Genomic DNA, 71,854 nt, shown 5'->3' with positions numbered 1-71,854 from the left:
TCCATAATTGCGGAAAGAAGTGAGTAATTTGGTAAGAGATCATTGTTTGCCAGTGGCAAGTTAGTCATTGGCGATTTATCATTTTTCTGAAGCCATTCCTCCATTGCTTCGCGATCGTAAGTGTAACCATCAGCCGCAACACAAGGCTCCCTCATTACATCCTATACATATAACAAAAAAGACACCATTGGTAAATCATTATAAGTACAAATTGGTACGGAAGTAATAAGAATTATATATAATGGCAAATAATAGTACAGGCATACTTTTAGTATTGGGCATATGAAATGGGTAGGAGCTGCAGGTTTAATACTTGAATCTGAATCTCGAGCTCTGTCAGCAACATCCTTCAATCTCTTCAGTGCAGGAAGTATTTGATCTTTTAAGTCAGGTCTGTCTCTACGTCGAAGCTCTGCACAGCTCAGTCCCAACACTGCCAACTCTTTTGCCTCTTTAGTTGGCCAATTCCCGGCTTGTGAATCTAAAATTTCCACCAAAGTATCCTCCTCAATTGCTGTTTCCACCATATGAGCTAGAGCTATTGCCGTCTTTGCTGTCAGTAATTGTAAAATTACCATCCCAAAAGCATAAACATCAGATTTTGGAGAAATTAGCCCTGTTCTTTGATATTCGGGATCCATATAGCTGAGCGTCCCTACAGGCCCTGTAGCCATGTATGCAGAGGATACCAAGAGAGAGTCTGAATTCACCATTGTTGAGAGGCCGACATCACCAATCTTGCTCACCAAGTTATGATTGAGCAAGATGTTTGCCGGCTTCAGGTCACGATGGATAATGGGTTTTGGCTTCGAGTTGTGAAGAAAAACAAGAGCTGAGGCTACTTCCCAAGCAATTCGGAACCTATCAAACCATGGGATGGGTGGTGTATTGTTCTTTTGATATAACCTATCCTCCAAGCTACCATTCTCCATGTATTCATAAATGAGGCAACCATGAGCAGTACATGCACCAAGAAGGAGAAGCAAATGCGGATGGCGAATTCTGCTAAGGATTTGAATCTGAAAATTAAAAAAAGACGAGATAAGTTTCCACCAAAGTGGAGAATTCACAGTATTCCAACATGCAGTTTGTTCTATCACATGAAAGGAGAAAAACCATGGTGCAATTGAAGCTCAAAAAGCATTGCTTACTTTAACAGCAAATTGATGGAGATCCTTACAACATGTCAGTGTCTTCTTTTCTTTTACTGTAAATAATTTATTGTAGATTTTTCTTACAAAGAGTAATTTCATACCTCCTGCTGGAATTGCTTATTTTCGTGATTCCCTTTGGATCGAAGAACTTTTACTGCAGCAATTGTATGATGCAGATTGCACTTATAGACAGTTCCATATGCTCCCATTCCAATTTTAAGGTTTTCTGAAAATGATGAGGTGGCAGAAGCAATCTCTTCCCATGTAAACTCCTGGTATTGCTGAACAGAACCAACAAGAGCAATCTCAAACTTTTCTTTTTCTTTAGATTCATGCAGAGCTTGCAACTCTGCTTCTCGTCTTTGTAAAACTTCTCTTTCAGCACATTCCCTCACATACTCGGCATCCCTTTTTGCAGCTTCATATAGTTCCTTCTCTAGTCTTGCTGATTCTAAGGCTTTCTCCTCCATAAGGTGTATCTCTTTGAGCTTTGCTGCTTCCTCTAATTGACGTTTGTTCAGATTGGTCATCTGAGAAAAAGCAGTAGATGGAACAGATTAATATAAATATAATCAAAACCAAGATGAACAAATTGTCTTGTATGCAAATCCTCCTATTGTATAAATTAAATCATAGAAAGTTCTGTTTGTAGTTGTAGAACTTGAGGAAGCGTGTTAGAATGTAATTACTCTTCTTGAGTTCCTACCTAAAAGCTTAATGCAAACCTGGGGTAAAGAACTAAGAGTGCAACTAAAACAGGCGCCCTAATACAAAGAATATGTAAGGCTTTCTTGCTTAGTCAATATAGAAAAATTCCCCACTGTTTATAATTTACTATCTGTTAGTGTTCACATCATAATTATAATCAAATTTAAAGTATGCGAGGACTAGGTGGTTCATACTAAAATGGTATGAGAAAATATGATAGAGATTAGAAGGCATTGCATTAAAAGTTTGGTTCAAAGAATGGATGATAAAAAAAGGAGTTACAATTTTGTTTTGTCAAGAGGATGCCCAAGACAAACCTGTCGAGAAGCATCAATTGCCTCACTTTGAGCTATTGCATACATTCCTCGAACGTGTCTAAGTTCAACTCTCAGCTTTTGTAGCTCAAAGCTAACGTTTTCCTGCATTGATTAGAAAAAGTAAAAAAAAAAAAACATCAAAGAATATAGATACCTTACGGACCTCTGTTTATTGAACTTAAAAATATAGAATCTTTAAGTAAATTTGTCTTTCCAGAAGAAGTTGCTTTTTTTTTTTTTTTCTGTTTCCCGAAGATAATATATGTGACTTTCTACAAAACTGTATTTTGGTCAAGACTGATTTTGTAAAAATGAATTAGTTGCTTTAAGAAAACTAAATATTAGGAATAATAGATTGAACTACCATAGAATTTCATTACAGCAAAAACAATTTCAGATATCCAAGAACAAGAGAGAACTTAAACTGCACAGGTTCACTACCAGTAGTTGATTATTTTGGAAAGCAGCTTATAAGAAATGTCAATCATTAAAGAAATTGAATTTCCATTGATGTCCAATAGAATACTAAGTCCAAAGAAAATGGAAAAGCTACCTGGCTTACGGAGGAAGAACAGTCAGTTAGTCCATCTGAGATGGAAACATGTTCAGATGAACTCTGGTTATCTGTCACGAGACTCAGGTAACTTGAACTTCGACTGACTGGCTGTCCAACTCCTGAACTACTGAGATAGGAACTCATGGAATTCATGGAATCCTGCCCTCTCTCAGTATCCAAAGACTGGCATCGTGAATGATTGGGCTCGGACCGCTCGGTTGAGTTTGTTGTTGAACGAAGAAGAGTATTATTTACGGTTGAAAGAGCCTGAAATCGCTGAATTGGTAGGGAAGGAGAATGGAAATGAGAATAGGAAGAAACGGAGTGAAGATCTGCAAATTCCACAACATTAAAATATAAAAAAGTTGTGTTAGAATCCCATATTAGCTTACAGTGCCTGGAGAAATTTTACCAGCATGGAAACTAAGCTAAAAATTTTCTATTCATCAAATTTTTATCACATTATTCTTGTTAAATACGGGTGAACTTGGTGAATCAAATAAAGTTACATAAGCAATTCACCAGGGCATGATAAATCATTGTTCCTCACAGAATACAATCACATCTTTGGATAAGCAGATGTAGCTCAAACCTGAAGTGTGATTGCCTGTTTGGGAACTGGAACTGTAACTTGATGAACTGTTGTTAGAGAAACTGTCACTGCAGTCATCTTTAATACTTTTATTTGTAGCTAAGTGAGGCGGGCGGATGGATGACAATTTTCCTTTTGAAACAGCATAGATTGTACAAAAGCTTGGAGTACAAAGTGAGATTCTCGAGGACAGATCATCCTTCTTAATTTTCCTGCAAAAATCATCTTGTTACCTACAAAATTTATGTGTGAAGCTTGCAAAATTTGAGAATATACAGCATTTACACAAGTTACAGCTGTGATATATTAATATACTTGCTAAAACTAAAATTACTTGATGATGACTGATGCTCATCTTGTTCTATATCTATTTCATTTGCCTCCTATACATCACCAAAACAGCTTAAAGAGGTACCAGATTACTTTTCTTCCTTTGTTTTTTTATTAATTTTCTTTTTTTTTTTTTTTTACAGGAAACGGAAGAGAATAAATTACTTTTTGCATCTCTCTTTTTACTACAATACATTGATTACTTTCAATCATCAAATGTATGCATATTATCTGCACTATGGCAAAAGCATAAAACTATGAATTATTCAGAATGAGTATTTTGGGTTACAAATGCATGGTGTTCATATACAACCAAGGCTCCCAGCTTGTCCAACGACATCTCATGTCTTTTGTAGTGTCATATCCCAACAACTTAATTTTTTTATTTTTTTATTTTGAGGGATTAAAAGCTTGTTTAAGAAACCACCAATCCATTCTAACATAATTTCATCTCAACTTGTTCAAAAAAGAAAAAAGAAAAAAGAAGGGACTATCTTGAAAATCAGTGCTGCAATTTGACATAATCTGACAACGGCAAACATATACTACCAGCAGGAACTGGATAACTCCCTTGTGTTTCAAATAGTTGTAATATGATAGTAAAATGTAAACTTTGAGACAGCATATTTTACTAAAATTTGAGAAACTGATATCAATTTTCAGTTGTGATGTCTTTCCATTCAAAGTGGAGTTTTACAGCATGAATTTATACCATTGCACACCAGCTTAAATGCAAATCAATTTGACTATGATTTCAAGAACCACGATACATTTATGCTGGATAAATACCTTGAAAACATGGTGTAAGATGCAGCACCTATAACAAGTTTGTTAATGGAGCAGTTTGCGACCTCCTCTGCAATTGCTTTTGCCACATCATCTGATTCAATTATTGTTATATCTACTTGCACCTACATGCAGAATTATGCAAATTAATTTCTACTTATCGAAGATTCATACATGAAAAATATTTGAAAAGGAAAATTTACCTTTTTCTGAACACACATTTTTTTATAAGGCTGCAACATTTTACTCCTCCGCCATTCCACTTCCTGCTTATAAGCAGCTGCTACGTCATCGCGTATTTGTGAAATAGGAATGAAATTTCCCACTAGAAGAAAAACTAAGTCAGATAGCCAGAAATGCTGATAATTTCATTTCTTTCAATCAATAAGGAATCCTCCAATTATTTCTAGAAATGTTCACATGGACAAATATCAGTTTCATGGCATGATTTCTTCTATAAAATTCATTACCGAGACGCTACTGACTGCCACAACTGTTAGTCAAAATCTTTGTAAAACTGTGAGCATTAATTCGGCGGGCAAATAGAAACTAATATGAAAAGCTTTTACAGTGATTCTCTAGCTTATAATTAAGCATCAAGTTGAAGAGAAAAAGGGGAAGGAAAAGTTGTTTAAGATAAAAGTTAACTTTTTCTCTGTAGAATAATTATCTGAAAGAAGCATAGCTTACTTGGTGTAGGGACTGCAGTAATCCTTGGGCAGACATGTAACAACTTGAACAAAGTGATTCCCTCGGGAACGAACTTTTCCAATGTCCATGAAATAACATTCTTGCTTTTTCTATTTCCCTTGACAGCAATTGCAACAATAAAAGCAGGAGGTGGTGGCAATGTGAGCTCGCCTTTTGGTTCGACAATTTCTTTTACATCCATTTTTCTTCCACTTCAACTAGTGCTGAATCCTCTCTATCATCAAAGGAAAAATACCATAACAAACTAGTCCAAGAAATTGTATTAGAATCAAGGCAAATAGCTACGAGTTTTAACACACTCAACAACTACAGAATCTCAAAGAGTGAATAGTTTTTCATATTTCTTACTTCTTAAGCCAACCCCATATTGAAATTTGTGAAACCAAAAATTCAAAACCTTTTCCACAACATGACTCTTTACATGAAATCATGATGAAATCAAGGCAAAACATAAACAAATATACAAAACTGACCATGACAAGCAAGAATAAGAGCGAGAAGTATATGAATAGGCTATAAGGAAAGAAGTGATGGGAATAAGGAAAAAAAAAGCATCACTCCTCTTCAGAATCAGATGTCATATAAACAAAATCCTTTCCCAGATAACAGTCTATCTCATCAACAAATCAACATCTTCTGTATTAGAAAATGATGCAAAAATAAAATTTCATAAGGAAACCATGAAAAATTCTGCTTCCTGCATTTATTTGTTTTGGAAAGGTAACAGAAACTGATAGCAAAGGGCAGGAATGTCTGTGATTCCTGAATCTCAACAGACATGTAAAAACGTTTCATTTTTATCATAAAAATCCAACCTTATTTATTCGCTAATAAAGCTTCAAACGGAAACAAAATTAATTTCCCAACCATGATACTAAAAAACTTGAAAAAAAAAACAAAATTAAGTATCAAAGAACAACACAGAATAAGGAGAACCCAAAAACAGAAAGCAAAACCATAGCGGGTTTTTACACCATCAAATTAAGAGTTCCCTCAAAACTCAAAATGAAGAAGAAGAAGCCAAAAACATACCAGGCTTTTACTCCATGAAACTCTGAGTTGCTTCAAACTGGAAACAAGAAGAAGAAAATGAAATGGTTTTGCCTCAACAAGTAGAAAGTAGAAGAAGAAGCTTGGTTAGGTGACAGAGTTGCCCCACAAGCAAAATTGATATTGTTTCTGCTATATTTAGAGACAACCTTGGCGTGAAACATTAACCATCCACGAAACTTACGTTTATAAACTAATTTTTTAAACAACTATCCATATAAAAACAAAAAAAAAAGATGAGCTTGGTGCGATTATGTTGTTCTACTACTTTTCAAAGAGATTGTTTTGTTTTCCTCTTTGTAAACGGAAGAAGCCACTTGTTTTATTTACGTTTGAGTTCGTTAAAGTCCAGTTCGGAGGAGAGGACCCACTTAGCCGTTTGTTAATTTCTAGTTAAGTTTGATAATGCTAATTAGAGTGAGGTTTATCTTCATTAATTAATTGTTTTATACTTTCATGGAAGGTTTCAGTTTATTGCCTGTAATTAGACGGAATTTTATTAAAGTTTTATTTTGTCAAACTTTTTATTTATTTATTAGGAATATGCACAGAAATCCTCTTAAGATATGTTTGATTGAGAATTCTAATTAATCTTACATAAATAATTATAGAATAAAAGTCTATGTTCAATGCGAAATTTTTATATCAAATTCAATTTGTAATTGAAAAAAAAAAAAATGTTGAATAAGTCAAAGTGTTGATCCATTTCAAACTAATTGATTTCGTAATTAGATTCACTAATCAAATTTAAATCAGTTTATAAATATGGTAAATCCATATGATTTGCATATAAAATTATCATAAATATTAAATTCGAAAAAATATATTTTAAATTAAAAAATGGAGTGGGTAGGCATGAAAAAGAACGTGCCAATTGCTAATATTCAATGTATATAAATTAATTACTCTCTGATTAATTGAGTACAAATTCATTTTATTATTAAGTTGAAAGATTAAAATGTAGGGTCCAAAATTGAACGCGGAATCATAAATGAAGTCAAAGTAGTGAAGCATGCTCATGTGATCTTGTGGAAAGTTGACTTTCTCGTTTAATGTGTTTAATGAATTTTGGTATTATTTGGTGTCGTGGGCCACATGAAGTTAATCGTAATAATAGAACTACAATTATTTATTACACCAAAATTGATTGAGGGTGAGGGCAAGAACAAAGAAAGGAAAATTTCATAGCAACAACCAGTGATCAATTAAGACTATTAATTATATTATTTAAAGATTTTAAGTTTGATCTACCTTGATTTTTAATAAAGATGATATGAAGGCTTATCCATTTATTAATTTTAGGATTTTAAAGGATTAAGTGAGGCCATACAAATTATTTTGGGCATTTTGATCATTAAAAAACAAAAAAAAAAATCATAGTAACCTTTTACAAGAGATTCTGATTTTGCCCAATTATTATTATTAAGAAAGTAGATATTTGAAAGAGAGTTTTGGTCAAAGTCTTCCCTAGCCGTCCCATATAAAAATAATGGAGTAATTTATCATCAAGGATTATTATTATCCCGAGAAAGAAACATTAAATTGAAAATAAAAATTAAGCATCTACATATATAATTAAAATGAATAAGCTTCAACATATATAATTAAAATGAATAATCTAGAAGAAGGTAGAGTAATTAATATGAGTAATATTATATTGACAAATATTTTTTATTAATTTTCTCTCAGAAATGATATATCCTTTCACAAATGTGATAAAATTAGGATAGAATTACGTGTACAAGATTTTATTTGGTGGGGGTGAATGACTTACTGTAAGTTGACCACGTGAGGCACAGGTCAACTTAGTCCTCGTGTTAGGTGACCTGACACAGTAAACTGGACAGAACCAATAATGTTGTCATTATAGTTACCAATCAAAATATTGTAAAGATTTAGGATAGTACAAACCAGTCTATGTCAAATTTGGTTAACTAATAATTAACTAGGATGCTAATTATATCATAATCTGTCTTGTTAAACCTTGTCGTGCCAATCACAGAAACGGCATACCTTAACAGCAACGGACACGGTTTCCCTATATCCTCAAACATAGGCTGAATAATTAATTTCAATCTATTAAATTACTATTATTTTAGAATTTATTCTCTCATTCGTTAATTAAAATCTTTGTTGATGATTGATTTTAACACCATCAATCTTGCACAGCATGTGTAAAGTGTTAAACAAGTCTTAAAAATCACACGTGTTTAATTTGTGAGTTAGGACAAGGTTACAAACACAAGTGAATGCAAAGACTTAATAATAAATAAGACAGAAATTTTTTATAGTGTTCAGATGGTTAAAATGATTCTTACATCCACTGTTTCTTTTATATAAATGTGTTACAAGAGGTAGTATATAATGAACAACGAACATAGGTACAATGATTGTGTACTCAAAGAGAATATTAAGTCAGTCTCTTTCTCGTAGGTTGTCTTTGCTATTGATTGTTATGAAAATCAAAGATTGATCGATCCCGAATTTGTGAGGGAGAGCCATCTATTTATAACTGCTGAATTCAAGGTAATGATTACAAGTTTGCAAGTGGGTAGGTTGTAATACCTTATTTTCTACTAGTACACTTAGAAAATATACTATGAAAAAATATACGTACTTAATAAATGAAAAGTAGCTGGCCCAAAAGGAGGGTTTCTAAGGCTATACCCTTATTAGCTCATATAAATAAACACTCTTCTCCATTTTGCCCTTATACTTTCTTGGAAATACCATCCTTGTCCTTTAATCCTTTACAAATACACCCCCACTCCAATGCATTCTCCTTGAAATTTGCTTGCATTTTACTCCCCACTTTTCCTGCTAATTAGGGGTAGAATGGTCACTTCACCCCTATGAAAATTTCTCTAGAAACTTCACAAGAAAAATCAGTCGACTCTTCGCCCCGGCGAAAAAATACAGAGTGTACGTCGCCGTGGTGAATGTAACACCTGCTCTCTATGACTATTTTTATAATACATACTATGTAAATTATAGATATACATAGCGTACGAAAGATAGTGGGCTCAAATTTTTTGTTTTACTCATAAAAATACAAAATACAATGTATTAAAAACTTTCTACTTAATACAACACATCATAGCTGGTGGACAGTGGTGCCAATACTCTCTGCTCCTCGACGTCCATCCGACCGCTGCTTCTATTTCCTGCAAAACAGAGAAGAACAACGGGGTGAGCACAACAAGGCTCAGTAAGTAAATCTTCTACTACTTGTTCCCGCAACTCACTTTTTGGTTCTTCCTTACTCTATCGTTCTTCTATTTCTAATTCTCACTGTTTTTCTCTCTGTTCTTATTCTCTTTTCTCCTTCTCTTATTCTTACTCCCCTTGAAGGAAAATCATGGTTCTCTCTTAGTCTCATCATACTCACCATGAAGGAAAATCATGGTTCTCTCTCTTATTCTCGTTATACTCTCACTAACCATGGAAGAACTCATGGTGCATGCATATATGAGATGTACATGCAATTAATGCAAAAGAACTGCATGTTTCTTTCTTCTACTCTTTATTCTTACTAACTCAAAACACTCTCATTCTTTCTCATACTCTCTCTCTTTCTATCTCATTCTTTCTCATACTCTCTCTCTTTCTATCTCATTCTTTCTCAAGCTTTCTCATTCTCTCCATTATCTCATTCTCATTTCTCATAATTCATTTCTACTAACTCGCTCTTTGAATGTCACGGCCCCATCTTACCGGAGGCACTGCCGAGACTTCTCCCGCTCTACGTGACTTCTACTGATTCTCTTTTTGTCTCTCTTTCTCATAACTCTTTTCTGTTAACTTTCTGTTGTAGGTCACGACCTTATCTTACCGGAGGAACGACTGGGTACTCATCCCACTCTTCGTAACCCTACTCATTGTCTCTCTTTATTCTTTCTCATGTTTACTCATTCTTCCTCACTTGCATGTCACGGCCTCATCTTACCGGAGGCACGGCCGGGAACTCAACCCGCTCTTCTTGACTTTACTCTTTTTCTCTTTCTGTTCTTTCTATTCCTTTGGAATGTCACGACCTCATCTGACCGGAGGCACGGCTGGGCGCTACCACTCTACGTGACTTCTACTCATTTCTCTACCGATCGGATTTGGTCATGCATGGATTCGGAACCCTTGGCCACATGAGTGTATTCTCTCTCTCTCTCTCTGAATGTCACGACCTCATCTTACCGGAGGCACGGTTGGAACCTCATGTTCCACTCTTCGTGACGGTCACGGCCCCATCTTACCGGAGGCATGGCTGGGGATCACAAAGCACCCACTCTCATGACTTTACTCATCACTCACGGGTTCCCCACCGTACAACCTACTCTATTATCTTCTGTAGCACTTTTCTCTCTTTTATTCGTTAGTGCTTAATCTCTCTTTCTCTTTACTATTAGAGTGTTCTCATTCTCTTTACTCTTAGAGTTGCTATTCTCAACATTCTCTACTCTTTCTCACTCAAACTATTACTCATAGTATAACTTATACTCAAAATACTCTTGCTCAAGCTAATACTCATCTCTTCCTCAAGCTAGTACTCATAGTATAGCTTAACTCTTAGAGTAGTCTATTCACAAAGATCTCTACTCTTTCTCAAGCTATTTCTCAATGCATAACCAATGCATATGAATGACTCATGCTCATTAATGCACTCAAGAAATGCCAACATGCAATGTTGCAAGAATTAAGGTTCATAACTCATTCTCATGCTTCTCTTAGGCATTTCATCAAACAACTCATGTGCATACAAAAACTCTACTTTATTGGAGAACTCTATTTCTTTCTTAGGCCATCCCAAAATGGGAGGAAATTCTCTTGCATGATCTCATTCCCTGTCAAGGAAATACACTTCCAAACATCTACTCCAACCTCTTCGAACCTCAATCAAACTCAACTCATCATCATGCAAGGAGAACACTTCTCATAACTCAAATATATTCACAATCAACATAAATAACTACTCATATCATCTCAATCTCTACACAAGCATAATATAAACATGCATAAAGAAATCTCTACTCATTAGATTCCTTAAATCTCAACTTGAGTTGGATTTACTTTCCTCATACTTGAGTAGTCTCCACTAAAGCTCTCTACTCTTGTTGGACCATAGCTTTCCCTTATTTCCTAAGCATAAACTTGGTAAGAACTTAACCCTTACATAAATAAAATTCATATCTAGAGTAGGGATTCTTACCTCTTCTTGCGTAGGATCACTTCTTTGTCAAATTCCAACTCAACACTCTCAAAAATCCCTTGGAAAATTAGAGTGAGAAATTGAGAGAAAATAAGGGATGAAGAGGCAGTGGAAATGGGTGAAATGAATGGGTCTAGAGAACTCAACCCTTATTAGCTCATATAATAAACACTCTTTCCCATTTTGCCCTTACTCTTTGTTGAAATTTCCACCTTTATCATTTAATTCTTTACAAACTCACCCCCATTTTATACAATTCTCCATAAAATTTCCTTACATTTTACTCCTCACTTTTCCTGCTAATTAGGGGTAGAAAGGTCATTTTACCCCTATGGAGAATTCTCTAGAAACCTCAAGAAACTTTTCTGTCGTCTTGTCGCCGTGGCAAAGAACTTTTCGTCGCCCCGGCGAAACATTCTAGAATCAACATTGCAAATTCAGAGCCGATGTCGCCGCGGCGAAGCTTCTCCTTCGCCCCGGCGAAGACTGAAATTCCAAAATTTGCTAAGTCTTGATCAATTCCAGGGTACACACTCAACCAAACCCAAAACATAAGCTCGACCAAGGGCCAACCAAACAACATGAACAATATACAAACTCATTTAGGAGCAATTCAGTAACCCTTTAGGCCATACCATAAACAATGGCTACGCATGTCAAGTGGCGTGTTACAGCGAAGCTTCTTCTTCGCCCTGGCGAAGTCTGCACTTCCATGATTTCGCCAATCCTTCACCAAAATCAGGCATCCAAGCAACTTCAACAACTTACAAACTTAACCAAGGGCCACCAATCAACAATAACAATGTATCAATTTAACTGAGAGCCAACAAACAACACCAAGACAAAAAAAAAAGCATACAAAACTATGTACCTCAAAGTGGGCATTACATAGGTACTGTGCAAGTCCTTTCTTACCTCCCATTGGCTGATAACTTAGAAAATATCCTTTAATTATCTGGGGCTTGGACAAGTGTGCGGTCCCCATTCACTCATAAACAAAACCTGAATCTGCTAGGTTGACAATTGTATCCTCTCTGTCTTAGGGCGACGTGGCAACTCCTAGACGGCGCAAAACATTTTTGAAATCTGATTGGTGCTCGCTGATGTAAGCTTACGTCAGCCCTGATTTTTTAGGCATAATAGAAGCTCCCCAGTTCTTAAGATTCAAGGAATTGGATCTTGAGAACTTCATGATTACGTCGTGACCTGACTTGTCTTCATAAATGTTTGCTCGAGCTGAAAGCTGAGACTAGTCACATCGTTTAAGGTGACCTGAAGCTGATTGCTTGATATGACCAGCGAACTGAGTGTAGGTCATAATCTAGACTGAGAGTAACACCAACGACCTGATGTGATCGTTTACAGAGGTCAGTCGACCTAATTTTGATCTTGTCTTGTGCTATCAAGATGTGTTTTGAACCCCATTTGTCATTCACGACCTGAAAACACTTAGAACATTTCACTGTTGAAAACTAAGAATCATTTTATTTGGTGTTCAAGTCTGACATGTTGAACAAATGTCTTTTTCGAACGACCTCTTCAGATGTTATTTGTTGCACTTGACAGCTGGCTCAGTCAATAAGACAAACCTTATCTGACAGACATGTCTCTGCACACAATAAGTGCTAGCCATGAGCATTAAATGCAAGTCATGCTGAAAGACATTCCCTTTTGAAGCATTAAATGCGAATGAGGACACATTTAATGTGAAGGAGATAATCACACGGACACTTGGCAATTTCGATAAAGAACTGCGCCGATTGATTTTCACGAAGCGTGGGGGTTACTCTTCGCATGGATTGACGACACGTGGTCGCAATCAATGGCTAAGAGTGCGTTCTCGCCCAAACGTCGCTTGTAAAAGAAATCAAGCATCGTCTTCCATCTTATAAAACCTTAAGCTTACCCTAAGTTTTCAGAAAACTCAGATTCTTTAGAGAGAAAAACAACGTTTTCAAGCTCCTAAAATCTATTCTTCTCCTTCCAGTTAATCCGAACTCAACACTACGACAGAGCACCCGTTCCTACCAACCAAGAGGTAAGGAAATTTCTCCCTTTTTTTTTTCCCCCATTTCTGCAAAAGCTTACTTTTTATAGTCATAGGGGCTATAGGCGTTTGGTAGGCTTAGATGATGGACATTTTTGGGTAGTGTTCGAAAGAAACACTTTTAGAAATTCAAAACTTAGGGCAAAAAGCTTTAGAAGATTATTCTTAAAAGTTTCTATAGGGGCTTTGACTGCTATGGAAGAGAAACCAGGGTTCTTTTACTCTTCTGAGTCATCGTACGAGGAATATTATTTAGGGTTTGAGTCACCCCCACATGTCACACCTTTACAGACTCAAAGGGCAATAGAGGTCCTTAAGACAAGAACAGCTGGAAAAGGGAGCTTGCAACCACCAGGCACCTTGACAGGTCCCGGAAAGGTGATACGATCTACCACCTTAGCAGAAGAGATCCAAAGTGTAATAGATCAATATGTGATCAACATGGACGTGTATCAACACATGTCACACACTGCTCAGGATCCTCTCGAGGGAATGGCTGCAATCTCGGAAGCCATTTTCAAATGTGGAGTGAGGATACCCCTCCACCCTTACATCAGATCGATCCTTAACTACTTCTAGGTTGCGTCATTCTAGCTGACACCAAATGCGTATATGATAGCTGTCACTATGTATATAGCTTTTGGCAAGCACGACCTCGGTGAGCCGACAACGCAAGAGCTCACTTGCGCCTACATCCTAAAGAAAAGTAAGGACAAGGACTTGTACTACCTCTCCAAGTGATCAACGATCGAGAGAGGGATATTTGGTTACCCTAGCAATGTGGGGGCATACGAAACCAAATATTTTTTCTTGAAGTACGAAATTGTCTATAAATTTACGGAATCAAGTAGGTTTTCCTTTCAATTTTTAAGTCGTTCACCCTTTAACCTTAATTATTTTTTAGACAATAAGCTAACGAACTCTTTTTTTTCTTTGCAGAAAACAAAACGACCAGATTGATGGTGCTAGCTAATTGCAGCTGCTTCAAAACATTTGGTCAACTGCTTAACTAAAGTCACGATGCAATACTGCTTGTGACAACCAACAATCTCTGGAAGTACGAATTTTTTCCTCACGACTCATACTTAGACGGTTCAACTCATAAGTATTTCTCAAACAGAAAAACCCAAGTCTTTCAATAAAATTAGACTATTTTTCCTGACTTGTTCATGTGCTATGCAGCATCCATGCAACCAAAGAAGTCTAAGAAGTTTACGGGATTCACCTTCCCTAGACTAAACCCGACTGGAACAGCTGGAGTGACCTCTAGCGATGTCCCTGTAATGAGGACACGAGCTAGTGCCAAAAGGCAACCACCCATGGAGCGACATGAAGAAGCTCCCCAGACTACTGTTGCTCGTCTGAAGAGAAAGAAAACCATAGCCTCGAAGACGAAGAAGAGGAAAACAATACCAACCGAAGAATCCAAATCCGAATTAGAAGGCTTCAAAATATTTTCGGGCGGGCTACAACCCTACCTAATTCCTACTTTGAGGGCCACCTCAAAGGACACTCCAAAGACTTCTCACACCCCAAGGACTTCGCAAGGAAATGAGGGTTTGGCCACTCAGGAGGGAATTGGAGGAGAACAAGCCCAAGAGGTCCTTTCCACATGGAAGCACGATCAGTCCGTATTGGACCTCTTAGGGCAAATGTCAGACCATCTAAGGCCAGTGGTCTTAACCCTTCTGGAATGCCAATTGGCATCAACCTTTGAGAGATACGTTGCCTAGCAACCTTCCGACCTGGTGGCCACTGCTCTTCAAATGCAAAGTCAAGTAAAACAACTCTTTCTCTAAACAAACTCTTTTATACAAGTCAATTCTTTAGTTTAAAACCTAACTCTTTATCCTTTTCCTTGTAGTCTTTGCTCGCTTTGAACGTTGCTCAAAACAAATTGAAGGATTAACTTCTCTGGAAAGCTTCATGAAATGAAGGAGGAGGTCGCCAAGTTGAAGCAAGCTCTTGCAACTTCAAACGAAGTTGCAAATAACGCTCAAGTTCAAGCAAACATACACCTGACAGAAAGGAACTCTACTTTGCGAACAATAGAGTTTTAGAAGAACGAGCTTTAGAAAAAGGACAACAATACCAAAAAGCTTCAAATAACAATAGCGAAACTCACTAAAGAGTTAGGCCAAAGAGAAAAAGAGATGCAAGAGAGCATAGAGCGCGAGAAGGCAATGGAAAAGACCCAAGTTGAGTTATGGGACAACTCAGAAAGAGATAGAAGGGCGAGAAAAACAAATCTCGAGATAGCTTATGGGCGGATCACTTCGCTGACAAAGCAGATGAAACAATTGAATCTCGAGGTGGAAAAGAAGGTTGCTCATTAGGCACTGCAAGCCATTCACAGCTTACGGCTGAAAAATCCCAACTTAGACATTTCCAACTTGCCCAAGGAGTATCAAGTAACTCTTGCTTCAATGATGTCTGCCAAAGAGCAAGAGAATCAAGAATCTGCCCAAAAGAAAGATCAACAAGAAACAAAAGTTCCTAAAGATCAAGCAAACGACCCTGAGGTCGTAGTAACCAAAGTTAGGGACTCTGAAGTCTAGAACAAATGATCGACCTCTTTTTTGTCTATTCGTCTGTCTGCTCATAAAAAGTCTTTTTTATCTTCGCTTTTCATTGTAGCTCTTGGTTGTCCATTGTACATATTTTTGCAATATATAAATACACTTTTGACCATTTGTGATAGCACTTTTATAATTTAAGCGCTTCACAAAACAAACACAACTTTTCTTATTGCAAAACTTGTAAAATATTGTAAATAATAAGATTACTAAAACTTGAGATTACGACACAAGTAATTCTTGAAGAAGAAATGAGATAATTTTATTCATGATATTTACAATAAGAAAATTTTACAAGTAGAACTGATCGTTTAAGCTATACAAGAGTTTGAAGTTACTGATAATAAGGGTGTAGATGCTCAACATTCTAAGCTCGCGGTACTTAAGAACTATTAAGCCTTTTGAGATGACACGTTCTAGGTCATATCACCGTAGTGACATGATATGGGCCTTCCCAATTAGGTCTCAATACCTTCGCACTTGGTTCTCTTGTATCAAGAAAGACTTCTTTTAAAACCAGGTCGTCAACCCAGAAGTCTCTTCTCCTGACTTTAGAATTGAAGAATCTTTTTGCCCGTTGCTGGTAGGAAGCTATCCTTAACCGAGCTTTGTTGTGGTGTTCTTCAATTAAATCTAGACTTACACGCAAAAGTGCTTCATTGTTTAATTCATTGTAGAATTCTCTCCAAAGTGAACCGGTTTCTACTTCCACTAGGATCATTGTCTCGCTGTCATATGCTAGCAAGAAATGTGTTTTTGATGTAGAGGTCCTTGGAGTTGTTCTATATGCCCATAGAACTTCTGGGAGGTCATTGGCCCAATTGCACTTGGTTGCGCCAAGCTTGGCCTTCAATGTATGCTTGATAGTCTTGTTGACAGCTTCAACTTGCCCATTAGCTTGCGGTCTTGCTACTGAGGCGAATTTCTTATGAATCCCCAACTCTCCACAAAACTGCTTGAAATCCTCATTGTCGAACTATTTTCCACTATCAGAGATGAGTGTATGAGGAATTTCATAGTGACACACTATGTTCTTGAAGACGAAGTCTTTGAGCTTCTTGGTAGTGATCGCGGCCAAATGTTGATGCTTGATTTTGACACCAACGACCTCACACATGCAAAGCGCCAAGCAAGTCTCAGAAATTACACGTGTTTAATTTGTGAGTTAGGATAAGGTTATAAACACAATTGAATGCAAAGACTTAATAATAAATAAGACAAAAGGATTTTTACAGTGGTTCAGATGCTTAAAGTGATTGTTACATCTACTGTTTCTTTTATATAAATGTGTTACAAGAGGTTGCATATATCGAACAATGAACAAAGGTACAATGACTGTGTACTCAAAGAGAATATTAAGCTAGTATCTTTCTCGTAAGTTGTCTTTGCTATTGATTATTATGAAAATCAAAGATTGATCGATCTCGAATTTGTGAGGAGAAGTCCTCTATTTATAATTGCTGAATTCAAGGTAATGATTACAAGTCTACAAGTGGGTAGGTGTCGTACAAGTCATTCCTTGCCTCCCATTGATTGATAACTTAGGAAATATCCTCAAATTATCTGAGGCTTGGACAGGTGTGTGGTCCCCATTCACTCATAGACAAAACCTAAATCTGCTGGGTTGGTGACAGCTGTATCCTCTCTGTCTTGGGGCGACGTGGCAACTCCTAGACCACGTAAAACCTTCCTAAACTCTTATTGGTACTCGCTGATGTAAGCTTACGTCAACCTTGATTTTTTAAGCATAACAACCTTCAACATTTGTTTCTTTGGTCAAGAATACATAAAGTTAACCCTAAGGGTTAGTTTGGCGGTCAAGAATGTTTATTCTTTCCATTGGGTTCAAACCATCTTGGAGCCACCTATCACATTTGTGATTTACTGGAGCATTGAGCTTGTAAGATGTTCAATGGACCTTAGAGATTAGTTGAGCTGCATACAAATTGACCCAAACACTTTGGTCATAAAATAAAAAATAAAAAAAGATAAAAAAAAAAAAAACATGTTGATTTGGCCGCTTCTTTGGAATGCAACTCCAGCCTGTGTTGCATTTCCAAATATCAAATCCAGTGCTACCATTGCCCATGGAAGATTGACATTGGTAAGAGATAGTGTACACAGCTCCGTTTATGTTGATTCCTGCATTTGGAAACTCACGAATACCAAAGAAGCTCCCATGAAAGGAGTCCATAGAATTGGAACAGCGGCCATCACCTTAAAAATCAATCTTTACTGTGTATTCCGCATATGGAGCCTGGAAGTGATTCAGAAATTTAATATACAAACCAGAAGTGAGATTGCTCCAAAGATTGGAAGTCTGCAGTCCTCTTATCGAAAGGCCCTTTCTCTAGTGAACACCATATTTGCTCTGTAAGTATTTTAGCTTGAATCAGTGTCAGATACCAATCAAACTAAATATTATTCCATTTTTATTGAAACAAAGTTTAAAGTCCTCAAATCAAAACATGTTACCGTGGCCAAAAAATATAATTTAAAGTCTTATAAATATTGATATATATTTTTTTTATGGTTATAAAATTCCTTATTTAATTTTTATAAATTAACTTACAATTTGCATTAATATATGGTTTGTTATATATATATATGATTAAAATCGATATACCTGAAAACGTTTAATAACATCTTCAAATAATTAATACAGCAATGGTCCGAAGATTATAAAGTCCAAAATAGAGGGCAGCTCTGGTCATTAATATTAAACAACCATTCCATAGGTCTTGCTTACGGGCGGTAGATAGCGATAATATCGGATATAAAACAAACCAAACACATAGAATCAGAAAAGCAAAGCTCAAACATTAAACTTTATACAATATAATTATATGAATTTAAAGAGCACTCTGCTGGCGTGGCCAGTAATTGTAACAACTGTCTGTCTGGAAGAGAAGCAGCTGAGGGGGTTTGTGAGATCATACTCGCATGAAAAGAAACAGAGTGAAAATATCTTGAGTGTATTTTGATTTCAGCAGCTTCATTGTCATCAACTCCTCAATTCACCAGTTTACATGTTTCTCCAACCATTATTCTATAAAAAACGAAATTATATTTTATGATAAAACTTTTTATATAATGATTAGGATATCTGAAACTTAGAGTTGAATCCTTTCAAGATTTCTATTGTTACAAATAGATAGAGTTGATTTGGTCATGCAAAGATGTATTTGATTTTCATCTAATGGAAAGAAATGTAGCTAATTAACGGCCGTCAAGGCGATAACTTCTTCCTCGGAAGGCAACTCCATCAGCTGCTGCATTGGCATTGGGTTGCTGTGGCTGCTGCTCTGGGGCAGGGCTGCTACTTGAACTTGATCTGTTTCCATTCAGACGGTAGCTTCTTCCTCGGAATGTAACTCCGGCATGTGGATTGCGCTGCGCCGGGGAGTTTATTTGGACGCCCTCCCCCCAATATGCAACTAGTTTGTGACTTAATAACCATTAAAGATCACTTTTATTAAGTTTGTGACTGGAGGATTATGACTAAAAGTTAAAAGCAAATAAAACTGGAAAAGGATACACCCAGAGAGGAGTCTTGAATACGTATTTTCCACCGGCAAGAGGATGAAGAACTGTTAGGAAGTAATAAATATGTCCTGCAACCATACCAAGAATATCCGGCAGTAATGGATTCCCAAATATCAAATCTAGTGCCACCATTGCCCAAGGAAGATAGAACCCCTGTCCATTATTACAAGTTATATACATGCACCGTTTCAATTTACATTCTTAAATCAGCCAAGAAAAACCATTAGCTAATTGGCTAGAACAAGTTTTAACTGGCAAGAGATAGTGTAACCTTCAATGACACAACTCCATATATGTTGATTCGAGCATTTGGGAACTCAGGCCCCAAATATAGACAATCATAAATACCAAGGAAGCTCCCATGAAAGGAGTCCATAGAACTGGAACAACAGCCATCACCTAAAAATAGAAAACACTGCTTTGTTAATACTTTTATTGTATGCTCGTATTACCATATAAAATTATACAATAATACTAACATCTCTCACTAACCCTATGTGGCAGTTTGCAATTGGCTTGGTCAAGCAGGACCCATTGCGAGCCGACATATACCGTTTGTGAGGAGTTAGTGAGAAGTGTTTGTAAGTGTAGTATTACTCAAAATTATAAGGTTGTCAAAAGATATTTGCAAAAAAAAAAACGACATTGGATATGTTCTAGTGCCACTTGTATGAACTTTTTTCTCTTTGGTAAAGTATGTATGTGATCTAATAACAAGAAACAGTGTACCAGAAGTGAGATTGCCCCAAAGATTAGCATCCATAGGAAGTCTGCAGTCCTCTTGTCGAAAGGCCCTCTCTCTAACGAAACACCATATTTTGCTCTACGCAATTTATCTCAAGTATTAGGTGTCAATTAAAATAAAATAACACTTAGTTTGTAGTGAAACACAGCTTACAAGCCTTGAATCTGCAGTTAATGTATAAAAACAGTTTCAAAAATCTATACATATGAATCAAGAAACATATTATATCTGGGGATTGTAGGAAGTACTTTTCCAGCAAAAATATGATATTTGTTAAAGCAAGTGATATCTTGCTGGAAACATGAGAAAGCGATCTGAAGGCTTGCTCGATCTAAAGTTTGAGATCAAATGTACAAGATAAAATGGATGCAAGTTGTAGGATGATGTGATTAGTAACGATCTGAAAAGTATGTGACCTAAAAGGCATGCAATTTGGAAGAAGCGATCAGGAGGTAATGTGACCTAGAAGCAATGCAAGATGGAATCCATGTGACCAAATGTGCATGTGATCAAAAGCATTATGTGACCTAAAGGAGGTCGATGATACAGAGCCAATGTAGTACGTGTCAGAGTTGGCCAACTACCTAGAGTGGATTAGCTGACGTTTAGGGATGTTAAATCTGATAGATTTTGTAGCAGTTAAAGAATGTATGGCTCTATGATAATATTTGGTAAATATCTCTACAGATTAGGTTAGCACTTAATGCTTATGATGATAAAATCAGCTTGTATATAAGCTTTGTTTATGATTAATGAAAGATAAGACAAGCAATACAAAGTCAAGAAAGACGGAAAAAACACTTTAGCAACCATTCTCTGGAAACTTGTCTCTGAGAATATCTGTGCGTTCTTTCGTCTGTATTCTCCAGCTTGTAAACCAATAATATTTTATCAGTAAATTGTGTCGTATTTTCATTCTTCACATTATGATGATTAGAGGATCCAAAGAGTTATCATATATAGAAGCGAGTACAATCACTCAGTGTGGCAGCGTAAATGTAAGCCATAAGATGATTAGAGGATCCAAAGAGTTAGTTTTCTTACATTATGATGAGACGAAATGCGAAAGGAAATGAAAATGGTCCAAGGAAGAAGAAATTGGTAATAAGCCTCCAAACCTGCACTACCAGCAAATATTTGTGATATATCAAGTATACTTGAGCTCTAAGCAATCCTTATATTGTCTATACAAATTGACAATCAATCGATTTAATTACCTGAAAACGTTTACACACATCTTCATATTGGAGAGCTATGTTCCAAATATTAAAAAGATTTAAACTTTGAGCAGCTGTAGTAATTAAACAGATCACTCCAAAAGTCTTGCTCACTGGTGGCAAAGAGCGATAAAATCTGCAAATAGTTTGGACACAGGTTTAGATGCTCATAATAAGTAAAGTATATAAATATATTTCAACAACAACTTTTATGCAACATGGAAACATAACTAATTGCCATCGAGTATATGAATATAAGAGAAACAACAGATATGATATATTACTCTGCTGGTGTAGACATTGCAACAAGTCTGAGTTATTGTTTGGCAGGTTGAAGGTGAAGGTGGTTGTTATGGGGTTGGTGCATTGAGTATTCCAAAGACGAAATTGTGGGTTCTTGCAATTTCTGAGAAGTCAAGTGAAGACTTTTGGCTACGCCAGTCTTTCCATAATGTGACCAGTGTGAACGGTTTAAATTCATGGAAATCATCTCCACCCTCGGAATTTCTTCTTGTCAATTAATGATGAAGTCAGAGGTCAATTTCTAGCACTATCTGGACCCATTTGGGACGGAGCGAAGTCCAGGAATGACTGAAAATTCAATCCAAAATTGATCATTTTGGCCAATCGAATTTTATCTCATTTTTTAAATTCCAATTTAATTTGTTTCAAATTCATTGGTAAACAAGAAATGTCATTTCTCATATGAATTATTATAAATTTCTCATACTTGTAAGTAATTGTATGAGCTTCACTCATTCATGTAGCTGAATCAATGCAATTGAATTTGAATCAATCCTTTTCGGCTTAAATTAACATTTAAAATTGAACCCAATTGCGTTTAAGCTTAGTTTAGATTGCATTGAACACTTTTAGTAGGCAAATACTATACAACCCTCCAGAGCAAAAAGTTGGAGGGAACTTCAGAACTTGAAGGTTTATTAACTGCGATTTCCGAAACATAAAATTAAACTTCAAATCGATGCCATTAGAGACAACACAAAACTCTATAGATTTTAGAACTCCTTCTGGATATGTTACAAAAAACATATCAATTGAAATTAGCTGAGTGTTGCACATAGGTATATTGGAGATTCTTTGTAGAAACTCTTGCATGTGGTCGTCTACTAAACTTCGGGACCGGATGCAAATAAGCTAATAAGGCCTTGGAATACTTGAGCAGAGAGTTGGTGTGCTCGAAAGACCTCACCATCTAAATTCCAGACACTTTCATTTCCAGAAGAAGTAAATGTGAAAGCCGGAGTCTGTAGAAAAAATAGGAAGTAAATGATGGATATTCTGGAAGAACAAGAACCATGAAAGATTTTAAGAAAAGTACCTTGTGATGTTCCACGAACTCGAAGTTGAGGGGGTTTCCACCTTTCCTTGCAAGCTCGGTCAAGTGCCTGTAGGTATCATTGATGATGTAATTCAGATAATCTACAACAAATTAAGAGTCGATACCAGATTATAACAACACAAGAAGAAAAAACACTTGAAAATGAAATAAAGTATACACAATATAGTCCCACCAAGATATACATGTCAATTGATTTTAAAGAGGCATATGATTGTGTATCATCTCGATTTTACCTATCACTTTGAACAACAGAATTATTTATATCAATAGATGGATGAAGTTTTCAAATCTTAAAACAGAGTTTGTAACATCATTAAAATATCCAGGAAACATATCACACCACTTTAACAATTATTTCTTATCCACATTTAAATGCAAAAGACCTACTAAGATATAATCAGGTCACTGATTTTTAATGTCTTATTGTAGTTAATTAACTGCTTTATTACTTAAGAAGCAACTCTAATGTATTTAATAAAAATGAAAACACGCCTAATATTTTTGAAAAAAAGCATTCCAAGAGAAGACAAGAATTTTTATAATAAAGTTCAATCTAAAGAGAGAAAAAGAGAGGCTTTATGTTACCATAAATATAAAGCATGAGGACAGTCTTTAATCAATATGAGATGCAATAGGCCATCTGAAAGGTGTGCATCAACCACCAAACCATCAGGTGCTCTTTCATTACGGTTAGAGATTACGGCAGCGCCAATACTAAGAAAACGTCCTTTGGATCGCGACCATCTTGTTTCTTCAGGACGGGAGTATGGTGTTGGACGACTTGACTTTTTGTTGCAGATGTTGCAATTTGTTCGACAAATCACTCTCTCAGATTTATTTGGACTTCCTGATGTCTGTAATCTACCAAATCGACGACCTCTATCAGGAATTGTATTTGTCTTTCCTGATTCAACTTCAAGGTAAGCTATTTCTGCTTCATATGACCTAAAAGGAAAAAGACAAAAATTATTATAGCTTAGCAAAACTGTTAACCATTCAAACGAAAACCTAATAACACATGCAATAAAGAACTGGTTCTTTAGTTGTGGTGACTCGTTAAGAAATATAAACCTACTAGGAGCTTACCTGTGTCTCAAAAACACTTTTGTTCCTGCATAATCATATCGCTTTGGGCCCATCCACCGATATTTTTCACTCTCAGTAATCACATCTCCATAAAATCCATACCTGATAAACATGAAGCACATGAATTCAGAAGAGGAAAAGCATTTAACTTTGCTTGAATATAATTTTACCAGATGAGGTTAAAAAGATCATCACATGAAAGGAGAAAAAGGATGGCATAAGTAATTACAAAGGTGAAGGAGAAACCAGACCTTACAGTACAAGTACAGATATCAAACTTCAGGGTGGGATCATACTAAGTACTGGGAAGAGTACTTCAGCAACAAATACAACTCTAAAGAAAGGTGCTTTTGATAAATTAAATAAATAATATACTACAAGTAAAGAAATCAAACTTCAGGGGGCAGACTCAAGTACTGGAGGATATAGTAATCCAGTAATAAGAAAAAACAAAGGTGCTTTGTATAATTGAATAAAATAATATACTAAAGCTTGACCACAGAGACAATATTTCCATTAGAAACATGGAGAAGTGCAATGCTGAAAAAATAAAGTTATGTGTGACAGCTTCTTGCAGTAAGACATCAACAAAATTCACTTCACAGAATTTCAACAAATATTTTGGTGCACACATAAATTAGACAGTTCTTTCTTTCTTTCTTTTTCCTAAAATCTTTTTATTCAAGTGTACATTTAAATAAATAAAATGAAAACATATACCAAAATAGCCATCCTAGGAGTTAATACTTATTTGCAAGCCTATTAGCAGCATACTGGCCATAGATTAAGCATAATGCCATATAGAAAGAAATCAGATACCAGAATGGTTATATAAAATCTACTCATATAATTAGGCATCAATAACAATAAAAAACTACCCAGCAAAAGAAGCCGCATATCGTACACGAGGTTCAACCTTTGATGCAGCTGTTTCTCTCCAACTCACAATTTGAGCTATATCAAGGCACACCCTTTTTCCCAGGACAATGTGCAGTGCAGATGTTACAGGATCTCGAGCTCCAGTAGTACTGCAAAAAGAGCAATACAATGCACCATTCATAAAAACCAGGAAACATTATTACATGAAATACTGGAAAAGCTGATTAAAAATGGTTCCATGGATGGTTATTGTCAATATACATTTAAGATCCATTGAAAGCCATAGAATAAAAAAGAAATGTTGACTATGAAAAAGAGAGTAATTTGAAAATTCACTTTCAGCAAGCATGCCCGTGATAACAAATGCACCTTGGTATGGGCATGCAAATGCTATAAACAGGAAATTTGTTTAAATTTAATTAAAGCTCAGGGGAGCTCAACGAAATCTAACAAAAAAATAAATGAGAAAATATATGTTCACACAATGTTCACAGACCAAGTTCCATGTACACTCACATAGAATGAAAAAAGAGTCATGCCCTAAAAAGAACCAAATGAATCAAGAAAATACCACATCACTATGGCATCAGTTGAACCAGCAGGAATGATTCCAAACCTAAACCATTCCTTGGGGTAGGGAAACTCAGAATCTTGAACTGTTCAGTGATCAAATCAACAAAAAAGTAATTGTAAGATACCAGGAGTACATAAACAGATAACTGAACGAAAAAGATTAACAAAAGAGAAGGTAAAAAGCTGCAATAAACAAACACCATAATGAACTAAAATTAGTTTGATTTGTAAAAGACATGGGATAACTAAATGTGTTGGAAGAACCAACTGCAGTTCCTCTATTCAAGATAAACCCGGTTATATGTCAGATAAACACCCATGCCAACAAAAAAATAAAACTTAAAACCTAACTAGATCTTACTGTACGTACAGAAATTTGATAATCCTGACCCATTATGTTGTGAACTTGGCAAACAAGGATACTGGCCATCATTCTGATCAAAAACCTCAGCAACTTTTTCATCAGGATTGTGAACTAAAGAACATTCATTGCTCCAAACAGAATGAACAAAATCTGATGGGGCTGGTGGATAAGGAGCTTTATATCTTGAAGAAAGATAGCCATTAAGGATTTCATTGAACAAACCATCTCCACCCTGAAACCAAATCAACAAGCAAACAAACAATAATTAGAAAATAAAACTGAGAAAAATGCTTGGAACTTAGTAAATTAGAGACATAGATCAAACATAAAAAATCAACACATGTACATAAACCCATTGACAGGAGGAAACCATCACCAGAGAACAACCAAAAACCAATGCCAGAAACAGGTCACAGCCACATTATAACTTAGAAAAAGCTTGAACTACAAATGATACAGATTAAACTTTCTGAGAATAGAAAACATGATGTAGGGGAGGTAGGTTAAATGAAACCCAGACCATGACTTCAAAATTCCACACAAGATGTTCACTTGAGCTTTATAGTATTAAAACTTTATAGTCCGCCGGGGGATAGTGCACAACCAAATGGTTCATATGGGAAAAACTTCATACGAACAACAATACCCCTTAAGATAAGGTATTAGCAACTACCTAAATCTAGTATCATGTCACAACATCAAATATTAATTTGTTGGAGTGGTAATACCCAGCAATAAACATTTTTTCTTCAAAATGGCATTATGATGAGGTAATAGTTTTTCTTCAAAAAAGTTGTGATACATTTTACACCTCTCTTGATCAGTGGAAGTTGAAAACAAATATAGCAGTTGGAGTTGTTAACAATTTGATTATGAAGTTGCCTACTAACAATCAACGCTAAAAAGAAAGGTCACTAACTTTTTTTCTTCTTGCAATACTTATTTTGGGTGCTTAGCTGGTGCACCACCAAACTCTACCTACCAAAACCAATACCACCACCGAACATAAACATGTTGTTTGCCAACATTGATCCAATTCTCTAACCTCTTTTGGTGTTCTTGACAGCATAATATTATTGGACCAATTATCAGTAAAAGTGAGCACTCTTTCAAACTAAATGAGCTTGAAAATAAACGGGCCTCAGTTAGCATCATAGATAAGCCAATAAAATAAGATTATGTAATTGTTACCTCCTCTATTCTTCATACATGAATTTCCATCACATACTGTGGCAATGTGTCACATTATTTCCTTCTTTATTTTCTTTTTGTTTTCCCTATTTCTCACCAAAAATAGGTGCCCACAGTTTATTCCATGCCACTACTGGGACACTAAGTATGCAAGATATGTTTGTGAAGGGCTTTCATGACTTACAACAGCTATAACACCATCATATGAGTTAAGCTCCTTGTTTGTAGTAGATGCCATCACATCAAATGCATGTCCTGCCTTCTCTGTAACAACCACCTGACAAAGAAGGTAAATAATTAATGTAAGACACAGCACAATTTTCCCAATTACATTCATTTGGTACTGAACCTTGTACTCATGACTAGAGTAATCTTCATCCCCATGAGAAATTAAACAGATTTTGACAGAAAATATACTATGTCATCCAAGCACTGAGGCTACATATCACATTAATCTTTGTCTGGCAAGCTCTTTCATTAGTCATACCAAGTTTAGCCCATGCCCATTCATAGTGCAGTTGAACAGTACCATTAAAAGTTATAATCAAATAAAAAAGGCAGTAATACAATAACAGCATTGCCAAAAGTTATAATCAAATAAAAAAGGCAGTAATACAATAACAGCATTGCCAAAAATTTTCCTATGAAAATTCCAAATGTTCATTTAGGATTGTTGGTAAATCTAATTGGCCAAACATATTTGAGGTTTCATTGCACAATCTGCTGTCTAAGCTCTCAGAGGTTAATCAACAATCAAATTGTAAACTCTTTCGCCCGTAATGAATATTCGGAGAGATAATCAAAGTGGTTGAAATGATTTCAAAATTTCAAATTGAGAACCATACATTCCAATTTGAACACTTCCCCAGACAGATAGAACCTTAAGCTCACAAAAATGAGACTTAGACAAAATCCAGATGCCAAAATGCATTACATCATAACTAGGTAGTAATAGATAAATGTAAATTTCTATACACACTAACAGAATATTGTAATGCTATGACTTGAGAAACATCCATGGAATCATTAGGTATGCTTTGAAATTACCTTTGTCTTAATTTTAGCACATGCAAATATAGGAGCCACAATTTCCCAGGTTCTACGGCCATTAGTCTTCCCACTCAATGGATTAACAAAAACCTATCAATCAGAAAAAATTCTGGAGACAACTTTACTACTGATTTCAATTCATTTCATCAAGTAAAAATGAATATATACAAGCAAAACGAATGGTCTTCAATCAAGAACAGTACATACCAGAAGATTCTTTGGTCTTCCCACTTCTAAATTTAAAGAAGCATTAAGTCGATTCACCCACATCTCACATGTTGGCAGATCCTTGTGACCGAAGGTGTACACAGCCAAGACCCAAAGATTTGGCTGTGTTTTTGACTTTTGGAAACCATGCACCGTAAAGCGGAACATCTGAACCAGAATATAAAATATACCATCCGTAAGTACAATAACCATATGAGAATAAAAACACATAAATTAGAATTAGAATGAGATCGAACCTCAGAATCAAGAGACTCACGTCCCAAGAACTTATTTCCTGCATTCGTACGATTCACTTTATGAATTGAACCGTAGTTGGTTAACTCAACAGCATAGACATCAGAAAATTTGATTTCATTTGGAAGTTTAGCACTAAATTTAATTCTCAAACACGATGATCCATCCTGTTCAAGTAAATACAAGTGAGCCATCACATATTGAAAGTGAAACTACTCACCAACATCAGTACTAAATAGTAAGAGAATTTATCTTAATATCCATGGAATTTACACCAAACTAAGATAAACATTTGCTTCTTAGAGGCAAAAGAAAAAGAAAAATGGTGCGGCCTACTCAGGTAGACCGTTAAAGAACATAAAATAAATATTTAATAGCTGATAGGCTAATATACATAATTTAGTATAATGAAAATGAATCAAATTCAAAATGGACAAATGGGATTTAAATAAACTAGAGACCACCATACAAAACCTAATTTCCACGAACAAATGTATTTCAACAATTCAAAACCTGAGATAAAGCTTGTTCAGAAACTTTGGAAAAGAAGCAAGGTCAAAACTCAAAATATGCTTTCCAGATTTCCAACATTGGTCATCAAGTTCAAGTCTCTAAATTGCATCAAAACACATAAAATCATTCAACAAAAATTGCATCCAAATGATACCCAACAAAATTCAAAGATTTCCCAACTCATATAACCATAGAACATGAAAAAAAACAAAAAAACAATAATTAATTGAATACAAAAATATGAGATATTTATTTAAAAGAAAAAGAAAAATTACATTATCAAAGGAAGTGAGGGGTTTCCAGGACAAGCCATCTGAATTATGAGTGAGAAGAACTTCTCCAACATGATCTAAGAAAACGCTTGAATTCAAAATGGGTGCTTCACAATCACCTTCTTCAACCGCTAATTCATTTTCTACGATATTATTATCTCCGTTAATCTCCATCGACCCAAAAAAAAAAAAAAAAAATTTGATTTAAATAAACATAAAATTTTCACATAATAATAAAAACTTTTAAGAAAGAAGTATCAGGTGGAATTCAAGATTAATGATGTTGCGATCTATTTCAACTTTACCCAATTGGAAATTCAATTGGGTCTTCGTCAAAAATAAAGTTCTGAAAACTTATTTCATTTGTGGAGAAATAAGAATCTTCTGAATTATTGAAATGAGGAAATTTCCCTTCTAAGCTCTTTAAAGAAAAAATTTCCCGGCAAAAGAGAAGAAAATATGATACAACCAAAGCACAAATATCTCGTCTATTATAGAGGTATGAATTTAAATACAGTAGCTAGAACACTAAACTTGGTTATTTTCGGACAAACAACCCTTTAGTTCGGCTACATGGTCCCAGAAAATTCTCATATTCTTTTATTTATTTATTTATTGTTTTAATTTTAATTAGATGAATCTTGAAGAGTAAAATGGAGGTAAGGAATGCATTATAAAATTAGAGTCAAAAGTAGTCACTCAAACTCAAAAGATTAACAATCACCACCTTCTAACAACTTTGGGTATTTGGGGTTAATTAAAATAACCACATCCATTATCCTAAATGTGCATATTCTATATATTGACCACTGAAATTTACAAAGTCAAAACTACTCTTATTTCACCCCCACATATTTCAATTCTCACCTCTATCTTTGTCTGTTTTTATAGTTAGGAGCATTATATTGATATTAGGATCTCTTCTTTACCTATATTTACTATGTTTATAGAAACATACTCCGATATTCAATCATCAATACACCAATACTATTAGATATATCGTTATAAAGAACGATAAATCAGTACTATTTGGTAGGTTGTCAAAAGATAATTCTAACAATATTGACGATGTTGTTGAAAAGCAGTAGTGTCGTCCAATTTGTTTTTAAAAATTTTTTGTTAACTTTTTTATTGATTAATTTAGAATTTAGAATATCTTTTAATAATTATATAAAAACAAACTTGTTGAATGAAAATGACAATTTCAGTCTTTAAGCATGAAACATATATAATTTTCCAATAGCATAATACTTGAGCAAACATGATGTAATTTTTTGTTTTCTTTTCTTTTTATAAATTGATGAGTTTCAATAACTATGTGGTAAATTATTATAAGGTACAACAATACCGAACTGTACCTTAAATCTAAAGTTTCATACAAATTAACATAACCATATTATGTTACAACACCATGTCTTCCATTTTATTGTCAAATAGATACCGATAATAAAGGGTATGAAACTCCGATATTCAACAATAGGCATGTGTGTTTAGAGCACAGCATACACAATTCATTGCCTGCTCTTCATCAATGAGCATGAAAAGATAATCACACTTGGAGTATTAACAAAAGAGTGCTTATTGTGAAACACAGTTGGGGCCAATTCACGGTAACACAGTGAAAACCTCCACGTCTTCCAATTCCAAGGTTCTCACCGAGTATTGAAATTTCCATCCATGGCAAGCACCAGCATGCACACCATTCTTATTGACAGCAACAACAGCCCCAACAAAATCTGGAAATTTTCTTGCAATTCGAGATATTGCATCCTTGGCAGCGAGCTTTGGTTCCATTCCTAATCTCATGCTCTCTACTACTTGATAACTGAAAATTAATAAACAGCTAGAGAGTTAAGAGGGAAAATAAAAGGAAAAATCAGATCAGAAATTGTTATAAGATAGATAAAAGCCTTAAAGTGGATTAATTGTGCAAATAGATGAGGCAGGCTTGCAGGCAATACAGATTGTTTGAGATTTCATCACATAAATATGCCTCTAATTTCTACGTGGACTACAAAAGAAAGTGATAAGATTGAGGTACAAGCAAGCAGAATGCCAAACTTGATATGTAAAGTTAGCTTGTAATGAGCAAAGATTGAGCCCCAAGCCAAGCTAGCTAAGCGTAACAAGCCTCACAACCACATAATGTCAGCTTAATCTGTCATTTGGCTATAGCTTCAGTATTCCATCACTAATTATACAAATAAAAGTTCAACCACAAAATATGCAGGCCTTTCACTTTGGGGCATAATAAAAGTTAATTCCACAACCTAGCTGTCCTTGATCAAAAGGGACCAAAAAAAACTTCCTAAAAACAGTTGATTAAAGACTTCTAAGTTGTTACAAATTATAACACATTACCAGGGAAGGAAGCGCATCATGATGTCACCATCACCAGTTGCCCCACAAGCACCAACCCCATCATCAGCATATGATGAAGATCCAGCAATGGGTCCATCACCCACCCTGTAGTCAAGAAAAATAACTATGTATCATGATCTCTAAAATATAAGAGATTTGAACAGCATATTGTTACTTTTAGATGGGCTTTCTGATTTGTTTACTCAAGAACCAGAAAATACTTAAATTGCTAAAATGACCCTAACAGGAAAAATGTATGACTCGGAGAATGGAAAACAATAATCAAAGTTTCATCTCAATAAATGCATTTGCTTTCTTTAGAGGTGGAAATGTATTCCACTCATTGCTTTCCAAGAAATAGCCAAAACCTGTATTGCTCCAAAAATAGAGGATAACTACCGATATGGAGGAATAGTCGTCCTGTCTTTTTCATTAGACAAAACGACTCTGTTTCCATCAACATTTTTACATGGAGAAACAGAAGTTGATTCAAAATGATCCAATCCAATTCTAATGCTGATTATATAGAAAAATTTGACAAACAAAAAATACGGCTCCAAACTATCAGCAGTAAATGAGGCATCGGACTTTAAGATAAGAAGATTTTGAATTTTTCAAGATAATAATTAAGACTATTGTCACTCAATATGGTGCAATCATAAACTCACCAGTGACACGTAAGAGGCCTTATATTAACCTTACCTGCCAGGGATCTTAAAAGTAGCTCCATTAGTTGATGTGCCAACAGCAACATGTCCCATCTACATGAACAAAGCAATTTCTGAGTGAAATAGGAATACGTACATACATAGTATGTACACATGAGGTATATCCAATGAACTTACTTTATCGATAACAGCCATTGAAATGGTGTCATGGCTGTGAAGACCAAAATGAGATGACCTTGATTCAATAACTCCCATCAAATTGGCTTTGGAGTAACCCCCCTCACTGAAGCCATTTGCACCCTTCGGATGATAAGGACCACAACCGTTTAGAGGTATAACATTTTTCCAAAAATTAGGTTGGCAACCATTCTCTTTCCATTTATTCCACATCTCAATAGACTCTGTCGAGCTAAGGTTTGAGGGACCTGGGAGACCCATCGCAATGGCAAAGGCTGATGCCTTCTCCCCAACAAGGAGAGTGTGCTTAGTATGTTCCATCACTAATCTTGCAGCTCTAATGCCATCTTTCACATACCTCATGGCAGCTACAGCTCCAATCTCCATTGTCACCTATTAATTCCTTACCAAAACACATGATAAACAATCTTTCTTAATAAAGGAATAAACATGCAAAAAGAAAGAAAACAATAACACAAACGAAACAAACTATAAAAGGCTGTACCCCATTCATAATCAGAGCATCAATTGTAGTTTCTCCATTCTCATCTGGACTTCCACCAGGACCCACTGTCCACAGCAAATTTATACATCAATCAAATCACATTCACAAAATAAAATATTGTTTTTACTTTATTATAAAATCTTCCAGTTNCATATGCCTCTAATTTCTACGTGGACTACAAAAGAAAGTGATAAGATTGAGGTACAAGCAAGCAGAATGCCAAACTTGATATGTAAAGTTAGCATGTAATGAGCAGAGATTGAGCCCCAAGCCAAGCTAGCTAAGCGTAACAAGCCTCACAACCACATAATGTCAGCTTAATCTGTCATTTGGCTATAGCTTCAGTATTCCATCACTAATTATACAAATAAAAGTTCAACCACAAAATATGCAGGCCTTTCACTTTGGGGCATAATAAAAGTTAATTCCACAACCTAGCTGTCCTTGATCAAAAGGGACCAAAAAAAACTTCCTAAAAACAGTTGATTAAAGACTTCTAAGTTGTTACAAATTATAACACATTACCAGGGAAGGAAGCGCATCATGATGTCACCATCACCAGTTGCCCCACAAGCACCAACCTCATCATCAGCATATGATGAAGATCCAGCAATGGGTCCATCACCCACCCTGTAGTCAAGAAAAATAACTATGTATCATGATCTCTAAAATATAAGAGATTTGAACAGCATATTGTTACTTTTAGATGGGCTTTCTGATTTGTTTACTCAAGAACCAGAAAATACTTAAATTGCTAAAATGACCCTAACAGGAAAAATGTATGACTTAGAGAATGGAAAACAATAATCAAAGTTTCATCTCAATAAATGCATTTGCTTTCTTTAGAGGTGGAAATGTATTCCACTCATTGCTTTCCAAGAAATAGCCAAAACCTGTATTGCTCCAAAAATAGAGGATAACTACCGATATGGAGGAATAGTCGTCCTGTCTTTTTCATTAGACAAAACGACTCTGTTTCCATCAACATTTTTACATGGAGAAACAGAAGTTGATTCAAAATGATCCAATCCAATTCTAATGCTGATTATATAGAAAAATTTGACAAACAAAAAATACGGCTCCAAACTATCAGCAGTAAATGAGGCATCGGACTTTAAGATAAGAAGATTTTGAATTTTTCAAGATAATAATTAAGACTATTGTCACTCAATATGGTGCAATCATAAACTCACCAGTGACACGTAAGAGGCCTTATATTAACCTTACCTGCCAGGGATCTTAAAAGTAGCTCCATTAGTTGATGTGCCAACAGCAACATGTCCCATCTACATGAACAAAGCAATTTCTGAGTGAAATAGGAATACGTACATACATAGTATGTACACATGAGGTATATCCAATGAACTTACTTTATCGATAACAGCCATTGAAATGGTGTCATGGCTGTGAAGACCAAAATGAGATGACCTTGATTCAATAACTCCCATCAAATTGGCTTTGGAGTAACCCCCCTCACTGAAGCCATTTGCACCCTTCGGATGATAAGGACCACAACCGTTTAGAGGTATAACATTTTTCCAAAAATTAGGTTGGCAACCATTCTCTTTCCATTTATTCCACGTCTCAATAGACTCTGTCGAGCTAAGGTTTGAGGGACCTGGGAGACCCATCGCAATGGCAAAGGCTGATGCCTTCTCCCCAACAAGGAGAGTGTGCTTAGTATGTTCCATCACTAATCTTGCAGCTCTAATGCCATCTTTCACATACCTCATGGCAGCTACAGCTCCAATCTCCATTGTCACCTATTAATTCCTTACCAAAACACATGATAAACAATCTTTCTTAATAAAGGAATAAACATGCAAAAAGAAAGAAAACAATAACACAAACGAAACAAACTATAAAAGGCTGTACCCCATTCATAATCAGAGCATCAATTGTAGTTTCTCCATTCTCATCTGGACTTCCACCAGGACCCACTGTCCACAGCAAATTTATACATCAATCAAATCACATTCACAAAATAAAATATTGTTTTTACTTTATTATAAAATCTTCCAGTTGAGATAATCCATATGCTTAAATTCTTCTCAAAGGCGATTTACATATGATATTACATTTGCATTCAGTATCTCAAAACAACAACTTTACAAACTTTGAAGTGGTAGCAAAGAAAGAATAATGATAACTAGGAGTAAATTTGATGGAGCTCCCTTGAGGATTAAACTTTTGTCAGAAATGTCCGTATGTCATAATTCTTTCTCTCAAAGGAAAAGAATAGTGTTACCACCTGTACCATCGCACCTCAAATCTTCACAAGCAGAACAACCCTCAACGACAGCATCAACAGCGGAAAAGCCAGCATCAACAGCCCTCCAAGCAGCTCTCACAGCTTCTACAAAAGGCCACGTACTCACCACGATTGGGTACTTCCCTGAAATCCCATCTTCATATCCTAAAATCTAGATGAACCAGACCAAACCCAAGAGATAAAAATATACAAATGATGAAAATTAAGTAAATAAAGGCAACCAAAGAGATTAATTTATTGTTGATGAGTACCGTAATTATTACCAAGGAAGAGAAGAATGTGAATAGAAAGAGGAGTTTGATTGTGGACATTGAGAAGAAACTCTTCCCTCTTCCAACTTGAGAGAATCAGGATCTGCTGTAACTATGTTGAATGTTAGAGACCAACTGAATTTTTTTGAGGGGGCGGGTTTCGTTAATTGTGTTTTAGGAATTGCAGGTAAGTGAGCCTGTGACCAATTGGTTCAGCTCATTTTAGGAATCTACATAGGCTTTAGTTCACATTTTTATCTTAATTCAGTACTCCATCTAACATAAATACATAATTTCATTTTTAAATGAATTAGATTGAAAAACTAAATGAAAATTTTACCTTATCTAATTCATTTAAAATATACCAGTAGTGTTACACATGCACAATTAGAAAAATTACAATTCAATTTGATATTGACTATTATATAACCAATCTTCTAAAAACCGGTCAGCCGGGACTTAGGGCCTTTACCAAGTCAAGTTAGTAATTTTCCTATTCACTAAAAACTCTAAAAATTAAGATAGTGATCCACAAATAATTAAAGACTAGGATGTTGAGGATTTTGAAGAGGAAAAGTCGGTAAATACAATGGTGGCAACGTAAGTGATTTATGATGAATAAATCGATTAAAAATCACAAAATTAAATCAACAGCAACAACCTACAAGGCAATTATGGGAGGGGTGATATGGGCTTTGGTCAAGAAGTTGAAAAGAGTGTTTTCGTGATAATGGGGAGTATTGTCATTATCGATAACATACCTATTTCCCCTGGTTTGTCGACACCAACAATGGTGTTTAGAGTGTTTTTGCAAAATTTTAAACCTATAAAAACTTGAATAACTTTTGAAGGTGTTTTTGTTATATTTCAAACTTTTGGACACCAGTTTATTCTGCTAATCAACCCGGTTAAACCAATCAATCTAAGACCCAGCCACTTTGCCGAGTTGCATCCCAGGTTGGTTATATTAATTATACTAAAAAACCAAATCATCAATCACATTACTTAAAATATTAAGTTAAGATTTCAATTATATATACATAAACAAAACATAACAAATATTTCATGCAAAAAAGTAGTGGCTGGAAGAAGCTCCATTATCATAATTAATAATTAATTATAAGAATCTTTAATAAAGGCTTTTTTAAAAATATAATTAATTACTTTTAAATAGACAGGAAATATAAACACTTCCAACTCTCTAAGTCTATGATGCATTATTGAGCTATTTCTTCAACGACAATCTAACCACCACTCAACTTTTCACAAAAGCAGAAGGGTAAAATATTACAAATCTTATTGCTTCAAGCATCAGCTCCCATCCCAAAACCAACAAATATTGACAAAATAATTTTGAATATAGGTTCTATGGACTACGATTTACACACTCACAATCTCAGAATTCACTCAGGTAGCACTGGACACTTCCCAGCTTGATGAATTCGGTGGGGCATCTGGAAACAGGTTGAATCCAACTCACCTCCAAACAGTCTCATTTGCATCTGTGAAGATCGCATTGTGCTGTTCTATGAGGCACTGAACAACCTCAATAGCGCCGAAGTCGACTGGCATGCCATCATCCAAAGGAATGGGAGAGGATGCATCCATAACTTCGCTCTCATCTGTAGCCATAACCATACGAAAAAGAGGAGAAAATGAGTAACATCTAGGTTCCATAAAATCAAATAAGTTACCAAAAAGGAAAAAGCTAATAAAGGATTCAATGACTGTATATATCAACAATTAAAATTACTTCAAACTATAGCTACCATTCATAATTAAATGAGAACTAATTTATGCCTCTTTTTTAAGTTTCATGCGGAAAAAAAGGGAAAAAAATTCAATAGATTTCCAATGCATATTCCTAATTATCCTTTCCATCTATGCAAGTCTCTACCACTTCCTTGGTGGAAATCAATATCAGCACTATTGAAGAGAGTGGTTCATGTTCTTGAATTATGGTCCTATCCAATTGCAAGCAAAGAAACCTAGATAATTATTCTTTAAGCGAGAAAATAAAAGGTTGGGTTTCTATTGAATCAGAATAACCTAACTCTTCAGTGATCTCAAGGCTCAAAAAAGTGTATGACAAGAAGTATTCTCAATAAAAATTTGCAAGCAAAAGGAATACTGAATTTAGAAGCCTACAAGTAAAACCAATCTTAAGTTTCATGAAGCAAGTATAATTAACACCCAGCTCTGATAAGTGATAACTGCCTCATATAAGTAAACTTAATCACTTGTTATTCTTAAAGATCAGGAAGACTGTTAAAAGTAATACTCATACCATGGTTCAAGCAGATCTTGTCCATCACTGTCATGTAACGGATGCAACAGGGAAATATTTGATTATGTTGTAGGTTATGTGTCTTTACAATTTCAAAAAAAAAAAAAGAATTTATGGAAGTGTTTTACGCACTTTGTTGCATATAGGGTGACTTCTAAAAGACAAATAAGATATGACAGAAAATCTCTTAATTTAACGACCTGTCTAAATGAATAATAAGTCTGCAGTTATATTTACACTATAACCCCAGCTATATTCCTTTAGACAGGTTTTATAGCACATGAGACAGGGATCACTAACCAGCAAGCATGTCCCAACCACTGTAATCAGATGCTGTCTCCATATTCTTCTTTGAAGGACTTCTAGATGGATGACTCCAATATTGCCTATAGGATTCCGGTTTGCGACCCTTCTGCCACATAATAACAGGGGCCATTTCCATGGCAAGACTACGAGCATCCATCTGCAGAAAAGTAAACAAACAGTTGGTTGCACATAATAAAAGAGGCTGACGGATTTAAATAGTTATCATTTCATACAAGTAACATGTGAATTTTTGTTGCTTCAGACAAATAGCCAACAGGAGAAATCCATCAAGCAAGAGTTTTAATAAGCAAATGCATGTGCCAACCAGCTACCAGACCACAGTAAAATGAAAGAGAGAGAGAGAGAGAGTGTGTGTGTGTGTGAGAGAGAGAGAGAGAGAGAGAGAGAGATGTTCTCTACCTTGTTAACAAGAGACTTCTGACTAACACGGAGCAGTAGTGCAGTAATATACTCTAGTGTCATGTAGTTTACACTGGGAAGCTTCTTCAGGATGTTTCTCATTGTATATATGCTAGAACGAGCATCCTTTATATCGTTATAAAGTTCAAAAGTTGTCAGTGGCTCAGGTAGACTTGCAAGGTAGTATTTTACTAGAGCGGCCACATCAATTGGATTTACACCCTCCGGCAGTGAAGCATTGTACTCTGTAATATATATAAATGACACATCAAGAGATGATGTCATACAAATAAATTACAGTCAACTTTGCGAACAAATTGTTCAAGTTACCTTGATTGTAGCTAGAAACCAGCTGCTGAATGACCTTTTTATCCCCCTCAGCTTTAAACAAGTACTGTGAGTTTAGTCCTAAAAATCATATGTAATCAATTGTTACTCTCCACACTAACATAAATTATAATTCATATTCAAGTTACCAATTTATGACATTTAATGCTCATATAAATTACCTGATAATATCAGGTAATCTGCGCATCTGACCAAAATGTATGGAATGGGCTTGATATATTTTTGACGCTGTACAATAAGCTCAACGGGGACTCCAAATACTACGAATTCAAAAAAGATAAGCAACTATTGAGACATAAATAAACCAATGTAAAAGCATAGCAGGCATTATATAATCGTCTTATGGCAGCTAAGCCCATGCATAAGACAAAATAAAATGAGTGAAAATCAAAAGGCTCGGTTGAACTTAAGAAAGACTAAGCACTAAATATCAAAGAAAATTAGGAGATGTAATGCATAATTGGAGAATCTATATATATCATAAACTATAAAACTAAATCTTGAAGAAAATTATGAGAACTAGCTGCAAGTCAAAGAACTAACAGCACATCATTGCTTAACCCTCTGGCTCCTATGCCTGACCAGAACAAACACCAGTCTGAACCAGTGACGGTTGGTTTACACAAGATAATGTAATTCGATATTCGTTCAGTTGGTATCTCTCAGTAATATAAACTCAAAGATTTTCTCTACCAGCCATAATCCTTGCAAATAAAGATTAAATGCACCTAAATTAATTTGAGTACTTCTTATGAGTGGCAAGCCTTCCCAAAAGATTAAAGTACATGCTAACATCACTTCTATAACATTGTTTAAGATTATACACAAACACTAAGTTCCAAGAAATAGCATCTTAGTCTCACAAACAAAATTCACCAAATTAATGTGGTAAAAAAAAGACAATCCCCAAATACAAGTCACAATTCAATGAGCAAACAAAGATTAAAAAAACTTACCATCAGTGCTTGCAACTCCCTGCAAATGATAAACAAGATAAAAATAAGTGAAATTTCATGAAAATTTACATAAATTAAACAAAGAATTAGAGCCTCAGAATCCTATACCTTCTGCCAACGTTCAATATCAGTCAAAATAGTCTTGCTTTTCTGTGCAGTTTTTTTTGCGGCCTGAAATAGATTTACCATCTCATATTTATCAGTCATCGTATTAACTTGTAAACAAACTTATTTCAGGCTGTTGTGAACAAAGATAATCATTGTTGTCCAATTGGGCATATTATCAAGAATCATTTCCTTTACTCGTATATTATTACATCATCTCATGAATACACAAGTATCAATATAATGAATTTAAAGAGAAAAAATGTGATATTCGATACCTGAAAGTTTTAAGATACATATAATGAAATTTATTTTCAAAATACTTTACAAAGTCCAAAAGTAAGTTTCCAACATCAGTACCTCTTCAACTTTTGTCTTCCCAACAGCAACCTTGTCTTTTGTTTCCGAGAAACTTCTCCTCAAAAGTGTACCAGTTGTAGCAGCAGCAGTTATAAGACGTTCCTGAACAGCATGTCTGGTTGATGGCTGCTGAAGAAGTGACCATCGGCTTTTGAACATTGAACCAACTCGTTCTGCCACATCAGCAACATTACCTTTGGCATCCTTTGCAACTTCCCCAACTAATGTTCCTGCTGATTGCCCAGCCTGTTTAAGCTTCACCCCTGCATTAAAACCTCAATCAAACATCCTGTAACAAAAAATAAATACAAAAAGCAAGTACATGATGAATTATAGAATTAATCTTAATACCTGATGAAGAAAAGAAATCACCAGCCTTCTCTTGCCACTGTGGAGAGTCAGCGGAAGGCATTGATCCAACAACAAAGGCCAGAAGCGAAGTTCAAAAATACTAGCAAGAAAACCTGGTACAAAGATTAACTGCAAACAGAAATCTACTAATCTCCACAAATTCAATAGGGCCAGCTAAGAAAAGAGACAAAAAAAAAAAAAGCTCATTTCATGTCTAAGAAAACTCAGAAAAAGAATTTAGAAAGCCACAACATTTTTCTATTCCCAATAAAATTATTATCATCAACTTAAATAATTATAAACTTGTTAGAAAACGTCAACTACAGTTGGCAGCACAGAATAAAAGTAAAATTGGAACTCAGTGGAATCAACATCAAGGATGCCAATCTCTTTTTTTTTTTTTTTCCTAAAAAGCATGATCCCTTTTCCATTAATTGATTATTGAATCAAAGATATCAATCACTAATCAAACATAATGATAATAATTCAGCAAATATTTCTTCCAAAAAAAAAGCCATCATATATCTTTTCTCTATTTTTTCTTCATCAATCAAACTCGGAAAAAAAACCATTATAACTTTAAAAAACCTTGAAATCAAATTTACGCATCTCATCAAACATGATATACACAGAAAGTATAGTAAATGTTAAATCAACACGAATATAAATAAAACCGCGTCTAAATTATAAAAATAAAATAAAGAACTCAGGTTCACAATCCGGAGAATCAAAATCAAAAACGAAATCAGATTACGAACACCTAAAATTTTCTAACCTTGTTTTGTATGAGCCAATGAGAAAGCTGAAGAGCAATCGAATCGATAAAGGCCAGGCAGTAAGTCTTTTCCTTTTTCTTCTTTTTCTTTTTGTTAGTGATTTAGTTTAAGGAGTCGTTGTACTTGAGTAGAGAGAGAATGAGAAAGTCGTTTGAGGAGTTTTAAAATTGTTGGGGGAGAAAGTCCAATTAGAAGGGCCCAGTAGAAGAATTCGGGAGACACGCGCACAGCCATCTGCTTTCATTTTGTTCTGGCCTTTCTAACTGATATAACGGCTCGGTTGTTCACTTCATTGTTTGGTCATTCAAAATATGTTTAGGGCAAACGACATATGTTCCCACCAAGGTCAGCGAATGACAATTCTAACGGAGAACGACTTATACATATCTAATATTTACCGAAACGACAAGTTGGTACCCAAAAGGTTTTGAAACGACAAAGGGTACCTTCCGTCATGTTCTGTTAGTGATTTCGTTGATAATAGTGAAAAGACTAAATGCCCTTGAAAGTTTAATTTTTAGTTTTTATAAATTAAAAATTTCTAAAAACCCCCTAGTTTGCTAATTTGACTAAATGACCCAATATATAAAAATTTATAAAATAACAAAAACACCCCCGCAACCCACAGTGCCAGATTCGGCCCACACCGCCGGAATTGGCCGGAATATTGTGTTACGACACAGAAACCGTCGGATGTGTGTCGTAACACACCGATCTGGCCTTTTCCGGCCAGATCCGCCACGGATCTGGCCGGAAAAGGCCAGATCTACGTCTGGCCTTTTTTGGCCTCGACGCCAGATCTGGCCTTTCCGGCCAGATCCTCCAGATCTGGCCGGAAAATGCCAGATCGAGGTGTACGACACAGATCCGATGGGTCTGTGTCGTAACACAATTTTTTGGCAAGTTCCCGGTCTCGACGGCCGTAGATCTGGCCTTTTCGGCCGATAGCAACGGATCTTGCCGGAAAATGAAAGATCTCGCGTTACGACACAGATCCGATGGGTCTGTGTCGTAACGCAATTTTCCGGCCAGGTTCCGGCGGCGGTGGCCGGAATCTGGCACTGTGGGTGGCGGGGATGTATTTGTTATTTTATAAACTTTTTATATATTGGGGATTTAGTCAAATAGCAAACTTGAGGGTTTTTAGATTTTTAAATTTATGGGGGTTTTTTAGATATTTTTAAATTTATAAAAAACTAAAATATTAAACTTTTAAGGGCATTTTAGTCTTTTCACTATTATCAAATGAAAATCACTAACAGAACATGACGGAAGGTACCTGTTTGTCGTTTCAAAACCTTTTAGGTACCAACTTGTCGTTTCGATAAACCTTGGGTATCAATAAGTCGTTCGCCCAATTCTAACCCTGATTTTATAAGGCAGAACCCCAAGGTTTAGAGAAACGATGATTGGTATTCAAAAAATTTCAAAAAGACAAACAGGTACCTTTCAGTAGGGAAAAGATAAGAACACCATTTGAGAAATATTAGTCTATTTTTTTAATTACTTTTAGACCTCTTAAGTTTGTTAATTATATCAAATACCCCCAGAAAAAAGTTTAAAAATTAATAAAAACACCCTCACCCACCCATACTTGCCAGATTCTGACAGCCACCGCCAGTGGTAGTCGGAATCTGTCATAACGGTCTACGCCACCACCATAAATGGCCGGTAGTTCATCGATTTGGCTTTTTTCAGCCAGATCCGTGGTAGATCTGGCCGAAAAAGGCCAGATCGGTGAACTACCGGCCATTTCCGGTGATGGCCGTCGGAATCTGGCAAGTATGGGTGAGTGGGGGTGTTTTTGTTAATTTTTAAACTTTTTTCTAGAGGTATTTGATGGAATTAATAAACTTAAGGGGACTAAAAGTAATTAAAAAAATAGACTAATATTTCTCAAAGGACATTCTAGTCTTTTCTCTAATGAAAGGTACATGTTTGTCTTTTTGAAACCTTTTAGGTACCAAGATGTCGTTTCTCCAAACCTTGGGTAGGTGTAAGTCGTTTCCCCTATTTTTTTAATCAAATTTTGATTACTGATTTTTTTGGTAGTATATCAAATCCAATGGATAACAATAATGTAATCCACAGCCAGACATTTCAAAGTGAGATAATGTTTGAATTAACTGAAAGCAACAGGCCTTAAATTGACTTGGTTTTGGCAATTTTTTTTTTTTAAATAGAAAAATTAGGATTTTCGACCTTGATGCTTTTAAGATTTTAGAAATTCTGATGTTAGTATATTATTAGAATTGATAATATGATAAATTGCTAAATATTTACCTAATTACCTTTTTAACATTTATTTTAATATCAAAAATTTAATGATATGGTATATATGTTATTACTATATAGTAAGAGGGATTTTTGCTTTTCAACTATATTTAAGAGGGTTTATTGCCAGTAACCCAAATTATATGAAGGTGGACTTTGAAACAGGAGAAGAGTTTATTCATTGGAGTTTTTCAACTGGACAGATGGGATACTCATAGTCTCATAGACTAGATTAAGATTTAAGATTGGTTTGTCAAGTTGACCAAAAGTTAAATGAAACTTTGAAATTTAAGGTATGATACATCACATCTAGATTAAATCTAGGCCATGTTTAATTTAAACTAGCCCATAAACTAAGTAATCCACCAACCATGGTTATTAGTATCCTACGATATGTGATACATATTTTATAATATAATTCGATATGAATCGTCAACGATATGTATCAAAGATTGTATCATAAATCTTTTGATACGTTGATATGTATCCTACGATACGTATCTGTTTGTATCCTTAAAAATATTGATACAAATCGATACTACTTTAATAATTTGGGTCGAAGGCCCAAAAATTTTTTTAGGTCAAATCCGGGTCACCCAACCCGGTTCACCAAAACCTACCTAAATTTACCCATTTGCATGGAGAAAGTGAAGAGGAAGATGTATTACCCATTTTGCATGATAATAATAACATAAGTGGAGACATGAATGGTTGAAAGGAAATGATATAAATTTTTACTTTCGATTATGTAATACCATAATTTAAAATCAATAATACCACAAAATTCGTTAATTAATCTTAGGGATGATATTAATTTTTTAGAAAATTCTTATTATTTTATTATTATTTTTTCAAAAGGCATATCCTAACAATACGTAATACACAATTCAAAAAATTAAGTTTTTGATACATGATGCGATACAAGATTTGACAACAATGCCACCAACACAATTAACCCACTAATTCAACTGACACAATGTGGGCCTCGTGAACAATAGACCGACCCACTTCACTAATTTAAACTCATCAATACTATTAAACCCATTACACCAGTCAGCCCATTAATCCTTCAATAATTTAATTACCCAAACCAAATAATTGGGCCTCTTTATCTATGGGCTAACCCACTTAAATAATTAAACCCACCAATTTAAATGAGCCCATCAACTTCTTAAACAAAAACCTAATACGGTTTATGCGGTAAATTTTATTCTGGTTCTCTCTTATTCGTCTATTATTTCTCCGTTAAAACTCTAAAATTATTGCACTTTACCCTTAAAAACACAAAATAAAATTTAATAAAATTCCATAGAAATATGGATTATTACAAAGTGTTTATTTGTGTTTGTTCGTGAGGAAAGTGGAGTCGATCTATAGTATAAGAAAATCAAATATTGATTATCTATTTAAAATTTCTTTACATAATTTACCATATCGCATCTATACAGTCTTATAAATAATGTGAAGTCAATTGGTTGCCTTGAGTACTTTTCTTTTTCTGTAACTATTATGAATATTAAATATTTTACGGATTTATCAAATTAAGTTCATTCTAGAATTATCTATTAATGTCGTAATCAAGTTTAATTGAGATATATTAAGTCAATATGAAATCCTTTTACTGCTCGGGGACGCAGCAACTTCTTTTAAATCTTATTTCTATTTCGACTTCTAGGTTCTGTAGCTTTATACCTTTTGTTATTATTGACTATTTTAATTTTTAAATTGTTATCATCACAATTTTTTTTTTTAATTTACTACAAAAATGTTTATAGTTATGTTTTTAAGGAGCGTTTGGTTCAGGAATGTTAGATTACTGGGAATATTGGATTACTAGAAAGATAGATTACTTTGGAAGATTACTGGAAATCTTAAGGAAAATATGTTTGATTAGTTGGTGGGTATGTTATATTAATATGTTTGGTTATGGGGAATAAATTGGTGGATATGTTATTTAAATTACTAAATTGTCTATTTTTCAAATATTAATATAATATTTTTTTATTATTAATTTTTGAATAATTTCTTTTAATCCCCAATATTTCAGATTTAGTTAAAACACCCCGTTTATATAAAACTTTAATTTATTACGAATCACCCCCACCTCCTGCCGCCACCGCAAACCACCACCGGAAGCTCTGAAAGTCCCCGTGACCAAGAGGCTCCGATATGGCCTTTTCTGGCCACATTGATGGCCGAAAACGGCCATATCAAGCCAGATATGGCAGTTAACGGCCAGATCCCTGGCCATTAGCAGCCAGATCTGGGCGAGATCTAGCCGTTAATGACCACAGACCTGCCAGATCTATTCCGACCAGAATAGATCTGGCCGTTAACAGCCAGTTCCATCGATCTGGCCCGATATGGCCTTTTTCGGCCATCAATATGTTATATGGCCGAAAACGACCATATCAAAGCCTCCCAGAGCCTCCCACAGAATCTTGTTCTATTTTAGGGACTCCGGCGACTTTTTGATGGCGGTCTGTGGTGGTTGGCAGCTGTCAGTGGTGGTCGCTGGGTGGCAGTGGTGGCTGAGTGGCAGTGGTGATCTGTAAATTGTTTTAAATATAAGGATATTATTGTCCAAAATTTTAGTTAAATAAAGGTAAAATTGAAACAGGATATTAATGTAAATTTATTTTTAAATGAGGGCATTATTGTCCAAAACTTTTATTAATAAGGGATAAAATTGTAATAAAAAAAGATAACCTTGGTAATATTAGAATACCTAAGAAAATTGAGGTAATCAGATTACCTTCAATATTATCAATAGTAACTACTATTGGTATTTGAAGATTATCGGAATCTTATATTACTTGACAACTAAACGTGATAATCAAGTAATATAAGATGACATTATCTCAATAATCTCACATTACCGCCAACCAAACGCCCCTTAATGTTAAATATGTCTAACAAACATGAATATAGATATGAAATTACTTAAAATAAGAAGAGATAACTAAAAAAAAAAATTAATTTAATTATTTTAAAGTTTTTAATAAAGTTATATAAATTATAATTAAAAATTTTTAACATAATTTTTTGTTTCTAATAATTTTAACTTTATTTGATTTATTTAACTTGAACAATTGAGCTTGGATTTATTTATCCAATTTTTAATTCATTTACATATTTTTATTTTCCAATTATAGTGCATATATCCTAATTTTAACTTAAAGAATATTTATCTTAAGCTAGGTGAATATATATAATAATAAATGCAGAGAGAATAATATTGTTAAATTCCATATGAACAAAAGATTTTCGAGAACAGAATATATAATATTGCATACAGAAAAGGAAAATAAATATGTAAAGGAGACAAAATACCAATTAGGGAGACAATTCAGTTGCCTTAAAACTTTTTAATATCCTGTTTAATTTCTCTTCCAATCTATCTCTTTGCGCGAAAACACGAAACATGGTGAAGGAAACAACAAGAACTTGTTCTTGTTGTGGGCACGATGGCCACAACTCAAGAACTTGTAATGTAAAGGTTTGTGTTAAACTCCTTGGTGCCAATATTCAAGTTCATCCTGAGAGAGATGAAGCTGATCAACCTCCACGTGAAAGGAAAAGGGGTATTTTTAGAGGTTGAAGTTTTTATATTTATTGTTTTCGATTTAAGATGATATTAGTGAATTTATTTTTTGTTTCTAACATGTATATTTAGGAGAGCCATGGACGGAGGAAGAACACCAACGCTTTTTGACGGCGTTGAAAAAGGTTGGGAGAGGAAATTGGAAAAAGATTTCAATGGAATATGTCCACACCAGAACCCCAACGCAAATCGCTAGTCATGCTCAAAAGTATTTTCGCAGACAAGCTTTAACTGATAAGAAGAATCGTAGGTCCAGCATATTTGACTTACCATTCCATGGATCTGCTGTAAGTTATCTTCCACATAATATTAAAACAAGAGCATTTTTTTTTTCTTTTCAATAATGTTGATTTCATGATTTAATCTTGAAGGGGAGTACCTCAAATAATCTGATTGTAAATGAATTCCCAAATCATCGCTTGGAACCTCTCATGAACATTCCACATTACGGTAGGATTCCTTACATGGTAAGAACTAGTTTGAGTTTTGGCAGTTAAAGATTTTAATAGCTTCATTAAATACTATAACTAATTAATTTAACAGGATTCTTTTGAATTCAATATATCTAATTCTTGGAAGCATATGGTTTTATTAATAGGGACCAAGTAATGTGCCATGTCTTTCATACAATATTGAAGCAATGACGTACTATCAGCTATATGTGTTGAGGTGTAACGCCTTTCACAATTTTAATGCTTGTAGAGCTTCACCAATGGCAACGTCATTGCAAGCTGAAGCCGCTGCTTCCACATCTTCAAATGCAAGAGATGGCGATTCTCTCGACCTTCAAATTGGACTGCCTCAATCCTCCCATCAATACTAGGTTTATTTTATTATACCTCCTTGAGTAATATGAACATTTATTTTACTAATTATTTTGGTATTTGTTATTAGAATTATCTTATATTATATTATGACTGATCGGCTTTAATTTTTCAATAAGATAGTTGAGAAATATTTTTCCAAATAAACACTTGTGCATGCATGTGGTAATCTCCGGTTGCTCATGACATACCTAAAGTTATCGAAGATTTTTGGTTATTCTGTATCATTGCAGAGCTGTATGCTGGTTGACTGGCTCCACCATTGGACCATGTATACATTAAAATACTTCAAATTTCTCGATTTTAATTTAATTATTATTTTTTAATGATATTATTATATTAATTAATTATTACATCTCAATTTATTGTTAATTTGTAAGTTATAAAAATATATGTTAGTTAAAATATGATATTATTATCACAATTTTAACTATTTTATGATCCATCAAAGAAAATCCTATAGATGTTTCAGTACTTAACAATGAACAAAGATTGAGACTTACGTAAACATATAATTTATCAAAATTAATAATATGTGAAGTAAATCACCAATAACACAAAAAATACAATAATTATTTATCAAAATTGATAATATATGAAGCAAATCACCAATTACACAAAAAATACAATAATTATTTATCAAAATTGATAATATATGAAGCAAATCACCAATTACACAAAAAATACAATAATTATTTATCAAAATTAATAATATGTGAAGCAAATCACCAATTACACAAAAAAATACAATAATTTAATGTGATTTGACATAAACCTTTTGTATACTGATAACAGAAAGGATAAAATACTGATATCTTTGTATAATATTGCAAAGGAGCAATGGCAACAATATCCTTTTTGGTTTTTATGACTCAAATTGATTAGGTAAAGAACGGGAAAGCAATTGGAAATGGAAAGTGGTTCTCTTTCCACAGCAATTTTGTGTTCTAGTAGGCAAGAATTTGAATATACTATAGTCTATAGTATGGGAATGTGTCAGATTTTAGTTTACATAGAAGTGAGATATTTTTCTTGTCCCACATTAACTATAATGTTTATTTTTCTGTTTTTAGTTTAATGGTTTGGTTTTTTGCAATTAAAAATGTGGTTGAATTAAAAGAAATTGGAAGTAGTTATGGAAACTGATTTCAGGAAAAAAAATTGAATAGTGCGGGCACGAGTGGAGTCACTTAGGGGGCGCACGATAAATTTAGAAATTGTAAAGGACTGTTTAATACTTTGTAAGGGAACCTTTTGATATTTTACAGATCCACAATAAATCGATGGCATCTCTGCGCTGGGGTGATGGGAAAATGTTAAGGAGTAATGCTACAGCCACCGATGGTAGTACACTAAATTTGTGCACTGAATGACGTGACAAAATTTTGATCGTTAATTAATATTAAGTTAAAATTAATCAACGATCAGGATTTTATCACGTCATTCGATGTACAAATTCGGTGCACTACCGTCGGTGACTGTATTATTTTCCAATGTTAAGACTGTTAGTACAATGTAAAATGTTGCAAAAGCCCTTATACTTTTTGTGAATTTGGGATATTAACATTCTAAATCTTTTTTTTTTTGAATACTTTTATTCGTATTAAAAGACTATAAAAATTATCCTAAACACATAAACACCATTATATATAACAAATCAATACAAAATAACAACTTCAAGTAACCCCAATAAAAAAACATTAGGTATTTTCTGAGCCCATAGCTACCATTCATTTTATATTTTTATGACAATTAGGTACTTTCATGAAGAAGAGAGGGATATAAAAGGAAAAAAAATAGGACAAGGGTCTTATTTGAGAGTTGCATTTGAATGTGGTCATTATATAAGAGTAATACTACGCCAACAACATTTTCTTACAAACTTTCTTTACAATTCCCGACGTGGCAGCTGAGTTGATGCTATCACGTCAAAATGATTTTGACTAGACCAAAGAAACAATCATTCCTAATGATCATTCATTATGAAGGAACAACCAAAGAAATGACCATTCATAAATAAGGAACAATCATTCCTAATAGAGGGAACAACCATTTCTTATGTAAAGAATGGATGTTTCTTTGGTTTCTTTAAGGAACAACCGTTCCTTCATAAATAATGATCGTTCCTTCTGAAAGAACGATCGTTGGTTTCTTGTAGTTTTTTTTGCTGTTTTAGGTGTAGTGAGAGCTGACGTGACAGTGTTAATCTGTTGACAGTTTATGGTTGTAAGAGAAGGTTATGAGATTGAGTTGTAAATGTAGAGTTTTTCCATTAGTTAATGCACCATTTTTAAAAAGGTTTTATCTTAGGATAATACTTCATATACAAATTTTCTCATATAAACTGATATAATTTAAGATGATTGAATGATTTTAAATTAAATAATTAAAAGAATTACAAGACAAACATGTCAGGTTGCCACATCAGTTAGTAGGAAATAGTTTGTATATATATTATACTCTACAAATTGTGAGGGGTTAAGAGAGAGAAACACGGTTTTCATCATCATTGATGATTTTAGTGTACTTGGTCAAATTCAAGTCTTTACCAGGGAGAGAAGTATGTTAATTAGTATGTTATAAGTTCTTGAAATTATAAATTATATGATTATTGTCTTACTTAATTACCATGAAATATTTTATATATGGTATCATAGCCCTGTCAAGGAACTTGTGATTTTCCCTTTAAGTTGATTGATATTTTATTTACTTCTAAGAACTTTGAAATTAAAAAAAAAAAAAAATATATGACTTTTAATTTTTAAACGTATAATTTTCCTAAGCATTGTACGTGGCTTCAAGGAGTATGGGTTTTTGGCTTTGGCATATTGTGGATTTGTGTGCATATATAACCGTGTGCAATTATGAAATTTAAATAAATCTGTGGTGGATGCTTGGATGAATGTCTTTTCTTCGTTGACTCTAGTGATAAATTTCTTAAAGAATGTAAAGTATGGCATAAGCCCCTATACTTTTTGTGTATTATTTTAAAAATATTAACATTCTAAATCTATTTTTTTTAATACTTTTATTCATATCAAAAGACTATAAAATCTATCCTAAACACATAAACACGATCATATATAACAAATCAATACAAAATAACAACTTTAAGTAACCCCAATAAAAAACAACAGGTATTTTCTAAGCCTATAGCCACCATTCATTGTTATGACAATTAGGTACTTTCATGAGGAAGACAGAGGTATAAAAGGAAGAAAATAAGAGAAGGGCCTTATTTTTGAGAGTCGCATTTGAATGTGGTCATTAGTTAATGCACCATTTTTAAAAAGGTTTTATTTTAAGCAAATTTCCCTAATCTCAAATTTAATTTTGCTTGTTTTTGGGCTTAATTATTGATTGTTTATTAACTCATATATAATTGGCCTTGTTAATGTAAATGATACTAAATGTACAAATTTCTTATAAAAACTATTCTACAAAGCTGATGTGTTATAAAATGATAAGATAAATTTGTATACAAAATCAATTCTAATCTGATAATAAAAAAAGTTGTGTCACATCAGTTTATATACATTATTTATACATGTAGCACCACTGAAATTATGTATATACATTATTTATACATGTAGCACCACTGAAATTATGTATAAGAGGTAATTTTTAAACCTCATATGTTTTATTAGTAACCACTGCTAAAAAAACATAATTGTAATGAATACTAAATAAAATAATTGTAAACATTTACTCAAACTTCTCCACTCTCAACTTTCTTTCTTCAATTTAATAAAAGTAAATATTAATATAATGAAATAAATAATAAAAGTTATTATATGTTCTATCTCAGTTTTTAGTTTTCACTCTCAAATGATAGCAAATCCTTGGTATTTTAATTGCTAGAGTATAACCATTTCTTTTCCTGTTAGACTTATTGGTTCATGTGATTGGTTTTTTTTTTTTTTTTGACCAGGAGTGTTCAAGACTCTCAATCCACCCTTGAGGCCCTGGAGTTGACTACCAGATAAGCCTCTTAGTGGCTACCCCTATTAGGGCATGTGAAAACTCGAATTCAAGAGCTTATGAAACCTTATTTTACTTTTTTACTATTAGGTTATTCAGTGGTGATTTTCCATGTGATTGTTATTATGTGATAATTTGTTAGGATTTTTTTTTGGGATATGATCTATTTATATGAGGAACAGAGACCTCCAAGAACAAGAGATAGAGAGATTAATTGACAAAATTCTTCATTGATAACCACAATTTAGATTTAGGCTATTATATAGCCTTACACTTGATTCCAAATGACTCCAAAGAGGACTCTAATTGCCTAATTTAAATCCAATAAAATATTCTATCATAATTATAAAAGGATAATAAGATAATTCTATCATAATAAGATAATAGCATAATTATAAAGACTTAATACAATTATAAAAGATTTAACATAATTATCCTAACATTGCCTTCCCCTTTCGGCTCAACCTTGTCCTCAAGGTTGCAAGGTACGACATCATCAACAACAGTTATCCTGGTTCATCATCGTGCTCATCATCATCCTCCTCCATCAGCAAGAGAAAGAACTTGGCCCTGCAGCGATGCTCAGGTTGAAAGCGCTCATCGCAATTCTAGCACAAACCTTTGTTGCGCCGTTCTTGCATCTATGTCGTCGTGAGTCGCTTAACAGGCAAGGAACCCTATTGTTTTGGAGTCTGCAAAAGGGCCTATTATGCTGAAGGAACATTAGGAGTTGATTTGCTAGGATCGCAAGATAGGGGGCCGACATATTGCAAGTATAAGTGTAGATTCTGTAGCTTGTCCTCCTGCAAGCGGGCAAGACTCATGGCATGGTTGAGGGTGTGAGGCTGAAAGGATTGCGCCTCCCTTCGGATTTCTGGTTTGGCCCTGATATAAAGCAACTTAGAAGGAATGTACCTGGAAGGCCAGAAACTTGATTAGAGAGTTCCTCAAATTCTATTTGATAAGCGACTACAAAACCTGTTTGAGTAAGTTTTGCCAATTGCCCTTGGTAATCCACAAATTTCGAAGGCCCAAAACGAACATCTAAACCCTATAGGAAAGAATGCTAGGAACAGATCTGCCCATTGGAAGGCATCCAGCGATACCAGGAGAAAGCTGGCCCATCTATGTGGAAGGAAGAGATCATCAATCGTTGCTTAATAGGGATATTATGGTAATCAAAGAATTGATTGGCTTTAAACCTCTAGCCACGCGGATTCGTGCCATCAAAATGAGGGACTTCTAAATGGAAATACTTGGGAAAAAAAAACTCACGGAAGTCGATCCACATCGTCCAGTCAAATTTGAAGATGATTCACTAGAATGTTGGTTTTGCTGGCAGGTTTGATTGAACTTATTGTTTATATCTGAAATCTACAAAGTAACATCTTGAAGACCAACTGTCAAAACTTCCAATTTCTCTATTAAAGAAATGAGAGTCTCTGCCTGAGCAGATTGTAGAGCCATAATTTTACCAAGCTACTCATCCAAAAGACACAACAAGTCCCTTTAGCCATAACTAGGGAACGAGAGCACCAATGATAGGGTTTGGGATATGATCTGTTTATATAAGGAACAGAGACCTCCAAGAACAAGAGATAAAGAGATTAATTGACAAAATTCTTCATTGATAACCACAATTTGGATTTAGGCTATTAAATAGCCTTACACTTGATTCCAAATGACTCCGAAAAAGACTTTAGTTGCCTAATTTAAATCTAATATGATAATTCTATTCTAACAAGATAATAGCATAATTATAAAAGATAATTATAAAGACTTAATATAATTATAAAAGATAATAACAAAAGACTTAACATAATTATCCTAATTCTAAATTTAATCCTAACATTAACTGTCAAAACTTCCAATTTCTCTGTTAAAGAAGTAAGAGTCTCTGCCTGGGCAGATTGTAGGGTTGTAATTTTAGCAAGCTGCTCATCCAAAAGATGTAAGCGAGTGCCTTTAGCCTAGGGCTGTAACCGAGCCAAGCCAAGCCGAGCTTTTGACTTATCGAGCTCGACTCGTTTACTATAGTGTTGAGCTTGAGTTCGAGCTTAAGCCTGGCGAGCCTCAGAATTGAGACTCGAACTCGAGCTCGCGAGCCCGATATCGAGCTTGTTAAGGCTCGCGAGCTCGTTAAGGAATGAAAGCAATGATATGGGGGAGAGTTTTGAGTTTTTGAGCTTCAGAAGAAGTGAGTCTAACGCTAACTCTTATGATGGACTCACTCACACCAAAAAAATAGTCACATTCATACATGCTAATTCAGCTTCTAAATTTTTTTAGTTAAAATCAAAAGTGCTTCTCAGCTTCAGCTTCTGTCGTTTTAACCATATCCAAATCCAACTTGCTTTTTTGATGCTCTCTCTACACCGCACCATTACCTCCTTCGAACTTTAAACACAAAGTTCAAGAAACCAATTCAATTCAAATCAACACACACTTGATTAACCCTATTAAACACAACAACGGCACCACACCTCGTCCCTGCCTAGCAGTTTCACAGTGCTGGCTGGTGCGTGTTTGCGATTTCGAGCAGTCGATTTCATGGTGGCGGGTAGTGGGCTGCTAGCTGGTGCGATTTCGCGATTTGGGGGTTTGTGTGACTCTTTTTTCGGTTGCTGAGATTGGAGATGGCGACGGAGATGACTGATTTCACGATGAGGACTCGTGTCTGGTTCGCGATTTTGGGGTTCTTTGTTTGCGATTTGGGAATTAGGGCAAGTGGGCAACTAAAATTGATTTTGTGTATTCGTGTTATACGATTTTGCACTTTTGGGGGGTTGGGGGGGGGGGGGGGGGTGTAACTATCATTTTTTTAAGTTTTTTCACTAGAAAATATCAGTTTAATACCTCATGGCTAAAAAAATCACCAAAGCACCCTACGTAAGTGCACAGTGTATACGCAAGCCAAACCAAGCTCGCGAGCCCACAAGCCGAGCTTCACTATGTTCGAACTTGACTCGGTTAATAAACCGAGTTCGAGCTCGAGACGAGCTCCAACCGAGTCGAGCTGAGCCGACTTGCGAGCCGTTCGGCTCGACTGACAGTCGTACTTCAGCCATAACTAAGGAACAAGAGCACCAATGATAGGGTTTGGGATATGAACTATTTATATGAGGAACAAAGACCTCCAAGAATAAGAAATAGATGGATTAATTGACAAAATTCTTCATTGATAACCACAATTTAGATTTAGGCTATTGTATAGCCTTACACCTGACTCCAAATGACTTTCAAAAAGACTATAATTGCCTTATTCAAATCTAATAAGATATTCTATCATAATTATAAAAGGATAATAAGATAATCCTAATTATATCCTAATAAGATAATATCATAATTACAAAAGATAATTATAAAAGACTTAACATAATTATCCTAATTCTAAAATAATCCTAACATAATTATTGTCAGTATTTAATTTCATGTCGGAATTGGTACAATAATAATACTAAATCTTATTGATTACTTGGAGTAGTGGTAGTTTTCCTTTAATAAAATAACTTTTTTATGGAAAGAGATGAAATATTACTATATTAGTGTTTATCAGTCCTCTCTCAACTCATGCTAGTGAAGGATAATATTAATATTAATTTTTTTTGTAATTATATAAAGAATTAGTTTTTTAATTTACAAATGTAATTAAAGTTTTCAAATTAAATTCAATATTTTAATGTCGTAGATACTTTTGTCCATATATTACACATTGCATTTCATTCCTTAAATATTAGATCTTATAAATAAATAATGATAATTCTATCTTTTATTCATTATTTAAATCTCTTTCCTTTTTCATTTTATTTTCTCTTTTATTTGAATTTCTATAGAGAAATATGACGTATAAGAAGCCTAAAACACTATAATTAATGACACATTTGAAAAATATATCCTTTCTACATAAAAAGACAAAATTATATATAATATACGAATATATTTTCTTGTCTTTTATCATGGGTCTCTTGATAGTTGATACCTTTTCATTGTTTAATATAGGGTATGGAGAATTTCCGTTTCAACTTTCAAGACTGGAGACTTGTACTAAAAGCTCAACCCAGAACGTAAGGGCCCAAGAGATTTTGGGCTAGTCCAATTACAAGCCCACCAAGCAGAGAGGGACATGGGCCTTGGCGTCCCTTTATCCCTGAATCCTCAATCCTCATGCAGTAGAAAGTTGAAAAGGAAAACGTCTCCAATTGGCTTGGCATCACCTCAATCTATATATAATTATTAATTAATTAAAAAATAGGATCTATATTAATAATAATAATATAGATGCATTGCATTGACATTTCAAAGATATGCATTGCTATTACTAATCGTGGTTTAATGACATTTGTCTAGGATTACTATTTATAACTATATAGGTGTATTGTATTGACATTGGAAAACTTTCTTCGTATTGAATTCGTATTTAATTGCGTTGGTATTCAAAATGTTTAAATAAGAGGTTATAAAAGGGACGCATATTCAGTTGTGTATTATCGCAATTTGTTAGTTGGTGTCAACAATACGTCTGGTCTTTTGTTAATTGTTTATAGGTCATTTTAGTTTGTGTCAATAATATGTCTGTTCTTCATTTTTTTTTTATTTATATTTTTGTTGTTGTTTACAGGTTAAAGATTCATGAATTGGCATGGAATAAAGGCAGAATGTACAATTAACACTGTCAGATAAGTTGTTATTTTGATTTGTTCTTCTGAACTGTAAGTATATCTTCTAACTATTTTAATGCGAAACTGTAAGTATGTCTCCTAACTATTTTAACGATTATTGTTAGATTGAATGATTGTTTTTGTTTGGTCAATTTATTTGAATGATTAATTGTGCTATTCCTTCCGAACGGAAAGTGTGTTCCTTGATAATTTTAATATGAAGATTATTAACTTTTGTTGTTTCTATTTTTAGGTACCAGTTTTTATACGAATGGATAATTATTCGTTAACAATGTTAACCTGAAGATCGATTACATTTTGTTATGTTTGTTTTCAAGGAAATGAGGATTTATGTTTATTATTTCTTTGGTAGAGTCATTGATTTGGTGTGTCTCTTTTGCCGATCGATCGACATAAAATGTGAATTTGTTGATTTTGTTTTCAAGTTACAGGGAAAAAGTTGACGTGTTCATACAATGGCCAGCATGTTCCGTACCAAGTTGTGTTTAGTAAGTCTTCATTAAGGTCATTGATTTGGTATATCTATGGTTGCAATCAATCAGCGTGAATTCTATGTTCAATGATGTTTGTTGATTTTATTTTCAGCTTACAGTTTCGATCAAACAATGAGTATTTGTTGTTGGTATGTTCATATGAGGGGCAATTATTTTTTCCCTGTATTGTTGACGCTGAGTAACATTAAACGTTCATGGTTTGTATTTTGTTTAAAGATTAAGCATTTTTTTTTTTTGACCATGCTAATATATTTGTTCCAGCCGATATGTAAGTATTTGTTTTGGGACTGAGCTACATGAAACATTTATGGATTGTTTTATGTTAACAAGGCTCGTATGAGTATTGTTTTTGCTAACTCTGTTTTCAAGTGACACAATTAGCCCTCAACTATCATCGAATTGTGCTGCTCAGTGCATTGTTGTCACTGAGTAGCATAATCTGATACTACTTGAGGTTCGATTTTGTGATTTATGAATGGAATGTTATTGTATCGGACTTGGTCATTGTGGATGTCAATGATTCGTGCTGTGAGAGTGTCATGGTTAGTATCTTAGCATGATGGTGATGGTAATTCAGAGATTTGGTTATTTTGGGTTTGGTGTTGCTGGATTGTGATAGTTGCCATTGTGCAAGTTATTTTGCGTGCATGAACATTTGCGGTTTGATGTTTGATGATGTAAAGATTTGTTGGTTGTAGTTAATATACGGTGATTTTGAGATATTCAACTATATGTGTCTCAATCATCTATTTGTTTATTAATATTCAGGCAATATATCGAAGGTGTGCTTTCTGGATTATGCTATTTTATGCCAATGAATTATAACAAACAAATTGCCCAGCAAATCATGTCGCCAAATTATGGATGACGATTTTTTACTTCTTTTATCAGTATGTGTACATTGCATTGGCATCCCGAAGGCCTAAACATTTTGACATCCTTATAATGTTTTTTAAGTTGTGGGTTTAACAAAATATTTACCAGCCTTTCCTTTGGACTTGCGCCAATGAAATATTCCTAAATCTCACTGATTAATACTTCATTTGACTATAAAAAATAACCTGAGAGTGATCAATATAGGAACAAATGGAATTGTATCAAGGTATCCAAATTTTGATCAAATTCGTGCAATGTTCCTAGAAAACTTATAACAATTTATAAATGCAACCAATCATATCCTGATAATGGTTCGGCAATGGAATGTAGACATCAATGATACATTATGGATAAATTGTGGATCGATATCTGCTCTATTACCATTCTATAGCTAAATTGATGGTTTGAGAGTGAAGTTATCAATCGTAACAGACTTTGAACAATCATAATTATGGATAATAGTCAGGCAACGGATTCCATACTATTTGTTAGACAATTTTTTAAAGATACCGAGCTACAATATTAATAAAAAATTAAGTGGCTTAATGTCTCTCTAAGTTGGTATCAGGCAAGCTGCCTAATACTTGGTCTGACTATAAAAAATAACCTAGGACTGACTAATATAGGAACATATGGAATTGTTTATCTTTCTGATATATCAAGCTATCCAAATTTCAGCCATCCTTAAATCATGGATAAGTATTCAAATTCATGGTTTAGCAGTGTTTCTAGAAAAGCTATAACAAATTATAAATGCAATTAATTACATCTTGGTTATGGTTCGACAATGGAATGTAGACCTCGATGATACCTTGATTTGTCGAAATTCCAAGCATTCTTAAATGATGGATAAATTATGGATCGGTATTTGCCCTATTATCATTTTATAGCCAAATTGATGGTTTGACAGTGAAGTTATCGATTACAGCAGGTTTTGAACAATCATAATTATGGACAATAGTTAGGCAACGAATTCCATACAATTAGTTAGACAATTTTTTAACGGTGACGAACTATAATATTAATAAAAAATGAAGTGGTTTAATTTCTCTTTGAGTTTATATTAGCAAAGCTGCCGAATTATAATATTAATAAAAAAAATAAAGTGGCTCAATGTCTCTCTCAGTTGAAAATTTCAGTATCAGTCTATAAACGATAAAGTTTATGATTTGCATTGTAATAAACCATTTGATGTGTTGTAATTTATTCAATATATCAAAGGTGTGGTTTCTGAATCATGGTATTTTATGCGGTTAAATTGTAATAAACAAACTACCAAACTAATCATGCAGCTTGATGGGTTAATCCACTTACTTTTTCATTGATACATTCAGTATTTTGATCATCTTTGGCATTCTGATATTTATGTTCTTAATGGTGTTAGTCTCTTGATATCGTGTTTTGTAGCTTTACAATTACTCCTTTTTTATGCGTTGGATTTGTACTATTAATAATTTTATTTGTGCATTGTGTTGACGCTACAAATATTTATAGATATATATTTATCCAAAATTGATTGTTGTATTGTACTGTTATGTAATACTTTCAATGTGATATTACTATTAATGGTTAGGATAACATAATTTTGGTTTTATTATGGGTTAATGTACTTTCTTTTTGATTGATATGTTCGGTATTATGATGATGTTTGGTATTATGACATTTAATGTCGTTCTTAATGTAGTGTTGATGAAATAAATGATACTATTTATGTCACATAATAGTATAAGTTTGTATAAAATGCAACTTAAATAAGAATTATAGCTGTCCACATAAAAAATGAAAAAAATAAAAAATTCCCTGTTGTAATTTAATTTTGTTATTATTGTTATGTTGTTTATTAAGTGTTATTGAAGTTGATGCAATTTTGTGGATAGATATTTGTTTGAAAGAGATCGATACATTGTATTTGCTATGTATTATTGTTAATGCGAAATTAATGTGAAGTGTGAAGAGTGTTTATCTGAATGTGAAAGGTTTTATACATAACTCTTGAAATTAATGTGTTTGTTATAGATATGTAGTTGTTTATGTTGGATTAAGAGAAAAAAGAAAAAAAAAAAAAAAAAAAAAAAAAAAAAAAAAAAAAAAAAAAAAAAAAAAAAAAAAAAAAAAAAAAAAAAAAAAAAAAAAAAAAAAAAAAAAAAAACAAATTGCTGGCATAGTTCAGATATAGTTTCTGTTGCAAATAATGTGATACCTTCAATTGTTTTATCTTTCCATTGTAATGTTGTAAATGTTGGATTATGAATTCCTCCATAAAATCTATTAATTTGGGTATAATGATATTATAGAATTGTAATAAAAAATTGACGAAACAATATTGTAGTGACAATTGTAAATCAGTAAGTTCTTTTTGGAGTTTTGTTAGAATCATGAAAGTGACTCTATTTTGATGATAAAAATACCCCATGTGTGATTAAATTGATGTATATTGAGCCAATTAAAGAATTTATGAATTTATTCATGAAAATTGCTTCCAAATATTTTTCTTATGAATTTAACGTGTTTGGAATGATTTTGGAAAGGATATGAGTTGATATTAGGTTGTGGTTTATGGATTAGGGGTGATTTTGTCTCATTTATGCTGTTTAGGGGGTAAAATGTCATGTTTTAAGGGGTCGATTTTGTTACTTTTCAATTGTACAGGGAACATAGTGATATTTTGCAATTTGTTCTATAAAAGAAAACAAAAGTTCGCGTGAAAAGGGAGGCGCTGTTCATCCATCTTTTTCGGTGATGCTTCATCTTCCATTCTGACGACCTCCGGCGACTCTTCGGCTTCCTCGTGCACAGATCGTCGTCCCATCGTCCCGGACCACCACCGCGAATCACGGAATGCAGCTGCGACTATTCGTCTTCCACCACCATGATGTTTCGTCTTCCAGGCCAGTTTTGGCCGTTTTCTGGTGATGTTTCAGCTCCCCAAGAGTCGATCTTCCTTCCCCACATCCGGATCTACACTTCCCTAGCTTCAGTCACCGTGAAAACCACCGGAATCCGCCATCTAGCCACCGCGACTCTTCATCTTCCAGCCCAGATCCTACTCATTTCTGACGACCTTTCACCTTTCCAGGACCTGATCTGAACTCCTCATCACCAGAGATTTCCATCGGTACCTTCGGATCCCATTTCCGCCACCGTTTTCTGGAAGACCAGCCGAAAAATTAATGTTTTCCGGCGAGTGCGGCTATTCGTATTCTGGGCTGTCAGTTGGTCGTTTCGCCCCTTCTTCGCATCATATCGCTATCGGTTACCTCATCTCCGCCATGATCAGCTTCGTTTCCACCGTTTCAGTCTCCGTCATCACCACCATGAGTGGCTAAATTCCTGGTTGTCTGTTATGGCATAAGCGAGATCGAGATTGACTCCACGACTCTCCTCATCAGCTCTCGACTAGTTGGATGAGCCCGATTGTAGGATATTTGATAGTATTGTGTTTCGAATTATATTTGTTTTCGTTTCATGTTTGATTTCGATACTTTAATATGATTTGAGCATAATTTGTGATGAATATTGTTGTCCATTGTGATTTAATGTTTTCATAGAACTTGCTGAATGATAAATGTTGGTTTGAAAAAATTGAATGATGAATATTGCTTTTCATTACTTCGCATCGATTGTAATTGACTTGTGTTTGGATTTAATTTCATTTCTACTGTTGTTGCGTTTATTGTGAAGTTGGTAGATTGGAAGATACAAGTTGATAGGTTGTACTTATTAACATTGTACCAACTATTGGTATTGTCGTGTAGCGTTTATCGGCGTTCAATGATAGTCTTTAACCGATCGAACTAGAGTGATCGGGTGAGACAGGATAGATTATACCTACAGTGCCGAGAAGCCATTTCATTGATTTATCTTGCCTTGTAGGTTTAGGGGATCGTAGAGGGTGGAGGAGAATTGTGTGAGTCAGTCTCGTGTCGAACCAAAACCGTAACGACAACATTTTTATTATAAAGTCTTTATTAGTTTTAATTTCACTATTTCATTATTTGCATTTAGTTTATTTAGTTTCATTAATCAATTGACAATTTCATTTCTGAAAATACATTAGGTTGTTAGTCTTGCTCTCTATGGATTTGACCCTGCTTACCGCTAACTACGGTATTTAGGTTTAATTTTGTGACTGTGATGACTGGTTCAACAAGTTTAAAATCTCAATACCGAACAAAAAATTCCACATACTATTAAATTGTGATAAGAAATATTTATAGTATGAATTAGATTATAAAATTGAAACATTATTTTATTTACTTATAAGTGTGATACACCAACATTTGTTTTAGTTGTAAAATCTTTATTGGGAATCGTTATTGCTTTTATTGAACTGTATTAAGGATGAATTTCTTTTTGTAGGCAAGTCATAACAATGTCTGATAATTTTCTTAAAGATATTGATGAATCAAGAGATGATTGGATAGTCACTGTCAGAGTATCTAGATTGTGGAACTGTACGAATTTCAGAATGGGTGATGAACTTATGAGCCTTGACATGATTTTGATTCATCAACAAGTATAAAATATAGACTGAAAATAATGTTAAGACTTTTATTTCCAATTTATACAGGTTTGCTTAAATTTGTGGTTTTAATTTTTTTTTTTTTAAGAATCAAATTATACATGCCTCGGTACCAAATAATAGGATTGCAAAGTTTAAAAACCAGCTTCATGAAGGGTCGATATATTTGATGAGACGTATAAAAGTCATACCACCTGCTCCCTCTTACAGACCCGCGTTAACAGTATATACTGTATACAATTTCTCATGATCACGATTGTACAAAAAATAAAAGAACTGAGAATTTTTATTCCGAGATATAAATTTGAATTTGCTGGTCTTCATGATCTTCAGAATAGAACAAATGATACAAGGTTATTATCAGGTATAGTTAATTTGAATATTTGTATTTTAAATGCATGAGAAATATTTTCGTACATTAAATCATGATAAATTATATGTAGATATCATTGGAGTTTTGAATGCAATGGGAGAAATTGAAGAGATCAAATCAACAAACACTAAAAAAAGAGACATCAGATTGCAGATGGCAGAGTAAGTTCTTTTGTTAATGTTTTTACGTTCTTCTTCCACTTTAAATAATTTACACTAATATTAATTTCAGAGAAGCAGTTGACATTATGTTATGAGGAAAATTTTTCTGAAGAAATAGGTGAAGATTTGCAATCAGCAAGTTCCAACCCAATTGTCATAATAGTTACTTCAACGAATGTTAAAGATTTCCAAGGTAATAAAAATATATGACACAAAATTAATATACTTTCAATTACTAACTTATGTTTTTTTCCATAAAGGAAGATTATATCTCAATACAACTTCGGCATCTAGAATTTATATAAATTTAGATATTGGGGAGTTGCATTCTCTACAAAAAGAGTATGTGTTTGAGAAACAGTTTTTTAAAGTATTTTACAGATAGAATCATATTTAACATTTTATCTACTCTTTGTTATTTCAGAATAGGAATTCTACTAGTAATTCAATTACAGAAAAAGATTCTGAATCAAGTTAAGATTGAGAAGGAAATGTTTGAGAATAGAACATCACTGAAACATGTTACCAATCTCGTGTGGCATGATGTTGATGAGTGCAGTATTCACTAAAACGTTAAACTGATTATTATAACGTAGTTTGTGAACAAAAATTACAATTGTATAGGTGATGGAGTATAAAATTAAGGCCAAGATAACCGAAGTTGATGATAGATATGGTTGGTGTTACAATTCCTGCACCTATTGCAAGAAGAAAATTTCTGGTATTAATACTTATTTATATTGTGACAAATGCAACAAGGAATCAAAATCTCCTCAGGTGAGGTATATCATTGTTTATTTTTACTGTTTATAATTATGTATTGTCAATGCAATAAGAAATATATTCAATTTCATACATTTATTTGTAACAATGTTTAGTTAATGTTATAACAATACAAGGTGGAAATGACACCAAAAATCAAAGATGTGTCTGGAAAAATGGTGGCAAGAGTAGAAGCTGATGATGCTGAAAACAGGATAGACAATTCTTGTACAGGCATGTTAGGCACATCGAAAGAGAGGGAACGAGGAAATGAGTAGAAAGAAAGTGACGATGAGATTATTAAAAGCAGCAGTAGGGGTTACAAAAAAAAGTTTAGGTCTCGATAAAGTGATCATGTCACATTTGATAGATTAAGTATATAATGTAATTGGGACTTCATTTGTGAAAATGCTTTATCTTGATTGATGGATGCCAACATAAATAAATATAACATTAAACCACAATTAGTATAAAACAGTGAACAAACTATTTTGCTTAAAAAAAAAAAAATATCGCACCCTTCATTTAGGAATAACAAAATTGAACCTTTGACTCTACGAACAATCAAGTTGTATACTTGGAATATGAAATATCATCAAATTATATAACGCGTAACAACAAAAGAAATACAAAAATGTGATTAATAATCAAGTATAATTCTAGATTCGACATATTGTTTACTACAATTAGTATAAAATGTTATGGTTTAGTTTTGATAGTTTGAGCCAAAGTAGATAGTGAATTACTTCATAGATGTTATTGTGAAAGAATTAAATGCATGCTGTCCCCTGAAATTCATGTTATTTTATGTCAATATTTATTTATGGGATCAAATTTGTTTGAATTATAGTTTATTGATAGTAATACATTATTGAGGAAATAAATTTTTTTAAGATAAATTATCACAACATTAATAGTTCGATATACTTTTATATCTAAAAATCTTTTTTTTTTTTTAAATAATAATGAAACTATGAAATTTCTAATCAATTATAGTTTTCAAATTATTAAATTTTTTGTTACTGTTTTAAATGAATAAAATTAGTATAACATATGTTTATGGTTGGTCCGACAATAGGACCATTCTCCATTTAATTTTAGTAAATTTTTCATTGATGTTATAACAGGGAAAATTTAGATGTGAGCATGTTTGACGGAATTGCTAAAGTAACTTTTATGTTGTTTGATATAGTAATCCAAAAATTAATTGGATTATCATGTTCTCAATTATTAAACAAACAAAGTTTTTGAATGAATTATGTGAACAGATGTTTGTTTTCAAAACTGGACTGGAGGTTACTGATTTTAAAGAAATATATGAATCATATATTGTGAGCAAAGTTTTAGTGACAATGTCAAACTTGAAAATTATTATAAGTTACAGAAATTATGGAAAATCAGTATAAATTTTAAGTTTAAATAGTTTACCTTGATAATATTCAAGTAATAATATTAAATATCATGCACAATTCACTACAAAGTACTGACATCGAATGTCAAAAACATGTCTGCAAATATAATATCAATTGTACGAAGAAAAGAACTATAAAAGCAATCCAAAAGAAACAACATAACATTGCAATATTCATGTAAAAAAGCTAGCCAAACGTTTTTTAAGTTCACATAAAAACTATAAAAGTAGTTCAAAAGAAACAACATTAAAATTTTCATAAAGTATTCATTTCATATTGAATAGAATAAATATATAAGCGAATTGGGTCTTCATTTGTGAATATTTTTCTCTTGCACAATGGGGGTCTACCTTTGCGACGAGGTTGTTGCTCATGTGCTAGTTGAGAGGATACATTGACTGTATCTTGAACTTCTACTGAATTTGCTGGCAAGACCGTGTTTTTCTGTTTGTTCATCAATTCTAGACATAATCCAGTGCACTTCTCTGTCTACAAGCAAACAAAATAAACACAATTTTTCTGATCTTCTCAAGTGTTCAAATTCATTTCACCAATTTCATATATAAAATATAGTTTGTGGAAAGACATATTATTTTGCCATAAAAATACTGTGAATTTACAAAAGTGATACAACAACGTATCTGATTAATAATATGCAGAAGTCATACTGCTTCAAGTTTTCTAGATGCATTTTGTAGCTTCAAAGCCGATTGATGATTTTCTCCTGTTAAGGTTTCAACCTGAATTTGAGTGAAAACAAAATCATTAACAGTACTTAAACAGATAGCATTTGAAATCATCTAGAAAAGTGAATGATATTCTATCAGAATCTCTATACCTTCTTTTGGGATTCGAAGTACAAATCTCTATATCTGGTTTGCTGATTTTTTATTACGTGTATCAAATGGTTAACCTTTCCTTTCAAATTTTCAATCGTACTACTTGGTTCAGCCTGTTTCATCTATTGAGGTGATTGCAGTTTGACTTCTTGGTCGCTGTCAATGAAAACCACTGATTGTATTACACACTGAATGTCGTCATTGTGAGTATCCACAACTGTTCCTTGAAGTCTTGCAGAGCGCCTACCAGGACCTCTACTAGCTTTCTTCTGTTTAGTTTTCGGAGATAAATTCTTTACATTTTCTTTCACCTTAGTTTGTGATTCTACCATCTTTGATGATTGATTCGTCTTTTCTATTCTACCAAGATTACATAATAAAGCAGATCAAATATGAAATTGAAATATATTAACAAGAAAAACAAACGGTAAAAAAAAAAAAAAAATCGTTATCTCAAACACGTAAATTCTGAAACAAGAGATTTCTCTCTAAAAGTAGTTGTAACAAATTATTTTTACCCTTCAAATATTAATTTTGTATGAATGGTAAAACTAGGTTTTCATTTTTAATAACACTTGATCCAAATTATTTTACAGATGTTATAATTGCATAGAAATAACTTCAATTGGTAGGAATGCCCATTAAATACAACTGTATACTATAACATTAAACAAATTTTAACGATAGATTATACAAACAAATAGATGAAACTACTACCAAAAACAAAGAACATTGTTGAAAAGAGAGATGAGATATACAATAACTTAATCAACAATGTAGACGATGTCGACATGAAAGCTTCAAACCCTTAAAGCCGAAACGATTACACTAACAGCATGTTTGACAAACAATGGGCATGAACACAACTTAAAGAAATAGAAAACGTGTTACATAAAGAAACACCAGATAAATGAATATACTAATGAAACATAAATCACTATTAATCCATTGACTGTAGAAAACTGGTTGGACTGATGTTTTTCAAATAGCAAGTGTACTTTTTAATAAAATAATGTTTAATTTTTTAGGAATACCTCTAACAACATTATTGTTAGATATTGTGAAAATTAGGTGAAATTTATTTAATTCAAATAAGTCAACCGGCGAAACATAACTAGAACGAAAAACTAAAATTTCATTACTAATTTAATAAACTATTTACTTGATTAATATAAAACCATCAACAAAATTAAAATAACAAATTACTTTAATGTAAGGTTTCATATTAATTAAGTTTGGTAATGTTTATAAACATTATATCATTCATTGAACTATAACATTTTTACCATTGGTCTACTGAACAAATTGTTATGCTAATATCAAGCTGTAACTGTTGTATGAAACAATGGACTTTAACTAAATATATATTATTGTTTCTTTTGAAACTATCCGAACAATATTTTTTAATCATTATACTTATATATTACTATTTCTTTGTTGGTTTTCCATATGTAATAATTTATTAAATCAATGAAAAGTTTCAAGTCAGTGCATATTACCTCGGTTGGGTTTTTGATATTTTGGGGTTCTTCAATCATTGCATTCATTTAATAGGACATGTCTGTTTGTTTTCCATATTTTCATTTTGTCTTCTTATTTAGGCTCTTCTTGAAATTGTATGTATATCTAGGTATCAATCTCAACTTCTATTCATATAACTTTTATACGTTTGTAGACTCTCTTTATCTGTTGTTCGATAATGGCTAGAGAAAAAGGAGACTTGAAACAGATTTTGAGCGACATCGACGACAATATTACCGATATAAATACAGCAAAAATAAAAATCAAAGAAGGCATGCATTTGCTGGTCGAGATCATGAATTCTATAGTCGCTATTGTTTCAGATCTGAAAGCAAAGGATACTTTGCTTTCTGCAAATGAGCAGTGACTTGGAATGGGAAAGTGTCAAGAGAGAAGGTAATACAAATTTTGTGTAATACAAAACAAAACAAAAAATATTATAAATTCTCTATTATTTGTTGACTTATTTATTTGGAATTCAACTTTATATTATCCTATTATTTTTATATATATACAGTTATAATGCAATTTGTATTTCTAGCATGTTTAAATATTTATTGAAATTCATTTTTTTTTTCAACCTGTTGGTGCGACAATGGGTGACAGACAAAATGAGTTCAAATAGGTACTACCCAATGTTCGCAGCAACATAGAAAATCTAAATGGTACAAGAGAAAAATGCAACAATATGATTGATGCTTTATTTGAAATCATGGATGATGTTAAGCTTATTGTTGCTGGTCTTAATACACGCGAGTATTCGATCGATCTCAAAAAAGAAGAATCAGTGTTCTGATTAGATGACTACAGAACCTGGACCTACACCATTTGCTAAACCTTGATAAATGTATAAAGCAATGCACACATGTGTTTTGATATTAAAATATATTAAACAAATCTCTGTTCTCATATAATTTTTTTTTTTTTTTTTTTTACTCTTTGAAATTATTTTGTATTGGTTAAACAATAGGTTCGCAATATTGTAATACCAGTATTTCAGTATTTGTTGATACAATCCAAATTAATGTTCTTAAGAGTGTACTAGTCATTAACCAAGTATGGCAGTTACAATAGCTTCACATAGTTTAGTAATAATATATCGGGGAATATTTTTACAAATACAAACATAAACCACTATGAAACGTAACCTAGTGAACACCATCATTCAACATAATCCTTGATGACATCAAAAGCTCACCAAATCGATTCACATCAATACGCTTCTTAATATTCTTCTTAAAGTCAATCCTGCATTGCTGCAACAACTCCACTGAATCACTTGCAAACCAAAAGTACGTAAATTTCCATTCTCATCTGAAATCGTTAGCCCCAATTAAATCAATTTCAACATATCTTTCAACATCTAGTAGTTATAATCGTTTATATTCTTGAAAATCCCAACCAGATGCAAAACAACGCTGGGAAACTCAATATCCATGGCTATGTAATCCTACTTATCAACAATTTCACGAATCAAAGCAAATTCCTCTTCGAGATTATCATTCCACACCTCTCAAATGTGAACTGAATCGCCCTTGGGCAAAATTGACATTTCCAAAACAAAAAATCCAAATCTAAACCAAAAAATTTGATGGAAGTAAAGATCCGTAAACAAAGCATAAGTAATAGGAAACCTCAAGGCTTGAACTGAGTTATCGCTATTACCACAAACATCTGCGTTTCAATCCTCTTTTACCAGATCTTTCTCTTAGTCTTGCAGAACCAAACTCTCTAAGAAACTGAAATCTTCATTAGGAAATTTGAACTTAAATGCATCACAACACATTTCTCGAGTGTTCAAGAACATGTGTGAGACAACATCAGAAGCTCTATCTCTTTCCTTTTCAACTGCAACAAGGCTAGATTACAACTTGCTGTTGCAGTCCAACAATTCTTTCTCCTTTCTTTCAAGAACATCATTTTCTAACTTTGCATTTGAACATGATTGTTCAATAACTGATAATTTCTTCTTATGAAACTCCAATCCATTCATAGCTTCTACCATCTGTTTCTCTAAATCCATTATTTCCTCTGTGATTTTGGCCCTGTGAACAACAAATCTTTTTTGTTTCTTTCCAGATTTTCAATGACCTTATTGGAGGTCAGCCATCGCCACCTGATTTCCAAATAAGCCATAACTCTTTGCTCCATAAACATGTCAATAACAACAATATAATTTTTTTTTAATAAACTAATAGTAAATCAAGTTCATCAATTTTAAATGATAGAATTCACCTCTTCTGATGTAAGTTCTTCAAGATCTTTTTTAGACATTAGCTTTCACCTATTGGGAGGGGTTGAAACTTGAGCTTCCTTATCACACACCTTTTTACACTTGTTTCATCTGATCAGTGGCAGCTTTATAACTTCATCTTTATCTTCAATTTCAAATGTAGATGGTCCCGCAAAAATAGAGACCATCAATTTGGGCATAGAAGTTGATGTTGAAGCTATTAAATTTGGGGAATCTTTTTTGATATCCACTATAACCAAAAAAAAAAAAAAAAAAAAAAAAGCTACATCAGAAATAATTAATAAATAAATGAAAAGTGATCATATAAAAAATTGCAATACCTCTTTTGAATTGTAGAATGGATTATTTCTCCAACATATCAAAAACATCAAATGTTTGTTGGTTGCGAATAAAATTCTCCAATGTCTGGATGCCCAGTTTGTTCACATCTATTTTACCAAGATTCTTGTGGGGTATTGTAGCTTTTGTCCATTCTGTGGGTAACCCACCCTAACCTGTTTTGCAACCCAACATAAAATATCTATCATTCCATCCTCGCACTTTATTTGATAATCCAATTAACAATACTTAGCCCTTTCCACCCTCAATAAAATAGAATGGACTATTCGGCCTCTTTTTCAATGCATAGAAGTAGTTAAAAATATAAAACATGGGTAGAATATTGTGCATTAAACACAAAGCTTCAAAACCCAAAACTATTTTCCAAGCATTGGGATGGAGCTGACTGGATGCAACGTTATAAGAAATCATGACTTCTTCGACAAACGAAGAGAAAGGAGGAGCAAGACCACATTGGAGAAAAATTTCAAAAAAGGTGAAAAACCCAGTAGGGGCTGTGAATTTTTAAAAAATTTAAAACCATCATACAGTAATAAATCAAAATCATTGATTATATTGTAATGTTTTTAGAATTGCAAAAGATCAGCACAGGTAACTGTGCTAGGAATTTCTATAACTGATATTTTCAGACAAAAAAATGAGATGCAAATAAAACCCAATAGGGAAAACTGAAATTACCCACAAATTGTTGGTTAATGCAAGTAAAAACAGAGTTGAACAATGATGTGAGTCGATAAAAACAATCAATTTTGAAGTGCAACTATGATTACAAAGTCAATGAAAAAATGCCTTTAATCCCTAATTTGCTTTTAAAGATGATGAACATGTTAAATGACAACGTTTTAACCAAGCAGAAGATGTCCAACTCCAAATATAATTACACCTGATAACTTCATGGTTTCATTATTGTTTAAAATTTTTTTAAAGATTTCAAAATATAAAGATATATCAAACTATTAATTTCCTAATGATTTATTTTGTAAAATTTAATTTGCTCATTAATGTATTGCTCTTAATAAACTGCAAGTGAGATGAATCTGATCCTATAAATAAATGGTGAGGTATAATACAATAGTTATGTGAATTTCAACGGACTCATACATTGTATATGTTATAGAATATTGTGTTTGACTGGTTATTGAAATTAATAATATTGCTATATATATATATATATATATATGTGAGAGAGAGAGAGAGAGAGAGAGAGAGAGAGAGAGAGATTTATCTGAACGTTAAACTGTTGTTATCTTATGTATGGTGTGTCTGATCTACTTTAAGGTTTAGATTTTCTTTTTTCTTTATATCGTACTACTTTTGTTTCTTAAATAATTTATGCATAATAATATTTATATGCTTCTTACTGGTGTATTTCTCTAACATCTTTATTTTATTGTTCGTTACTGTAGATATATACAATTGGATGAAACGATTGTTCCTTGCAGTTACAGTGTGGTTGCTATTAAAGGTAATGAATATATTATTTATGTGAACTATTTTTGTACAACTGTTAA

General features: G+C 33.7%; 6 protein-coding genes and 1 pseudogene across 7 annotated transcripts in view; 1 reads left to right on the top strand and 6 right to left on the bottom strand.

Annotated features, from left to right (window-relative positions):
• LOC116140493 (U-box domain-containing protein 35-like) overlaps window positions 1-6,247 on the bottom strand; it is a 6,376-nt gene extending 129 nt beyond the window's left edge. The window contains exons 1-10 of the mRNA XM_031426119.1: window positions 6,187-6,247; window positions 5,134-5,368; window positions 4,647-4,768; window positions 4,447-4,568; window positions 3,328-3,539; window positions 2,733-3,067; window positions 2,180-2,281; window positions 1,256-1,684; window positions 267-1,019; window positions 1-161 (exon numbers count right to left, since the gene is read on the bottom strand). The exon at window positions 1-161 is cut by the window's left edge and continues 129 nt beyond it. Of these exons, the coding sequence (XP_031281979.1) occupies window positions 1-161; window positions 267-1,019; window positions 1,256-1,684; window positions 2,180-2,281; window positions 2,733-3,067; window positions 3,328-3,539; window positions 4,447-4,568; window positions 4,647-4,768; window positions 5,134-5,335 (2,438 nt within the window). The 5' untranslated portion in view covers window positions 5,336-5,368; window positions 6,187-6,247. The remainder of the gene's footprint in view (window positions 162-266; window positions 1,020-1,255; window positions 1,685-2,179; window positions 2,282-2,732; window positions 3,068-3,327; window positions 3,540-4,446; window positions 4,569-4,646; window positions 4,769-5,133; window positions 5,369-6,186) is intronic.
• A 12,909-nt stretch (window positions 6,248-19,156) lies between these two features.
• Window positions 19,157-21,942, bottom strand: LOC116140548 (annotated as a pseudogene).
• Window positions 21,943-22,421: 479 nt separating this feature from the next.
• On the bottom strand, window positions 22,422-29,697 carry LOC116140453 (ceramide kinase-like). Its single transcript, XM_031426076.1, has 12 exons — window positions 29,289-29,697; window positions 28,503-28,667; window positions 28,246-28,413; window positions 28,036-28,128; window positions 27,173-27,265; window positions 25,804-26,029; window positions 25,432-25,516; window positions 24,860-25,009; window positions 23,982-24,083; window positions 23,481-23,840; window positions 22,875-22,941; window positions 22,422-22,800 (listed from the first exon to the last, which is right to left on the bottom strand). Exons 1-12 carry the CDS (start codon window positions 29,457-29,459, stop codon window positions 22,663-22,665), a joined length of 1,818 nt encoding a protein of 605 aa, XP_031281936.1. The 5' UTR covers window positions 29,460-29,697; the 3' UTR covers window positions 22,422-22,662.
• Window positions 29,698-30,890: 1,193 nt separating this feature from the next.
• Window positions 30,891-33,117, bottom strand: LOC116140496 (probable isoaspartyl peptidase/L-asparaginase 3). Of its 2 annotated transcripts, none has more exons than XM_031426123.1 (5): window positions 32,997-33,117; window positions 32,492-32,894; window positions 32,349-32,407; window positions 31,647-31,751; window positions 30,891-31,110 (listed from the first exon to the last, which is right to left on the bottom strand). In XM_031426123.1, exons 2-5 carry the CDS (start codon window positions 32,876-32,878, stop codon window positions 30,891-30,893), a joined length of 771 nt encoding a protein of 256 aa, XP_031281983.1. In that variant the 5' UTR covers window positions 32,879-32,894; window positions 32,997-33,117. The 2 variants fall into 2 exon arrangements, with proteins under 2 accessions (XP_031281983.1, XP_031281982.1); XM_031426122.1 differs by having other exon boundaries at window positions 32,492-32,884.
• A 400-nt stretch (window positions 33,118-33,517) lies between these two features.
• LOC116140504 (probable isoaspartyl peptidase/L-asparaginase 3) lies at window positions 33,518-35,579 on the bottom strand. Its single transcript, XM_031426132.1, has 6 exons — window positions 35,532-35,579; window positions 35,248-35,419; window positions 34,872-34,936; window positions 34,367-34,759; window positions 34,224-34,282; window positions 33,518-33,626 (listed from the first exon to the last, which is right to left on the bottom strand). Exons 1-6 carry the CDS (start codon window positions 35,577-35,579, stop codon window positions 33,518-33,520), a joined length of 846 nt encoding a protein of 281 aa, XP_031281992.1.
• A 1,172-nt stretch (window positions 35,580-36,751) lies between these two features.
• Window positions 36,752-41,489, bottom strand: LOC116140542 (uncharacterized Rho GTPase-activating protein At5g61530). Its single transcript, XM_031426166.1, has 10 exons — window positions 41,428-41,489; window positions 40,653-40,765; window positions 40,302-40,564; window positions 39,945-40,007; window positions 39,837-39,855; window positions 39,042-39,140; window positions 38,863-38,940; window positions 38,533-38,777; window positions 38,107-38,269; window positions 36,752-37,141 (listed from the first exon to the last, which is right to left on the bottom strand). Exons 2-10 carry the CDS (start codon window positions 40,711-40,713, stop codon window positions 36,996-36,998), a joined length of 1,137 nt encoding a protein of 378 aa, XP_031282026.1. The 5' UTR covers window positions 40,714-40,765; window positions 41,428-41,489; the 3' UTR covers window positions 36,752-36,995.
• A 5,637-nt stretch (window positions 41,490-47,126) lies between these two features.
• LOC116140503 (probable transcription factor At5g61620) lies at window positions 47,127-48,129 on the top strand. The gene is made up of 4 exons (XM_031426131.1): window positions 47,127-47,286; window positions 47,379-47,593; window positions 47,678-47,773; window positions 47,905-48,129. Exons 1-4 carry the CDS (start codon window positions 47,127-47,129, stop codon window positions 48,127-48,129), a joined length of 696 nt encoding a protein of 231 aa, XP_031281991.1.
• Window positions 48,130-71,854: the final 23,725 nt, after the last annotated feature.

Source organism: Pistacia vera, unplaced genomic scaffold (assembly GCF_008641045.1).
Source record: "Pistacia vera cultivar Batoury unplaced genomic scaffold, PisVer_v2 Contig373, whole genome shotgun sequence".
Taxonomy (NCBI): domain Eukaryota; kingdom Viridiplantae; phylum Streptophyta; class Magnoliopsida; order Sapindales; family Anacardiaceae; genus Pistacia; species Pistacia vera.
The sequence above is the reverse complement of the archived record's forward strand: the minus strand, read 5'-3'. Positions and strand labels throughout refer to the sequence as shown.

Bases quoted from the DNA above. Each gene is read 5' to 3' on its own strand.
- LOC116140503 (XM_031426131.1), top strand. From the start codon at position 47,127: ATGGTGAAGGAAACAACAAGAACTTGTTCTTGTTGTGGGCACGATGGC. The intron at 47,287-47,378 runs GTATTTTTAGAG...ATGTATATTTAG, and splicing joins TCCACGTGAAAGGAAAAGGG to GAGAGCCATGGACGGAGGAA. The intron at 47,594-47,677 runs GTAAGTTATCTT...TTAATCTTGAAG, and splicing joins TACCATTCCATGGATCTGCT to GGGAGTACCTCAAATAATCT.
- LOC116140504 (XM_031426132.1), bottom strand. From the start codon at position 35,579: ATGTCCACAATCAAACTCCTCTTTCTATTCACATTCTTCTCTTCCTTG. The intron at 35,420-35,531 runs GTAATAATTACG...TGGTTCATCTAG, and splicing joins TCACATTCTTCTCTTCCTTG to ATTTTAGGATATGAAGATGG. The intron at 33,627-34,223 runs GTAAGGTTAATA...TCTTGACTACAG, and splicing joins ACTTTTAAGATCCCTGGCAG to GGTGGGTGATGGACCCATTG.
- LOC116140453 (XM_031426076.1), bottom strand. From the start codon at position 29,459: ATGGAGATTAACGGAGATAATAATATCGTAGAAAATGAATTAGCGGTT. The intron at 28,129-28,245 runs GTATGTACTGTT...TCTGATTGATAG, and splicing joins GAAGACCAAAGAATCTTCTG to GTTTTTGTTAATCCATTGAG. The intron at 26,030-27,172 runs GTAAGTCATGAA...ATTTGGTTTCAG, and splicing joins ATGATGGTGTTATAGCTGTT to GGTGGAGATGGTTTGTTCAA.
- LOC116140496 (XM_031426122.1), bottom strand. The intron at 32,408-32,491 runs GTAAGTTCATTG...TTGTTCATGTAG, and splicing joins CAATGGCTGTTATCGATAAA to ATGGGACATGTTGCTGTTGG. The intron at 31,752-32,348 runs GTAAGGTTAATA...TCTTGACTACAG, and splicing joins ACTTTTAAGATCCCTGGCAG to GGTGGGTGATGGACCCATTG.
- LOC116140542 (XM_031426166.1), bottom strand. From the start codon at position 40,713: ATGCCTTCCGCTGACTCTCCACAGTGGCAAGAGAAGGCTGGTGATTTC. The intron at 40,565-40,652 runs GTATTAAGATTA...GTTTTAATGCAG, and splicing joins TGATTTCTTTTCTTCATCAG to GGGTGAAGCTTAAACAGGCT. The intron at 38,941-39,041 runs GTAATTTATATG...TATGATTTTTAG, and splicing joins AGATTACCTGATATTATCAG to GACTAAACTCACAGTACTTG.